Below are 70,624 nucleotides of genomic sequence, written 5' to 3' on the forward strand. Positions count from 1 at the left end.
AGCTCCTTGGATCACATTAATACACCAAGGTTCTGCTGCAAATGCAATTTAATTCTATTGCAAATATAAGAAGATGCAGAATTATAACTTGGTAAGTCATAATCTCCCTGATTATCAGATTCACAAATATAAGAAACATATGAAGGAAAGTCTTCCATACATAAAAGTTTCTTCCACTCCCCCACACTTAATCTCACTCCCTGCCTGAAGAAATTCTGTTTTTCTGGGTACTCTTTAAAAAAAAAAGAATGGTTTTTTATAAGTCTTTTTTGATATTGGACATGCATAAGCAAAGTTAAGAGCTCATCTTTTTCATAAGTTATCTTTTTTAAAATATATTTTATTAAAAATATATATATTAAAATAAAATAAAATAAAATAAAATATATTTTATTAATTTTTTACAGAGAGGAAGAGAGAAGGATAGAGAATTAAAAACATCGATGAGAGAGAATCATCCATCAGCTGCTTCTTGCACACCCTCCACTGGGGATCATTGATCAGCTGCTTCTTGCACACCCTCCACCGAAACCAAGGTACATGCCCTTGAGGGGAATCGAACCTGGGACCTTTCAGTCTGCAGGCTGATGCTCTATCCGCTGAGCAAAACCGGTTTTGGCCAGAAGTTATCTTTTATCCAATGATTTTTCCTTGGCAACAAACAGGTTGCCAAAAAAATATATCTCAGTGTTTGAGAAAACGTTTGTGTTCCTCTTTACCCCAAGGGGAACCCAACTGAACATGTACCACCTCTGTGATTTATTGAATTTAAAATGATTTTCTTTCCATTTTTAGCAGTGAAATAGGCTTTACTGTTTGGGGCCCTAGAGGGAATTTTTTTAAAGTATTTTATTGATTTTTTACATAGAGGAAGAGAGAGGGATAGAGAGAAACATCGATGAGAGAGAATCATCAATCAGCTGCCTCTTGCACACCCCCTACTGGGAATGTGCCCGCAACCAAAATATACACCCTTGACCGGAATCGAACCTGGGACCTTTGAGTCCACAGGCCGACGCTCTATCCACTGAGCCAAACCGATTTCGGCCGGGATTTTTTTTTTTTTTTTTTTTTTTTTTTTTTTTAGTTTATGAAAACTAGTTTCCTTTACTCTTTTCAAATTAATTTAAAGTGATTTAAGCAAAGTATCTATCAATATATAATATTAACATATCGCCAATATATAGATTTTTAATTTAAGCTTTCTTAAATTCTAATAGTCCCCACCACCACCACCCCTTATCATGGGGGATGGGATACGGTCCAAGACCCGCAGTGGGTGCCTGACACTGTGGATCGTACCAAATCCTAGGTATACTATGTTGTTGTTTTTTCCCTTTACACACACACTTACAGTAAAGTTTAGCATATAAATTAGGCACAGTAACATATTAACAACAAACTAATTTAAAAACAGAACACTTATAACAACATGCTCTAATAAAAGTTATGTGAATGCGATCCCTCTCAAAACACTGTATTATACTGTACTCACCTTCTTGCTTAAAGTGAGCACCTTGCAACTTCTCCTTGGCATATCCGCATCGCCGGCACCACGACTCTTGCACTTTGGGGCCATTTATTAAGTAAAATAAGAGTTATTTGAACGCAAGGCCTTCGGTACCTTGATGTAGACCTAAGAACGCAGCCGGCTACCACGTGACTGCGGGGCCCAAGGGCCTGCGGGGCGCAGGGCGTCTGAGCTGGGAGACGCCCCGCAAAGGGGTGACGCACCTGTCGCGAGGCACCGCGCGAGATTTCATCACGCTCTTCAGTGGCGCGCGATTTAAAACTTATGTTTTCTTATGGAATTTTTCCTTTAATATTTTTGGACCGCAGTTAACACCAGGTAACTGAAAACATGAAAAGCAAACCCACATATAAGGGGGCTAGGGAGACTAGAGAATATCCATTTGCATGTAGAGAGTACATGGTGAGTATAAATTTCATAATCATGAGAAACTATTATAGCTATAGTGTTTAAGCATAAAACTTGGTTGTGAGTTTCCTGGGGCCAAGCAAAATCGGACCCTTAATTTCTGTGCCTCTTGGGATAATAACTACCAGCCACAAAGTGGATGTCATTTCCTGGGTTCTGTATTAAGTCTTTCACATTTTTATTTTGATTACGCACTACTCCTTTAAAATAGATACTAAGCCCCCCATTTACATACAAGAAAGTCACGTTTCACCCAGAGAGACTAAATTGCCTAAATTCATAAAACCATAAAATGGTAGAACCAGAGTTCAAAGCCAAGAGCTGTCTAAATATTAAATGCATTTTTGCAAGGGAGGTGGGGGGAGTATGGTTGGGGAAAGATTAACTAGGGAACTTATATGCATATATGCATAGCCTATGGACACAGACAATAGTGTGGTGAAGGCCTGGGAGGGGCCAGTGCAGGGTGGAAAGGGTCAATGGGAAAAAAACACACAAAAGGAATATCTGTAATACTTTCAACAATAGGTAAATTTTTAAAAAATGCGTTTTCTACCTCTCCTATTAGAAAAAAAAAAAAGCAAACCTATTTAATATCCATTTTTTTCACTGTAAATTACAAGTGAAAATTCTCTCCTGAAGCATTGTAAATATGTGGAAAGAGAGGAGTAGGGTAGGGAGGGAGGAAGAGAAAGAATATGATTTTCCCCACAGCCAAGCCTTCATAAATAAGAACAGATATCAGAAGAGAAGGCTACTTGCTTTCAAGTTTCCACATGGAAAGAAAAGTCCCTCTGTTCACACGTTATGATGGTAGTATTTGAACCACTCAACTTAGACCATTTCTCCCTACAGATGAAGAAAGAAGCTGCTGAGCCAAAACCGGTTTGGCTCAATGGATAGAGCATCGGCTTGGAGACTGAAGGTTCCCAGGTTCGATTTCGGTCAAGGGTATGTACCTTGGTTGCGGGCATATCCCCAGTAGGGGGTGTGCAAGAGGCAGCTGATCAATGACTCTCATTGATGTTTCTAACTCTCTATCTCTCTCCCTTCCTCTCTGTACAAAATCAATAAAATATATTTTAAAAAGCAAGCAAGCAAGCAAGCAAGCAAGAGAGAGAGAGAAAGAGAGAAAGAAGCTGTTGAGTCCCAGAAAACTGAACTGAATACAACTTGCTCATTCAGCCACAGCCGGGTCTTAAGTGGCTGCCAAAGAAGATAGATTCCCCGTAAAGAAATTATTTGTAACCTACGGGAACAAGTGGGCACAGTATGCTGCCTTGTGAGGGAGAGGGTCTGCAATTTCCTGAATAACAGCCAGCCCTCAGCTCAAGCTGGGAAGGAAGTCAGAACTCAGGGCCCCAGACTCTGGGGGAACCATGTACAATGCATCTGGACACGTGAGATGTGTAAGTACGCTGCACCAGCTCCCAGGGCCAGCCCTAAGCCCCATAGAGAAGGGGCTAAAATGGGTCTTTATTGAAAATAAAGTCATGCACTTGAAGTCAGTGAAATAACTACCCAAGTGACCTTGAGCAAGTCACCTAATTCCTCTGTACCTCAACTGCCAATGAGTAAGGTTAACCAGGTGATAGACAGGGGCCTATTCAGCTCTAACAATGTGCAATCATAGGAGAGAAGTTGTCTCCTCTCTGATCTTCTAACTGGCCTTCAGGTTTTTAACTCCTTTTATACATCACCAAGAAAAGTATCTTATGAACTCCAACTATGTTCTTATCACATTTCCTATAGCGCATTCAATAGCATCCACAAGTGGGCCGTTTGCCTCCTGACATGTTAATTGAATCATCATTACAAGAAATATTACATTTTAATAAATATTATTGATTTCAGAGAGGAAGGGGGAGGAAGAGAGAGAGATAGAAACATCAGCGATGAGAGAGAATCTTTGATTGGCTGCTTCCTGCATGTCCTCCCCATTGGGGATTAAGCCTGCAACCCGGGCATGTCCCCTAACCAGGAACCCAAATCGAGACCTCCTGGTTCATAGGTCAACACTCAACCACTGAGCCATGCCACTTGGGCAAGAAACATTTCTTATGTATCCCTCACTGTATTCCCATGTTCACAGTATCCCAGGCACATGGAATGACTTGCTGCTCCCCTAACACACCAAGCTTTTTGGGCTTCTTTGCTTTTGCTTATACTCTTCCCTTTTCTAAAAATGCCCTTCCTCCATTTTTCTCTAAAGAAATTCATATTCATCTCACTGCAAATGTTATCTCCTTTCTGAAATCTCCCAGTGAACTATCATCCTCTATGTCTTCTCAACATGACTATAGTACTTATCACATTGTTTTGAAATTACACGTGTACATGTGTAACAAGATAATATCTTGATGCATGCAAAGGTGTGATTTCTTTCCTCTGCAGTTTCCTTCATCTGTATACTTCTGCTACTCAAACAGGATCTGTTCATATGTACTATCCTCTGGGCAGGGCTATCCCTGCCAAAATGAACAGAGAAAGGAAGACACACACATAGTCTTGAGCACCTAAATGGATTTGGGAGATTCATGGCAAGCATGAAACTGACAGCTATGAGAGAAAATGCTTTTTAGATTTCAATGGCCTGACCATTTTAAGTATAAATATCAATGTTCATCCCATAAGCAAAAGATTCTGAAGCAAAGAGATAAAGAGCCAGCCTACCTACCAAGCTATTATACTCCATACCCACTCTCACCAATAGATAAACGTTCTCCACACTAAAAAATTAAAAGTGGGGCCAGGCTCCTGCCACTCGCCCATCCTCAAGCTGAGTTGCAGGTGGAGGTGAGAAGTTATGCCCTACTGCCTCTCTGGGACCTGGAAGTCAACAGCAATGCAGATGTGCTCTGAGCCAGCGGTATGGTAACAGTAAGGAAGAAAATGTGGTGTGCCATTTCTGGGCAAGAGAGGGATAGGAGAACCTTCTGAATGTCATGGAGACCAGAATATGGAAACTCCTGTGTCCTCAGGAAGCGTTAGAAGTAGATGAAAGACAGCCAGTGACCCCAAAAGAAGTCAGAACAAGGCAAATGCAAAGTGGCCACTATGGCCCTAATGACCAGGGGCTCTGTGGTTAGCCATTGCCAATACTGTGGCCCTTCCATATGCATTCCTTACTTTTCTTTGTATTGCTAATGGGTAGCACAGTAGCCAATAAGTGCTCACTTTGTAAAATAATGTAGCAGGGAAGATGGATCTGTAAAGAGTTACCAGGGAACGTAGTAACTGCACCATTTTCTTTAATTCTCCATATATACCTCAAGAACCATTAGTAATAAAATAACTCTCCAACTCAAAGAGACAAAGAGTAGATTGCTGGTTGCCAGGAGCTGGGGAGGGGGAAAGTGGGGAGATGTTGGACAAAAGGTATCAGTTACAAGGTGAATAAGTTCTGGAGGTGTACTAATGTATAGCATAGTACTGTATAGTAGATTTGAAATTTGCTAAAAGTTTATCTTTAATGTTCTTACTACAGTTAAAAAGGTAACTCTGATGAAATGGAGGTGTTAACTAACCTTATTGTGGTAATCATTTCATATCTATAATAATAAAAGCATAATATGCTAATTAGACCAGATGTCCTTCCAGATGACCTTCTGGATGAAGCTGGGGCTGTGAGGGAAGCCCAGGTCCCAGGATCCAGAGAGAAGCTGATGCCAACAGCTGGGAGAAGGAAGGCCTACTCTTGCATGAATTCGTGCATCGGGCCTCTAGTACTAGTATATTTGTGTATCAAATCCTCACATTGTACACTTCAAACTTATATCCTGTTATTTGTCCATTATATCTCCATAAAGCTGTGGGAAAAAACTAATATCACCAAGTTTACACACACAAAATAATAATAATAAAATAATTCTAACACTAGTTCTCTGATGAGAAAAATATAAAAAACAAATGACAGGTATATAGAATTTCAACATTTTTAGGGGCACAAGGTCATGAGTACAATGTAAAATGAACACCAAAAGTATTTTTAAATCATTCATATTTTATTATATTAGTTCTTGATATATTAATTTTTCTCCTAAAATTTTATATAATCAATATATCATAAATACATGAACAATTTCCTTGCAAATATAAATATTAGGCCAACCTCGTCTATATCCTTACCCCCATTCTTTCCACCCACCCCAGCCTGCACAACTCCTCCCACACTCAAATATGTGGCTATATTTTCTGCGTTTTTTTTCCCCCCCACATGGAACAGAGGCCCATTTTATCAACAAAGCTCCCAGGGAATGGCGCCACATCCCAGCAACTGCATGGTTGGTCACCACACATGATTGTGTGATAGTCATCCCAGCACATGAACAGAGTAGACCAAGCGCTTCTTCATTCGCCACTTATTTTCAGGGGTTTGGGACATTGAAACATCTCAGGATAATATTAGGATTCTGAAGCACCCCCAGAAAGTTAACACTACCGGTATATCTAATACAAAGCTCTGAGGATTCCATGCAAACCACACTAAGAAAGAATTGGGGACCACTCAGGACTTGATGCAGGAGGAGGAGTGGCACTTCTACAGCTTCTTCAGCTAAGCTGAGGGGCAACTCTCAGGTCACGTACATGGCGGACGATGGGGGTGACGCAGGTGCAGCCAACAGTCACCATCTTCTTCTCCAGCCGGAAGGAGTGAGTGCAGCCCTGGGGCTCCCTCCGGAGGACCAGGACCTCTTGCTGGATGGGAACGGAGTTCAGAGAGCTATCTTCCTTCCCCTCAGCATTGATGCAGCCCGAGTGCCTGCACTGGGCCTCTGCAATCTCGGAGGGGAACTGGTGAGGGTCCCTGGTGATGCTGCAGGAGAAGCAGGCAGATGCAGATGGTGAGACAGGGAGGGGACATGGACAAAGGATGTGAGCCCTGCAGCCCTGCACTCACTCACTCACAGGGAGGTGGTTCTGAGTAACTCCGGGCTGCAGCACAGGCTGTGGATCAGGCAGTCTGGATTCATACACAGCCCTCTGACAGATGCTTAACTCCCTAAGCCTCAATTTTCTCAGCTATGAAATGGGGATTCTCAAATCTCTCTCTCACGGAATTGTTGAGAACATTCAGTGATCAAATGCATAGGAAATGGCACACTGTAAATGTTGGCATTCAACACATGTTAGATCTCCTAGTTTATTTTTCTTTGCAGTGTTATTACAATAATTATTATTCATCCTTTGCTGAGAGACTAAAATTGCCAGTAGGTCTTCCACTATACGGTCTACAAAGCCTGCTGCTTGGAAAAGAAAAACCAAAGTCCCTGAGGTTTGTAAACCCAGTGGCTTCTCTCAATTTTTCCCTCAACAGCCCCCTCAGCCAGGAGGATAGAGGCAGCCAAGCCAATGCAGCCAACTTGCCAGTTGTGTACACTCCCTCACTTGGAAACAAAACAAGCAGCCCAGCAGCACGTCGCATTATCCCTGGAACTAGTTTTCCCAGTTATAATGGGAGAATATAGAGGAGTGCTTGATATTGCAGGGCCCTGCACATCAGACAAAGTCACAAGGCTGTCCTCTGCACATTCTGCCTCAGATCCCACTTCCCAGACAGGTTTAGCTCCTCCACTGGGCTCTCTTCCCCACTCCTTGACAACCAGTGTCTAATCTGAGTGGATCTCTTGAAACTTGACCTCTCTTTGGTTCCCACTTATTCCTCTGCAGAGATCATTGTCTGGGCTGCTTTAAAGAGACCTCTCTTCCAACACAGAAAGTGTGTAATGTCTGATCTAAGCCCCATGAAGCAGAAAAGGGCAGAATCAATGAAAAGTTGGAAACAAAGTAGTAAGACTTTGGACCACCTCATCCAAAACAGCAAGAAAAAATGTGTGCTCCCAGGTAAAGAGGGATTTCTGTGAGGGCTTTTAGTTTTTCTAAATTTTCTACTTTCCGATTAGAATAAATTCTCATATAGTTCCAAAGCATATGAAGATCAGTCTCCTTTGCACTTACTTGTAATCCCAGGGGGAGCTGGAGCGGTTCTGGAAGTCATGTGAGATGGTAACAGCCTGGTTTTGACTGAAGATGCGAATGTCAAGCCTCACACTGTTATCCTCCAGAGGAGGACAAAGGGCAGTATGCTCTACTTCGGGTTTTTTCTGAGCTGCCCCCTCCCTCAGGAGAGCGAGCCCCAACATCAACAGCAGCAGACACTTGACCTAGAAAATAGAGGAGGTTGCAGTTGGTTAAGGGACTCTGATGTCACTTGCTGGCAAGAGAATCCATGCTTTCCTGAACTCAGCATTCCTGATCGTCTATGGCAGTGGTCGGCAAACCGCAGCCCCTGAGCCACATGCAGCTCTTTGGCCCCTTGAGTGTGGCTCTTTCACAAAATATTATGTGCAGTCGCGCACGTACAGCATGATTGAAACTGCATGGCCCCTGCGCAGAAGTAGGTTTTTGACCTATGCAAGTCTATTTTGAAGAAGTGGTTCTAACACTGAGCCACACAGGGCCAAAGAGCTGCATGTGGCTCTCGAGCCGTGGTTTGCCAACCACTGGTCTATAAAATCAGGAATTCTTTCTAAACCTCAGTCCTCACCTAGAAATAGGAGCAGTCATACATGACGACATCAGGGTACCAAACTGAGAACTAAATTTGGTAGCCTGGTGACTGAGCTCCCAGGTGTGAGACAGAGAAACAACAGGATTTGGAACTGGGTGTAAATCTTGACCTGGTCTCCTCCTGAGCCTCTGGTTTCTCCTCTCCCCAACCAGATTATAATACTGGCATTATAACAGTATTACAAGATTAAATTAAATGTTCTATGTAAAGCTCCTGTACATCTAACAAAAACAGGCTTACTAAATGATAGCTCTAGTTTTTCTTCTCAAGATCCCATAAATCTTCCACAACATCCTTCCTCCCAGCCATTCCTTCATCTAAAATACATTGCCTACCTCGATCTTTCCAATTCCTATCCTTCCATCAAGACCCCCCTCGGACATGGTCTCCTTCAGAAACTATCCCTAAAGTAGTTCAATTAGAAGTATGTTAATTATCCTTAAATCATGAAGCTTTTATCATCTACCACTTAAGCAGCATTTCTTTACTGAATGAAAATGTACTGTTTGTGTTCATGTCAGATCTATGCCTGTTATACTGTAAATTTCTGCAGGAGAATGTGTCATGGAATGGGTGTTCCATAAATACTTTCTGGATGGACAAAGAGTGGGTCAATGAATGGATAAACAAAACAATACAGTTAAATTAACAATATAGTTAATTTCCCACAAGCAATGATCAAGAAAAACACTGTAGCAAAGTTTCCAAGTATTCAGGATATTGAAAGAAGCATGGACACTAGTGATGCCCAACAACAGATTATGGAAACTATTTCTCCTTTCTGTTTTTTTCTTCTGTATCATTCTTACTGAATCATTTTTATATCTAATTGTCAAAACTTTAAAATAACCATTCCTTGAGGTTATAGGAGTTAGCAAAAATTTTCATGCTTCTAATAAGTCATTATTATATTTGCTTATATTCTTTGAGCATTTTAGAAAACATTATTATATCTCTTTAAACATTGGATTCTCACAACTTTCTTATGGGGTCGGTCAATCGAGTATTAATTATCTTCATTAGATGGGTGAAGGAGTGTGTCTGAGAGGCAACAAATAGCTTGGTTGGGTTCACCAGCCTGTCAATGCCAGTCTGGGGACGCAAACCTAGCTGTCAGAGGCCAGTGCTATTGTTATTGAAGATTCTTATTACATGTAGCCACTCGCCATATTCCATCTTAGCTTTGTCCCACCAGAGTAGCCAAGCAGTTTAAGCTCTGTGACAGCTGTGTCGGGTATACGTGAGTGTTGTTAGTTACCTGGCCCTTTATCAGGAAATCAGATAACTGTCTGCAAATCCCTCCAGTTTGCTTCACAAAGCTGTGGTTCTGAAACTGTAGGTTTTAATGGTTATGAAATTAAGAGCTCTGACAAGGCTCTTGCTGCTTCTTAAAAACGATGTCTGCAACACTTCTTCTTTAAGAGGTTCAAAATCTTGCATCTGAACCATTCAAGGAAAAGAATACTGTTCTTGGAGCCATTAAACCTAGATCCATGCCCCAGTTCTTGTGTGTATATTACTCAGTAGTGATGTTAAATCACTTAACTTGAGCCATTGTTTACGTGTATAATGGGAAAAGTAGTTCCCTACCTATGTCATTGGGTTGATGAGAGTCTCAGAAGTAAAAGCAATATTATTAATATTAACACTTATTTAATGCTTTCTCTATCTTTATTGATTAAAATGGCCAATTTAACTAAAAACTATGCGTACATGGATATGCTATTTCAGAATATAGCTTTAGTCATTTGCAATGATATCAATTAATCCAAAAAAAAAAATCCCACGAGGAAGATGCCATTATTATTGCCTTATACTGAAAAGAGAATAATAATGCACAAGTGGTGAAAAACTTACCCCAAATCCCACATTTAGTAAGCGGTGGAGCCAGGTCTGACTCCAGAGCCTATCCCCCAATGCTGCACTTTGTTGTGAGTTTAGACCCAGGGGAGGTAGATTTCCATCACACTAACATTTCTCTCTCCTCAAGAGGAATGAGAAGATACAAAAAAATAATCATCCATCAGAAACATGGCAAATGTCCCTCCTCTAGAGCTGTCCAAAGTTCATCCCTGGTCATTCTACTTCCTCCATCCAGAGCACTCCTCCTCTACCTGTAGTCTTGGGGAGATCATTAAGCCTCTTGGAACACCAATTTCCTCGGTTTATAAAGATATATAGAATATATAAATGACAGGGCTGGCTAAACTCCTGCATGAAATTAGAATTTCAAGCCAGTTTACCTCTACAGTGGTGACTACAGGAAAGCTAATGTAGTTCATGACCAAGAGCCAAGCAAGCTAACACCAATTACTCAAAAACTGTCAGGTGAAGAGCTAGCTTACACCCCATTATAACTTCTAGTTATTTTTTCTTTTTCTCCACCAGATGTGGATCAGCATTAGAGTCAGCTCTGTTTTTTTTTTTAAAAAAAATAACCCTAATTGAGCCTAATTCCTGAGAGATCTGCTTTTCTGAATTCCTAGGGAATGACTCTACCTAAACAAAAGTCATTATTCTTACTCACCATGGCAGCAGGATGTCGGGTGGTCATTGTCGTTTTGCTCTGGTTGCCTGCTTCGTGCAGTAAGCTCTTTCTGTGCATGCCCTGTATGTGCCTGTGTGTGTTAATGAGAGTACCTGTCGATTTTATAGCAATCAGTGTCCTTGTTTTGATTGACCCGCTTACAGTCTTAAGATGTGGTTACCCCAGAGTGACTGACGAATTTGGGTTTTTTTTTCCTATTTCACTTCCTGAAAGTGAATCAAAAGGGGGTCCTCAAAAGGGATGACGAAAAAAGGACCAAACCTTCCTTTTCTTCTACCCCCATTTACCTCAAATCACGGCAAAATTCTTAACTAAGTTGCTACACAGACAAGCCAAGTTGCAAACTGCTGTCATGATCTTTTTATGGTCTTCCACTAATGGCTAAGGACTTTTGACACGCCTCATATGTTCTATTTTCCAGTCATGCAATATGAACCATGATTTAAGTGGGAGATAAGTCACCCTCAGAGGAGCCCTGGTATTAAATGGCAGACCTCTCTTGTGCTCCATTTTATGAATGGGAAAAATAAAACCAAAGAAATGAGTGACATCAGAGAGAGATTCTGAAATTACACCCCAGCAGTTTTGTGGTAACCTGAATTAATTCTATTCTAACCCTTACTGATACTTAATAAATAATCATTATTAATGCAACATATAAACAACCACTATCTTGGCTATCTCTGATTGAGGATGATTTTTTTTTTTTTTAACCAAAACGTATTGCTGCGGTGTATAATTTTAAATAACCTGTGGAAAGTTAATTTGTCTCAGTTAACTTCAGGTTAACAAACATTTTTATTTATTTATTTTTTTTAATAAACTCACAGAGGAGCTGCAGTTTATTTATTTATTTATTTATTTTTGTTTTGTTTTGTTTTATTTGCAGTTCATTTTTTATTGGTTTATTTTGTTTGTTAATTCTCACCTGAGGACATTTTTCCACTGATTTTTAGAGAGAGTGGAAGGGATGGGAAGAGGCAGAGAGAGAGAAACATGGATGTGAGAGAGATACATCGATTGGTTGCCTTCTGCATGAGCCCTGACCAGGCATGGGATCAAGGTACATGCCCTTGACTGGAACTGAACCTGGGTCCCTTCAGTTTGAGGGCCATTGGTCTATTCACTAAGCCAAAACTGGATAGGACTCAACAAACATTTACTAAGCACATGCTATATCAGGCATTATACCTTAGAAATATAGACATTTTTGAAATAACAGTAACTTACCAGAACTTTTTAAATATATATATATATATATATATATATATATATATATATATATTTTATTTTTTATTTTTAAAGAGAGGAAGGAAGAGGGATAGAGGTAGAAACATAGGTGAGAAAGAAATACCATTGATCAATCAGCTGCCTCCTGCACAACCCCCTTTGGGGATTGAACCCACAATCTGGGCATTTGCCCAGGAATCAAACTGGGACCTCCTTGTTCATAGGCCAATGCTCAACCACTGAGCCACAACAGCCTGGCAACAGTAATATACTTTTTTAAAAATTTCCATTAATATTAGGTATAATTACATATGCTTTAAAAAAAAAAAAGGCAGGTCACATTCTAGCAGGGCAGTTATTTTTATCTATCACATGTTTGAAAAACTTTCCTCCATTTTCTTTAGTCAAAGGAAATTGAAGAAGTAGCTCTTGGGTTCATTAGAAGACCCTCCAGATTTTATCAAAATTCTTCTGTGATCATAGGCTTTTCGTCCATATTTCTATTCTCCATACCTGTGGGTTCTTCTCAGCCTCTCTCCTCTGGAACAATCAAAAGTTGAATTCCTATAAGAAGACTTCCTTGAATTACTCTCTCAGACATCATACCCATCCTCTTTATCTCTCTGCTCATACTTAGTTTATTTTGCACTTGCTTAAATGTTTTGGGATAAGCCTCTGGGGTCTTCATGGACTTGGAGTAAATTTAGTTTCCCCCAATAATCTACTAGTCTCCTTCTCTAAACATACATCCCCAAATAGACAACCTAAATTAAAGCAATGTATTTTTATGCATATACAGATTCAAGACAGGGCCTCCTGGCTAACCCCTTCTAGCTAGACTGAAACCCTTAAGCCAATCTAATAATAGTCAAGACTTTACCAGATATTCAGTGAAGCTACCACCATGAAATCTAGAGGCATGTTTTCATGTACCATTTATGCTACCAAAGCAATATATGCAATAGACCCTTAAAGGTATACTAAATTGAGTGGTTTCTTCATAGCCATGCCTCAATGCATAGAAGACTACAGCAGCCCTCTTGAAAGAAGTGCCTTACTTAATACAAGAGAATTTTCTGGATTGCTGGGGAGGAGTAAATGGCCTTTTGTGTCAGAAAGAAGTAACATTGATGTTTTACATCCAATAGTCACAGTGTTTTTCCCCATCAAGGTAAAAATAACTAACTTATCAGCAAGTCAAACTAGTCCCCTGCTTTCATTAAGTTTGAACTGAATCAACAGGTTCACATTATTATTTCATCTAACATTTATTGAGCACTTTTATAGTGTAAATTATGTGCTAATTTTGGGGACACAACAAATATATGATGAACACAGAGCTGACTATGATGGAAGGCTCACTAATTGGCCCTGTATCACCCAACTCAAGCTGTTACCAGCTTTAAGCATTTCCATAATTCAAGTGGAGCCATCATGCAACACAGTGACAGCTAGGACACTCCACACACAATTCAAGAGCCCACAGAAAGAGACTCTGGAGTTCCAACAATGAGTTACACACAGCCTTCCATGAGGTAAGATATTATAGCTGGTCAAACATCCAAGTTATAATAGCAAGATTTTTTAATGCCCAACTATATGCTTGTTGGTGCTATTATCAGTAATAGACTGTACTATCATAATTAGTTGAAACTCTTATGGAAAGAAAGCAAACACATATATATTAACCAAGAACATAATGACATGAGATTGTTGGAGACATTTGTAGTTCAATGTACACATTTAGATTTTTTTTTTTACCTTATATCTCTTCATGAAAACAAAGCATTATTGAGTGTCTGTTACTATAGAGAACTTCTATCTTAGGTCACAGTGTTAAGAGCTCCTGATTTTGGTCCCATAAGCTCTTTTTGAAATGACCTATAAATTAGTATCTTTTTCTAATATGTATATACCTTAAAAAAAATTTTTTTGCTCAATCCAGTTGTCATGTCAGTTAGTCCTATATAAAACAGGGATAAAGATGATCATATGATCACCAGCTTATACCATCACTAGCAACCTAGAAGGATTAACTGGACAAAAGCCATCTGCAAGACTCCAGAGATCTAAGACAGCTATTGTATAATGTCACTGATTACCAATAGCAATTACAAAATCACATATAGCTTGTATTATATTTAAATAGAACAGTCTTGATTTAGGCAATGAAAATAAGAGTTAATAAAATGTTCCCAATAGACTGAACAACAAAGCAGAAAGAAAACCTATAGTACAATGCATTCAGTTTTAAATATCCAAGCTTCAAAAGGTTTTAGGGTGTCCCTGGGGCTAGGTGAAAAAGGTGAATGGAATAAGAAGTACTAATTGGTACTTACAAGATACTAGTAGTCATGGAGATATAAAGCACAGCATAGGTAATATAGTCAATAATATTGTGATAACTATGTATAGTGCCATTTGGATACTGGAATATCAGGGGGATCATTTTGTAAAATACATGAGTGTGTAACCACTAAGCTGCACACCTGAAACTAATAATAAAAAAAAAATCATATTGAAAGTAAACTATAATTGAAAAATACAATTTTTAAAAAGAATTTTTATGTTCACGTTTTTTAAAAAGATGAATCAAGATATGCTACCATAACCTAACAGTAGATACAAAAATTGAGGCCTAAAAAAAAAAAAAAAAAAAAAAAATTGAGGCCTAGAAGTGAGGTGCTACCATAGCAAAAGGCTAAAAGAGTGGCATTGTCAACAGAGGTCATGTGGCAGGCTGTGTATGACAATGATATTATAGGCTAGATAAATGATGACCCACACTATGCAGTGGCAAAACATTTGGTAAAATTATTGCCTGCAATAACTTAAGAGGCAGATATAGCACCTAGCAGTAGAGAAATTCTGAAGGAAAAGACTGGAAAACAAAATGGTAGCTGTGTGTGTTGGATGCGATTGTCTGAATTTGGCAAGGTAATATAAGAAAGAGAAGATCTCAGGAAAGATTTGGCAAGTTTGCAAACAAAAATGAGAAAATGAAGATAGCCCAAAAATTCAGAGTTTGCAAGATTAAAACAACAATAATTTCTATCCCCCAAAAGCGAAAAGATAAATTAAAAAAAAAAAAAAAAAAAAAAAACTTTGAGGGAGAAATGCCCGGTAAAACATTTCAACTAAATACATTTCCTATGGGCAAAAATTATAATGAAGTAGCTGGTACATCCTTTTAATTGAATAAAAAGACCCAGAATAAAAATTTAAAAAGAACGTTCTAGTAAACAACCATCAAGTAGAGAGAGAAAGACAGTTATGGGAATGCAAAGCAAGAAATAGAGATATTCTGGGAATTATGCCACCATAAGAACCAATTTAAATGAGAAGTTTACTAATTTTTGAGAGAGCTCTTGAAATTAATCATGAACCAACCTTCAGTCCCCTTAGTTTCTTTGGACCAGGAACTAAGGCACCAAGGAAGGGCTGTTTGCTAATGCCATTTCAGACACGGCAAAGAGATTACTGGGGGGAAATTTCCTGCCAGGGATTGGAGCCAGGGATCACAAAAAGTCCCCAGGAGTCGGGCACCTTTTGAAAAGCAGAGTCTGGGTCTGATAAAAAAAACATTCCATATGCCCTGGCTATGGCATCCTCCTAATCAACCAAGCAGGATTTCAAGTTGCCACAGATCAAACCTACTGTGCTAAACCATTCATTTCTTTTTCCAAATGGAAGTATTTATTGCTAACTTCATGTTTTATTCTACACATTCAGACCTTATGTAATGAACTATGGTATACCATTTACAAATTGGAGATGTTGAGCTACACCTCTAATAGGATGGGACTTTGGGATGCTCTTCCTTAGTGAGGAGCGTGAATCAAGTATTTGGTGAACCTAAGGGTGGACTGTGGTAGAAACAGTGATCACAAAAATCACTGTACTTCTCTACTTCCAGGAGCCTGGAGATGACACTTCTTTGTCTCCTCGCTATGGGATTTGCTTTGGCCAAAGAAATGTGAGTGGAAGTGAAGTGTTTCACTTCTAGGTAGAAAAATCTAATTTGTCATTCTCCGTGACTTCTCCTCCCCTGCCTCGGATTTATGGTAACATTGGGGGAAATGATGGCATCGTAAGAGAATCTGGATCCCTGAGTGGGTACAGTGGGCTGAGCCTCCCTGCTGACCTACATTGGACATGCAAGCACCATCGAGAATTAAGCCTTTGTTCTTGGAGACCATCGCAATTTGGAGATTGTTACTATGGCATATCCTAGTCTCAACTCACTGATAGAGACATTCAATGATTTTATAGGCTTTTCTGTTTATTTTTACTTTTGATCAGAGCTCTGACTCCTCATTAAAATACCCAGTTAAACAGTATTTGGTTTGAAGGATATTTATAAAGTATTAAATGCAAAAAATAAATAAATAAATAAATAGAGTGTCATTCACTATCTTATTCACTATCAAAAGCTATTTGTATATAATTTACTTTGACTCCAGTTGTTATCTCCAAATACTTTGAAAACACTTCTAATTTCCCTGAACACTTATTTATGTCAGGGTCAGACCCTTCCGAATAAGGGTTAAGAACATTAAGTCAGAATGGCTTCAAAAGCTTTCATTCCCACCTTCAAGCCCCTTGCAACTCTTTTTTTCTCCTCGAGCATAAGTAAGTATTCCTCCTCTGCTTTTAGGCTATTCAAACCTTCCCAGTGAGGCTCCCTAGATGCATGGCATTTTCGGAAACTGAGGAACTGAGAGTCAAGTATCCCTAAAAGTGATTGGAATAAGCAAACGGGAGCCTGAACTCGCACAGCTGAGAGCCATACCTGTTCTCCCACTGGGGGTTCCCTGGCAAGGACAGGGATGGAGGCAACAATAGGATTGTGGGGTTGTTTCCATGTCAAAATTCAGCCACAGCCACTTTGGGTTGGCCTAACTGAGCTACCCACAGGCTAGCAGCAGGCAAGTCAAGGTTCCGTGCAGACCTTCACTTACTCAGCAGCCACACTGATTTCCTGCATCAAGAAGGATGGAATTAGTCAACATTACCGGGTGCAGATGCCTGGGGAAAGCCTGTGGGAGGGTCTGTCTGACACTGCTGAATTGCCTGGATTCCTCTTACCAAAATCTCTCTTGAGCTTGTTTCTACCTGGCCGCTCAGAAATTATAATATTGATCAGCTAATACTGACAACCTGCCAAGCTCTAGGGTGGTGAACGGGGGTGGCCCGTCTAGCCCCAGAAAGATGACCTCACACCCCATTCTCGCCTCTAGATGAAATGACCAGTCCCTTGCACATTGGCCCAAATCTAATGTGTGGCCCCCAGTCCAGTTTATTAAAGAAAGTCACCATCCCAAACCTTTCACATAAATTTATGCTTCAGCACCTGCTCCACAAAATGCTTTGTATTTCTGAGCCCTCGCCCTCTCCAAACCAGTTCCTTTTCCCTGGAATGACCATTTCTGTTCTCTCTCCTCATTTAGATTCCATCCACATGCCTGGCCTCTTCCTGAAAACCCATCTCCTCTGACTGCATCTCTCGCTCCCTTGAACTCTCCGCTAACTCTCATGACACTTCACTTAGCGATGCCTTTTCTGCTGTCCACTTGAATGACTATTGGTGTGTGTGCGCTTGCCTTTTAAGTGTTCATGTGTTTATTGCTAACCTGCTCTCTGGATGTTCCTACCACTCCTACATCCCCAGATAGTTATCCTACCCCACAGCTGATGCTCAGGAAATATTTATTCATTTAAGTTGATTTATTTGATATGGATACTTGTTCATTTCATCTTCCACCTGGTCTCGTGCTAATAAGAGGATCAGAGTATGCCACCACAACATACACCTCTTGGGCATAAGGACAATGTTAAGCTCAAGGCAATGAGAAACAGCAGACTGGAGGAAGGCTGCCTCCCTGTTTCTGCCTAAAAGCAGGGCATACCTTTCCCTTTGTAAAGATAACCAATTTCCATTTGTAAAGGTATCTCCCTCTCTGGCATTAGAAAGGATGATAAGATTAATTACAGGCGAGGGGGAGCTCTTATCAATGGAGTGGGTACCAACTAAAGTCTGAATAACAAATCCTACAAAATAACCCTCAGCTTCTATTAGTTTCCCTCACAGATTTCCCTTTCTACACTATACTTCTGCTAGAAGTTCCAATCCCTCTCCTTCCTCTGTCTGGTCACTTCTGAGTGTCTGTGGGTGCATGTGGGGGTTGGGGAGGACCAGAGAAAGAGCATGGAGACTCCACTCTTCTAAGAAGTGGGTCACTCACTCCTTCAGGGGTCTGACTCAGTACGCTGAGGGAGCAAAGAGAGGTGCACCCCACTCATGCGGGCTCATCCCACTGCTCTCCGCTGCAACCGACCCCAGGGGAGATCACAGAGGTTGCTGGGAAATGCCTTCGAGGAAAAAATCATGACTATGAGAAGGTTCGTGGCAGCACAGACTCCAGCACTTACTTACGTGGGAGAGAAAGCTTCCTGTAGATTGCGCACATTTATGTCCATTACGCAGGTTTTGTGCTGAGCAAATTACCCAGAGGAGAATACCACCGCTGACTTTTTTATCCCTTGACACCTCTCACACCCTACAGTCCAAAGCACCCTGTCACCTGCCACCCATGTTAGCCATGAAGGCAGAGTAGACTTCTGTCACCTTTGCTCCATCATAGATTTTAGGAGCTGCACAGGTCATTAGAGACAACCTGGCGTGGCCCAGCCCTCTCAGCTGAGGATGGGGTTTGAATGGCTTTCCTGCATGTAGCCCCTACCCTGGCTGGGGCCTCTTGATTCCCTCTAGTCTCCATCTGCAGATAAGAGGGTCTCTCTCTCTAAGTCTTTCAGGTCTGTATTTCTAACCAAGTGCTGCCAAGGGAAGAGAGTGATGATAATATCAATAGCCTTGTGTTGTAGATGAAGCCACACAGCTCACAAAACATTTTCATAGACATTATTGTATTTGATTCTCACAACAATCCCATGAGAAAAAAGACAAGTCTCTCCATTTCACAGATGAAGAAATTGAGACTTAAAGAGTGCCTGGAAACTGTCCAAAGCCATACAACTATTAAACAGCGGAGCTGACAAGCCCAGAGAAGAAACAACTTCCCCCAGATGCAGGCTGGAGAGTATTTGAAACAAAGATGTGCAGGGGGTGGTGGAAAGGTGATGTTTGTCAGAGATCAGACTTACAGAGCGAGCAACAGGCTTTACATTGTCTGGACTGGAGTCAGGACACCTGGGTGACTCTGTTTTCTGAAGTTTGTGATTTTTGGCGAAAAGGGACCACATGCTAACCTGATGTTGTAGTGTAACCCCATCTTACAAAGGATGCCTCAAAAAAGTCAAGTTATGGAGTCATTTATTACAAAGCCGGTGGCATACGAGGGAGCAAAAGCGCTCCGGACCTCGCAGCCTCGAACAGCTTACCACATCTGGCTTATTTATATTGGCAGAATATCACAAAGATATCAATTACACCTTTGGGTCTAGAATAAAGAACCTGTTTTGTGCAAAGCTTTTACAGAAGCGAAATTGAGCAAATTAGTTACCGAAAGTATGTAAGAATCACTGAATCAACAGAAACACATTATCTGGGACCACCTGGGCAATTTAGAATAATTGTGCTGTCCAGATTCTGGGATCACTGAGTCAACAGGAATGCACTATATGTAGCTACTGAGGCAATTTAGGATAATTTGATTCTGGGACCTGAGTCAACCAAAACTCAGTTATCTGTTTCAATTGAGACAATTTAGGATAATTGGACTGTCCTGGTTCCCAAAAGAATGTGCTTCAGTAACCAGTGAGATCACAATCAATGGGATATTCAAACCACCATCAATGGATTGGGATAGCATACATAAGTTCAGAAAATCAACATAACTTTCTATTGTTTTAGCAAACAAATAAGTACAGAACCCAAACAGTAGTTTCTACTGCCATACTTCACTGACTAGCTCAGGGAAGGCCTGTGTGGCAGCCCTGCAAACTCAGAGACCTAAAAATAACTAGAAAGAATGGTCTGAAATTAAGAAATTTTTAATTAAAAAGTAGCTTATGGTGGGTAGTCATACCTAGGCCAGTATCTTCCTTGACAAAGGTCAATCTTTACCTTAACTGAGCCTATTGTCTTTTTGCTTCTACAATAACATATCTTTGAAATATCAAAGTAATTATCCTTTCCCTAGACCCCTCAAACCATAGGCACTGCTCTGTGGACACCACAAATCTCCTCTTTGTTATTAATTGTAAAGTGTTTGATTGTAATGTATAAAGCAAGGTGTAAAAATGCCATTCTCTGGCCCTAGTGGCTTGGCTCAGTGGATAGAGCATCAGCCTATGGACTGAAGGGTCCTGGGTTCAATTCTGGTCAAGGGTATATGCTCTGGTTGCAGGCTTGATCCCCAGTAGGGGGTGTGGAGAAGGCAGACAATCAGTGATTCCTCTCTCATCATTGAGGTTCCTCTCTCTCTCTCTCTCTCTCTCTCTCTCTCTCTCTCTCTCCTCACCCCGCCCCTTCCTTCAATAAAAATATATTTAAAAAAATAAAACTGCCATTCTCTGGAGCATTATTATCTCAATACATTGAGATTCTCCTTCCTGGCAGTTGTCCACAGTTTGGCTCAAATAAAGTCACAAACATTCTTTACAGGTTTGAATGTTTCTTATGTTAACACAAGAAATGAAACCATGAAATCATGTTATTCTGAACCCTTTTTAGCTTTTTACATGATCTTATGCACATTTATCTGTGTATTAACAAGACAAAGAGAGACAAGATCTGGCCAGATGGTTTCAAAGACAACTCTACCAACGTGTCACCTCCAGCTCTCAAAGATTACAGGTGGTGGGAAGTTGCCTTTTCTGCACCTGCTGTGTTCACCACTGGAAGAATGTGTAAACCGCTTCCACAACTCTGCACGCACTAATGAAGGTACCATGTGAGAAGTATGCAGTATGAGATCTTACAAATAAACTTAAAATCTTAACCAGACTAACTTTGGCAATTTTAAAAAGGAAGAGATGGGGATAGAGATTCTATCAAGTGTTAGCAAGGATATAGGACAGAGAACATCCTTACATGTACATGTGGGGATATAATTTTGGAACTTGGAAAAATATACCTAAAACTTGAATAATGTTCATATTTTTTGAACAAGTACACTTCTAGGAAATTATCCCAAGGAAGTAAATAAGCAGGTGCTAATCATATATACATAAATGCATCGGGAGAAAAACCAAGACATATTTTCTCTGGTAGTCAGATTATAGGTGTTTCTATTTGCTTCTTATGATTATTTTCTAGTGTTTCTCTAATGAAAAGATAATTTTTGTAATAAGAAAAAATTATATTTGAGGGTTTTTTTTTTTAAATTTTAAACAAGTTCCAAGAGGGTAGTTTCCTGGTAACTATGGTGCCCACCAAGCACTCCGTTTGTGGGATGATAACCCATCATTGCAAGTAAGTTTCTTAGCCTTTAGGGCAAATCGCTGAGATTATGCAGGGAGCATTACCCACTATGGGAGGTCTTTGACTTCACCTCTGCACACTCATTGGCAACCACAGACCTTATCACCCAGGCTTACTCATCGATGGAGCTCTGACTACCTCCAGCTCCTAAAACAATCTCAGTACTTTGAAGTCACGTAAAGGAAACAGCACCGTGCAGTGGTTAGAACTCGACAGTTAAGAATAAAGATAACCCTGAGTTTGAATCCAGTAACCCCGACTAGCTATGAAACCCTGGGCAAATTATCTTACCTAAGCCTATTTTCTCTTCTATAAAGTTGGGAAAATAAAACCCACCTCATAAAATTAGAGGGAAGATTTAATGAGATAATTTATAGGATGCTTAGGACTTAAAAAGATGGTTACTAGCCGAAACCGGTTTGGCTCAGTGGTAGAGCGTCTGTCTGCGGACTGGAAGGTCCCAGGTTCGATTCCGGTCAGGGGCATGTACGTTGGTTGTGGGCACATCCCCGGTAGGGGGTGTGCAAGAGGCAGCTGGTCGATGTTTTTCTCTCATCGATGTTTCTATAATAGCTCTCTATCTCTCTCCCTTCTTCTCTGTGAAAAATCAAAAAAATATATTAAAAAAATAAAAATAAAAATAATTAAAAGATGGTTACTAGCAGCCACACCTGCTCACCCACCCAATCACCAGGTACATAGAATTGTTTCTGGGGAGCGGGTGTGTGTGTTAAAATATGCTTGCACATTTATACAGCATTTCTATGCTAGCTCTGACCTGTTTGCTTTTTTATTATCCATTAGAGGGGAGTGCAGTATGGATTTTCAGAATTCTGACTTTAAGTTCAACACTTGGGAAACATTCTTAGCCCCTAGATACCTACAGACTATTGTTCATTAATCTCAGTCTCAAATGCCTAACCTATTACTTGGTGATACATGGCTGTATTGTGAAGCGTCACTTTTAAAACTGATTTAAAGTTCACCAGAAAGAAACAACAGTAGTTATGTCAGGGTGATAAGATTCTTTTGTTCTCCATTTTCCTAAATAGTCCATGTTGTTTTATTAAACATAGCAATACTTTAAAAGATAGAACCTATGCACATAGAAAATGCAACTTTAGGCTGTTTGAGGATATGCAGTGGGGCAAAAGTAGGTTTACAGTTGTGAGTACATGAAACACATCTTCTTGTATTATTTATTATTTTATTATTTTCCATAAAAACAACTGTAAACTTACTTTGCCCCACCCTGTATTATCCAGCTTTCTAATAGCTCTAATTCAGGGCTGGCTGCATCTACCTAAATGACTAGAATAGAAACACATATAATGCAAGATGGCATGAGCTGACCTTCCTATGTCAAGGTTAAACATTGGCACTTAAAGGTAGGAAGGCTTAGATTGCTAAAAGAAGTACCTGCCAGGAGAATTATTATCAGGATGGTCAATCTCAGCAGAGGCTAATGACCTCCTGCAGGCTGCAGGAAAATACTCAGGATTTACTAGTAAAAATATTTGGGAAAAGAATTGAGCATCCTAATTCTCTTTTTTGAGTAAAAACTGAGATTGAGCTAGGATTACATGTTGGTTAATAATGGAACAAACAGAAACCAGTCCTCTTCATGGAGACAATGAATCTGAAAAAGAAAGTGAACCATGTTTAAATTTTAGCAAATTCAAGTGGAGTTGGACAAAAATTAATTTTGTCCTAACATTTTCTAGGAATTTTAATCTCTTGAGATAATTGGAAACATCCTGCAGTTCTATCTGCAGAATAGAGAAGTGCACACATCAGTGCCCTGAAAGATTTAACGAGATGAAAACTCATTCTGACCTGACTCCACTCAGTGCCAGGACTAATGTGTCTGTGGGCAGGACAGACTCTGGGTGTCCAGTCATAGCATCACAGCAAGGACTTCAGAGATCATCTCATCCAACCACCTCCTTTTCCAGATAAAGAAACCAAGCACTTCCTTCTAAGGAAGTGGCTCACCTTTATCTCCTTCCTCCAAGTTGTCTTAATGACCCTACCTCACAGGGCTGTTATGAGGATTAAGTGGCCCTGCCCACATTGGGCAGATTTCAGGCCTTGGGAGAAGGCTGCAGAACCCACTGCCAGAAGCACAAGAGTCAGAGCCACACGGACGTGAAGGGCAGGGAAGGGAACAGAGTTCAGGTACTCAATAAGGGAGAAACCATTTTAAACAAAGGATTATTCAAAACACAAAAACAAAACAAAACAAAACAAAACCTACCAAAATGAATCATTTTGTTTTAGTGAAAATATCAGGTGGAATCTCGGAGGAAAGGTGGGCAGGAAGAGATCAACCAAAGAACTTAAATGCATACATGCATAACCTATACACACAGACAATAGTGTGGGGAAGGCCTGGGGCAGGGGGCGGGCTGGAGGTCAATGGGGGGAGGGGGGAGTGGGTTAATAGGGGCCTATGTAATACTTTCAACAATAAAGATTTAAAAATAAATAAATAAATACAAATCTGAGAAAAGTTCCATGCGGGCTGGCACTTATCCACTTGCTCAGTTATGTCTCGCAAGCACACACAGGCAGTAATTACGTCATTTTACAGATGAAATAACAAGCAGCACAAAACTTAATGGAAGTTATTTGGTAACGGAGAAGCGACTCAATCCCAGTGACAATAACCAAATTGCCTTTTTTGAAAACTATCCATTCATATTGATACTTCATTTATCCAGGAGAGTTAGGGAAGGAGGCAGTATGACTTTTCAAGGTACAATTTATTTCTCTAATCCCCACAGATCATTTTAACTACTTCAGATACAAAGCTAAATTAAAGGCTTCTCTTTTGGAAGGCGGCATGTATTTTCCCTGATGAATCCAGGTCACCACTGCAATTGCAACACTGCCGTGGAGGGCACCGACCCGTGGGTAAGCCAGGCCTAAGCTGCCGTTCAGGTTCCCCCAGCAGGAACCCAGAGCTCTTGACAATGAATAAAAACCCATTCTTTTAGTGCTTACCAACTTCTTTTATGTTTTTCTAAGTTGGGAAATACAAAATTTTGGAGTCACTGAAAGTCCCTACGAGCAAGTTATTTTAATACAACTAATATCTATGGTGGCTGCCAAAAACAGTCTGCTAACCTTTTATTGTTTTGGTAGCTTGCCAAGAACTGAGCTCTGCAAGGTATGACAGCTATTACCAAAATGCTGGGTGCATGCACCTAGTTCCTCTTCCACACTGTGCCTCATTTCCTCAGGAGGGAAGGAGAGCAAGAGTCCTATTGACAAAATGTTTGGCCTTTCTGGAACAGATCTGACAAGACTTATGAAAGCCCCTAGTTTTTGTGTATAGCAGCACCCCATTAATAGCTTCCACTCTTCTGGTTCTCTCATGGCCCCTCGATTCCTATAGCTATTTTGTGTGCCCTCATTTGATATGTCAACTGCAAACCTACTTTTGCCACCCCTGTATAACTATACTTCCCGTTTTTAGAATGCCAACACATTAGGCACACATCTTCTCAGCCTGTAGGGCTCAAGAGAATGAAAGCCTACTTGTTTTTTAAATCCTCACCTGAGGATATTTTCCCATTGATTTTTAGAGCCTAGGAGAGGGAAAGATGGAGAAATATGGATGTAAGAGAAACACAGATTGGTTGCCTCTTGCATGAGCCCCAACCAGAGCCCAGGCTGGGGAGGAGCCTGCAACCAAGGTATGTGTACCCTTGACCAGAATCAAACCCAGGCTCACTCTATTCACTGAGCCAAACCAGCTAGGGCAAAAAACTTACTTTTGCACCCAGCATATCACTCATGGCCAGAGCTCAAGGTCAAATCCCACACCTCCCCCCCCACACACACACACACATACCCGTACCACTGCCTTTTCCCCTTTGGAACTCTAAACCACTCCCATCAGGACTGGGCATTCATGTCTTTGAAAATAAGTCACAAAGATGACACTGAACTCCCCAACAGTTTTGTCTTTCCTGCAGAGAATCTTCTGCTTCGTGGCTTCAGGGTGAGGGGCTCCTCCCAGCACAAAGGAAGAAGGCCCTCACCAATCTCCCAGCTGAGAACCAGCAAAGCCTCTGTTCTTGCGAGCAGCTTCCAACCCATGGGACCTGGCCTCCCACAGTCACGCATTTTATTTATTGAAGTACCCTTAAATATTCTTCAGAAGCCATTCAGACCCTACACTAGAAGAGAAGTACTGCCCCAGCCCCTCTTCAAACTTCTGTGCAAAGACACTAACAAATCCCAAGGACTGGACACCCAGGTATAAGGTTTCACAAGAATCCTATAAGAAAATCTCTATGGGCAAAACTGACATAATTTATTGGTACCTAATATTTCAGGTGTCATCTCATGAAGGGGATTTGATTCAAGCTCGGAAAAGTCTGGTAGAGGGTCAGTTCTGCTCCTGGACTTTCACTCACTGGCCTCCTGTGGCCATTTATCTTTTTCAAATCAGCAGGGTTTAGTTTGCACAATCTTAACTGATAAAATGCTGGCGTCGCTGAAGAAAATTACCTAATGACTTAATCCCCAGTGAGTGCACAGCAGCCTGCTGCCACCTTGTGGTGGCTTGGTGCACATGTGGGAGCAGCAAATCTCGTGGGGCAGAGCATTTAACGAAAACAAAAATAAATGTGCAACAGCACACAGTGTTAAGGCCATGTACACAGTACAAAATAGGTAAGTTTATTCAAAGTCTTGGGTATTTAGGTCAGAGGTTCATATTAGCTTAAACTGGTGCTTCTTCAAACAAAGCTTTCTTGGCCCTCACGCCTTGCTTCAGAGCATCTCCCCCAGTATAAAACAAAGCCCACCCTAGACCAAAGTGCTCGGAGGAAATAAAAGCCAACCAACAGAGAGGATAAACAAAAACCCGCTGTGCCCAAAGTACTCAGAAGTCATATGTCATTCAGAGCAAACAGTAAGTGGCTTTGCTCTGGGATGGAAGTGGGGAATGTGATTCTGTCTTTGACAAGGAGAGCCACTCGTCTTGGTCCTTTCCCACTTGACTCTTGCTTTACCACACAGCAGCTTTCATTCCAAAGCTTCCACCAAGTCCTGATTCAGCTTCAGCACGTGACCCTCAACTTCGGTTTAATTCAACACTGTTATTTAGAAAATAAAGGCAAAGACCAAGATAGGGGTAAGGGTGGGATGGGATGAGAATTTTCTTGGCAGAAGCCCCAAAGTTCAGACACAGGCCTCCTCAGATGAGGAAAATGATGCCTTCAGACACCATGACCTGGTTGTCGTCCTGCATCTTGGTCAGTGCTGCCTGGATCTCCTCTGGAGAGAAGGGCTCCTCTTTGTCCTGGTTGATGGATTCTGTGAGGCGATTCATGCCCACCGACTGGGCATGAGCTTCCCGGAACACATCCAAGAGGGCCATCTTGAATGCTTTCAACCTGCCCCAAATAGGAAAAATGGGTGAAGGAGGAGTAAACAAACCCAAAGCTTTCATGCAAGATCTATGCTGGGAAAGCCTAAGGATTAGTACAGTATAGCTGTCCCACACACACACAACACACAAACATGCATGTGCACACACGTGCACACACACATCTTTGATGACTGCTCCATACACAAGTTTCTCCCTTTCAAACTAAATTGTTATATTATAGAGCTTCTTGAAACCTTCAATTTGAACACACTGAGAAACAATAGCATCCTATATAATAAAGCCTAATATGCAAATCAACCGGACAGCAGAAAGACCAGTTGCTATAATGTGCACTGACCACCAGAGGACAGAAGCTCAACGCAGGAGCTGCCCCCTGGTAGTCAGTGCGCTCCCACAGGGCGAGTGCCGCTCAGCCAGAATCCGGGCTCATGACTGATGAGCACAGAGGTGGTGCAGAAGCTTCTCCCACCTCCAGGGAAGCGCTAAGGAGCAGTGAGCTGGGCAGTAAGGACCAACGAGTCCCGGACTGCAAGAGGGTGCAGGCAGGGCTAAGGAATCCCCCCCATCCCCAGTGCACAAATAAGAGACCTTTGAGGGTGTGGGAAATTGGCGTTCCCATACACTGTTGGTAGAAATGTAAACTGGGATGGCATCTTTGGGAGGCAATTTAGCAACATGCACTCAAATTTTTAAATAATACATAACCTTTGACCCAGGAAGTCCATTTCTAGAAATTAACATTACAGCTAGTTACACTTGCACAAGTGCACAGATAAATGAAGATGTTTTACTGTAAACAGCAGATTTATGGAACCTAAATGTCAACATTTTACACATCCATACTATGGAAACCCTGCAGTCATTAAAAAAGAGATCTGTATGAGCTGATTCAAAAGTGCTTTCAGATACAGTGCAATTGTTTTCTCTCATGAGCAGAATTACAATTAATTTTAATGTTTTTTTCCTAAATACTTTTTAAAGTTTTCAAACTTCTTCAGTAAACATATTGTGTTGTGTGTGTGTTTAAGGAAAAAAAAGAAAAAAGCAAAACTTAACCATGGAGTCTTTTACGTGCCCAGAAACCTGGGCCTCTGGTTTTAAGCTCCGTTGACAAGCAGCTTGTTTCATACCCTCTTCTCCGGAAGTCCTTGCCTCAGCGGGACACTGGTATCACTTTCCTACTCACCTGGTTTCACTCAACTCCACCTCCTGGGATTCCTTGGTCTCCTGTGAGTCCACTGACTTGGGAGTTTGCACTATAGAGGATAAATGATGGCAGAGGGTGAGAGGACAACAAGGGAAAGCATTTGTACCCTCACTGAGCCTGTTAAACACCATTTCCTAGGGTTATTCTGGGGCCAGGCAGGACAATTAGGATAAAGGAAACTCTCCAATGAATGAACAATATAATTGTGTCAGGCAGGAGGCCCTCAATCCACATGATCTGGGATATTTACACCAGGTTGGCAAAGAGCACAGTTCATCAAAGAGGAAAGCAAACAACTGTCCAGAGCTTATTTTCCAGTTTCACTGCGTTTCTGAGGCTCTCTTGGGACAAACCTCTTGAACACAGGGTCCCAAGTGGAACCAAATGGGAGTCCCCACAAAATGCAGTGCACAGAGCAACTAAAAATACTATCAATAGGGACACTCTCTTACCTTGAGGCATTTCCTTCTCTGTGTCACTGAAGTCATAGGGGTCGTATGAGTCCCCTTCCCCAGCATCTGAGTGGTGACGGGTCTTCCTCCTAAAGAACCATAGCAGTTAAGAAAAGCTTTAGGGAGCCCTGTCTGTATCTCTGACCATGAAGAAAAGGAACCAGAACCTTCTCCAATCAAAGTCAAACACCAGGGCCCTGGCCGGTGTTCTCAATGGTTAGTGTTACCCCCACGCACCCAATGACCACAGGATCAATTCCCAGTCAGGACACATGTCCAGGTTGCAGGTTCAATCCTAGCCAGGACGAGTACAGGAGACAACTGGTTGGTATCTCATACCAACGTTTCTCTCTCTCTCTTCCTCTCTCTCTCTCCCTCAACTTCTCTCTCTCTCTCTCTCTCTCTCTCTCTCTCTCTCTCTCTCTCTCTCTCTCTCTCTCTCATCAATGGATGGAAAAAAATACACATAAGATCAAGTGAGGACTTAAAAAGCCCAGGCCTGTACAAACTGTTACTTTTTCTGCTTCCTAATGTTTTTTCCTTATCATCCACTCTTAAAAATTCAACCATAGGCCCAAGAGAAATAAATAATCTTGAGGGAAAAATTCTGAAACATACATTCAAAAACCTTCGAATGAGTTACTGCTCCTGCTATTCAGCATTTCTTTAGCAGGCAAGAAGACAAAGCATCACACTATAGACCACATGTGTCAAACACAAGGCCCGCGGGCCAAATCCAGCCCGCCAGGCCTTGCAATGTGGCCCGCACTGCGCTGTCATCACTGCACTCCGCTGTCAGTTTATGACATTGTCAGTTTATGACTGTTCAGTAAACCATTCAGCCCGCGATTTAGGCTGGATTTTAGATTTTGGCCCCTTCTCTGATTGAGTTCGACACCCCTACTATAGACAGTGAGGGCACGCTCATTCTCTCCTTTGCCCCGGTTACCTTCACCCTCAAGGCGTGCAGGTCCAGGCACCCTTCCTCTGAAGAACCTGATGTCTACTGACTTGATTCACTCTTCCCCTTCCCCCAGCCCTAAGTGAAGTCTTTTTCTCCATTTCTCTTGGCCCAACCTTACCTCTTCCTCTTCTGTTCTTGGTCCTCCTGGCTTCTCTCCTCTTCATCTTCTGCCTCTGATTCATCTTCATTTTGCTTCTTACGTTTCTTCTCCTTCTCCAGAACCTAGGACCAAGCCAAGTATGGACGGGCTGAAGCCAGGGAACTGAATAAAGAACTCTGAATAAGAGTCCTTTCTGCACCATCAGCAGAAATGATGCCCATGGGTCTAAGGATTCATCTAGCCTCTCTTGTCCCCATGTTCCAGGACCAGGGGACAGGCTGCTACTCATCCTTAGAAATGCTGAGCAGTGTGTTCAATTCTTTTTACATAATAGGTATTAACAAGTGTTTACTAAATAAGGAAATGAATGAGAAAAAAGTCCAACCCATAATGGTTAAGTGGAAAACAATTCATCTCTTTATAAATCAAGTGTTCAATTTAAATTTAAGACTATGCCCACCCTCAAAAGAGGAATAGCCAAGAAAAGTTTATCAGACCCACGACTAAACCCCAAAGAGCTATAGTTCGATTGAGGGGTGGAGGCAATGAGAAAAAGGGAGTCGAGGCTTCAAGTCTTGGTGTCTAAAATGACAGAGATGAAATGTCACAAGCAGGAATACGAGAAGCAAGTCTGAGAGTTCATCTTCTGACAGTTTTTGAGGTGCCAATGGGACACCTGTAGAGGTGCCAAGGGGAAAAGTATAGAAAGGAAGATTACCAAGGTCAATCCTTTGGAATCATCTACCGTTTTAAGGGGCAAAGGAAGTAGAGAAGGTATAGCACATCAATGAAACCACAAGCCCTCTGGCTCTAGCATAGCTATTTTAAAACTGTCTAGCTGCTTCTCAAATGCAGCTAGACTGGGCACCACTGGTGCTGCAGATCCCAGAGAAAGGACAGAGGCCAACTGAGCACTGGCAGACAGATGCTACTTTCTGCTGATGACCCAAACACTGCTGATGGCCAAGGAAGGCTGTGAAGCCCAAGCACCAATGGTTTCTTCAGAAGGATCTCTCAGCAAGCACCTGAGTCCTCACCTTTTTGAAGTAAGCGTACTGGACCAACTCCACAGCTTCCTCTGCATCCTGCAGGTCCACAGTCTTGCTCATGCGAGCCTTGGCATGAGCCGTGGCCAACCGAATCAGGGTTTCCAGGGTCCGGGCTGTAACTGGGGAGGTCTGGGGGAGAAAATGAGAATTCCTTATCCAGAATTACACATATCCTTTAAGCATACCCATCATTCCCACCACACCGGTAAGGAAATGACACTACCAAAAAAGCTCTAGGAGGTCCAAGCAAAGGATTCAGAGCTCTGTATTTTCTACAACTACCATGTGAAATTCAGAAACATGAAAATTATCAAGGAAATATGTGTGGGAGAGTGCTGAGGGAGGGAGGAGTAGGTAAACAGGAAAGAAGAAAATTAGGCATCTTGCAGCTGGAAAGGTTAAAAAAAAAAAAAAAAGGCTTAGAAGGAGAACCAAAGTGAAGAGAGAGTCCTTTACTGCAGGCCTACAACACACCAAGAACTGTGCTTTTACATTCCTTGTGTCATTAATGCTCTTCATTACTAGGAAAAATTTTATAGATAAGAAAAATGGGACTCGAGTAACTTGTCCAAGGCCATGCTAATGAGGGGCGTGAAAGAGGACACATTTTTAAAAGTTGTGTGAAGTCACTAAGTCCAGAGGAGCAAAACTCTGACAAGTTCTTATCAAGCAGTTCTCACAGGAGAGGGTGCATGTGAAACCGGGGTGCCTTCACCTTTTTAAACTGTTATTGTCTGAACTGGGACCCTGCTTAAGGAATCAGAATGCCTATGTTCCTTAGAACACAGGACTAGACACCTGTACTTTTTAAGTTCCAAGAGATTCTGATGTGCCTTCCTCATTAACTATCCCTAACTTTATCCAACCTTTTCATTATTTTATGAATAATGAAACTGTGAGCAGAGAGGTAAAAGATCCAAAAATTAGCTGGAAACCTCAGGCCAGAACGTACGGCTGTACTACCACACCTCCCGCTGTATGATGCACCAGTGAAGTATGTGGTCACTTCTACTTTCAAGTCTTCAAAATTATCATTTAAATCCAATCTGGCATTCAAAAACAAATGTATTCATATTTATGTAAGTTGACCATAATGATTTAGTCAATGATTTTAATGATTTAGAAAGCTACCAAAGTTTAGAGTTTATGTGCGCCATTATAGCTCTGGTTGGTATATTATGTGCAGTAAGAGGCCTTTGACACACTGGAGTGTATCACATGAGAGGAATTTTAAAAGAAAGGTGTTTATTTAATTGAAGACGGGTCATGTAAAATCTCAAAAAAACAACACTGAGACCCATGGCATCACAGGGAAGCAGGTTTAAGCTCAATAAGTAGAAGACTATCCTAACACTTCAATGCAGTGATATACTAGGCATATTCTCCGGGGTGTGTGTGTGTGTGTGTGTGTGTGTGTGTCAATGAAGTTCCAGAAGGAATTCTAGACAGTGGAATTCCTGTCTTGGGTGAGGCTGAAATAGATGATCTGGGATCACATCGAATCCCAAGATTGCAGAATGAGGGTTTTGGACTAGAGTTTCTGTGTGAAATCCTGTATGAACTAAAGTGCCCCAAAAGATTCAGATAAACTCATGGGTTGGTATGTAAGGTTTCTAGAAATAGCTTTGGAAAACCATCACAGTTGTCCAACTACAAGTCATCTGTCAAAGTATAGCTCAAATATCACACACTGGGAATCCTTAACCTTCTGGAATGTCTAAGGGAAAAGTTAATGCTTCTTCATCTGTCTCCAACAGTCTCACAAGTACCACACTGTGGTATCTATATATATAAAAAGCCAGCGACCAGAATACCATAATGACCAGAGTAGCTGGTCGCTCTGACACCCACTGCGTCCAGTGAATAGGGTGCAGCTGACCAGCCAACCTCCCTCGGCCACTCCCCCCCGCCAGCCCTGCCCCTGACCAGACTCTCCCATCCCGATTGGGCCACAGCCCCTACCCCGGGCCGACCTCACCCCTGATAGGCCCCCACCATCCCAATTGGCCTACAGCTCCCCCCCACCCCATGGCCCTACCCCTGATAACCTCCCCTACCCCAATAGGGAGTGGGGTTGGTCCATACCCACAGCCCCTCCCCATGGCTGGCCCAGCCTCCAATCGACCCCCCCACCCCAATCAGGGACAGGGCCTGCCAGCCAATTGCCTGCGGCACCTCCCCCCAGCCAGCATGGCCCTAATTGGGCCCCGATAGGGGCAGGCCAGCCAGCCAACCTCCACTGTCTCCTCCTCCCGATCCACCCATGCACAAATTCATGCACTGGGCCTCTAGTATATTTATAAATATGTATACATGATCTTTCTATCTGCCTTTCTGCCTCCCCAGCCCAAATCTGAGCTCTTATTTTTTTTTAAATATATTTTATTGATTTTTCACAGAGAGGAAGAGAGAGGGATAGAGAATTAGAAACATCGGTGAGAGAAAATCATCGACCAGCTGCCTCTTGCACACCCCCTACTGGGGATGTGCCCACAACCAAGATACATGCCCTTGACCGGAATCGAACCCGGGACCCTTCAGTCCGCAGGCTGATGCTCTATCCACTGAGCCAAACCCGTTTCGTGTTATTTTTAACACTGCCTGTAAGAATAGACTCAGTTCCCAGAAGTGGTTCATGTTTGCTAAATAGACCACAGCTTCTGGAGGCCAGCATCATCTGAACTGATTGGGTACATATTATCTCAGAGGCTCTCATTTCATTTTTCTTTGTAAAAGGATATGATTAACACTGTGTCAAGACCAGAAGAAAAATATAAAGAATCACTATGTTAAACTGGCCTCAGATAGTAAGGACTCTTCCCAGCCACATGCTTAAGGGACTCCCAGGGCCCTCTTGCGCTTGGGACTCACCCTGGCGGTGTCGGAGCTCATGCTGTCCTGGCTGCGCAGGCGAGAGTACTCTTCTGCGATGTAGGTGGCCGACTCCTGCGTTAGGATGGGCTTGATGATTTTGGCCACGTGGATGTACTTCTTCATGAAAGCCGCATTCACCATCTTCTCCCTAGACCCACACACAGTGAACTCCTGCCCTGCCACACTCAGCACCTGCCTGAGATGGTGGCTCTGCCTCTCCCCAGAGAAGTCAAGATCAAGTGGCAAAGTAGAGACAGCCTAGAACCCATTTATCATAAATCTCATATGGAGCATGCAAAGGCCCTTTCACATATTAAATAAAAATATTATCATTAATAATAATTAATATTAATAAATATTATTAATAATTAGGTATTGTGAGTTAATAAGTTTAGGTATTATTTGCCCTATTTCATACATGGGAAAAGTATGGCACAGAGAAGCTTAAGTACACTCAAATTCCGTTTTCTGGCTCAAAATTAGGTTCTTAAACCAACAGATTTGAAGATGATATGTTTCCTTCTGCACCGTGGCCAAAAATAGAGGTATAAGAGCTCACATTTCATGCTTTGAGCATCTGGTGGCAAGTTTCCTTTATCCAAATCCACTTGCAAAGCCTCCAGTGCATGCCATCTCCTGACCCTTCACCATGAACTCAACATAAATAGCTACATGACAAAGCAATCCTTCACATGAGGATGACATCACACTATCAGTTAGGCATGTCATCAATCTTCTATTTTAGGAAAAGATCAGAACCTAAGCTTAATTACCCACAAACATTTACAAGGCAACTGGCCTGGAAAAGGGAACTCTCTGTGGATCCAGAAGAAAACAGGTCCACATGGTCATGATTCCAGCATAATCCTGGCCTGGATAGCATAAATATATACCCATAACCTAATATGATACAATATTAGATATACACATGTTCTAAGATGACACCAATCTCAGGCTCCCTCAGGGACAGGTATGAGAAATGCTCACTTTTTCTTCTTATGCCCGTGCAGAAGGTTATCATGCTTCTCATAAATCTGAGTGTCCTGCTGGTCTTCTTGGCTAAAGTTGGGATCATCTGTGGCCAACATTTCCACGGCACTACCCAAAGGCATAGCTAGAAAACCCAAGTTGAGAGAAAGGAGAGTTAGAAAGAGCTTTACCAAGGGAACTGCACAGGGAGGAAGAAAAACCCTCACAAAGCAAGGACCCCCAAGAAAACAGACGTGCAGAAGCCAAAAATAAGGAAGGTGGAACCACCTGGCCCACAGAAGATGCTCAAAGGTGTTCCCAAGCCCAGAAATGAACAAAGGACACACTTCAGGATAACCTCCAGTGAGCAAGAAGGGGAGGTGGCCAGGCCAGGAATAGCATCTTCGACATCAACCCAGACACACCCACCACCTGGATTGTGCCTCAGATAATGTGATCAGTTTAAGTTCCCTTCCCTCCTTATTCTTCTTGTGGTCTCACCATCTCCATCCTGCTCCCCTGGTGTCCTGTAACGGTGCATCCTAAGGACATGGTCAGAGATCTCCCGATCCTGCTCAGGGTCCATCTGGTCCAGCATGATGAAGAGTAAGTCAAATCGGGATAGCAGTGAGTCCTGAAGCCCAATGTTCTCCATAGGCGTCTTGTACTGATCATACTGGGAACACAGGAGAAAAGAAAAGTGAAGGCAACAATCAATAGAAAGGACAAGGAGGCTGGTTTGATTCTGGGAGTGAGAATGAAAGCCTAGGCCTTAGAGAAAAAAGCCAGAAGCAGTAAAGTGGAAAATTTTAACACCATTAAAATACTAATTCATCTCTACCCACACCCCTTCTCTAACTGAAGCTAATGACCTGAGTGACTCCAGGCCCCACCTCCTAGCTGAGGTGCCTCCATCAGGCTGCGTGTGTGTCTCAAAACCAGCCTCCTCCTCCCCAAGCTTTATTCTGTTCCTCTCATTCCCAAGACAGGTCAACCCTGAACACAAGCTGGCTAAATCAGAGGCACTTGGAAACTGTGGAGTCCCTTACTCAGAAAGTAATGAGTAAAATGAAAATTATCAAAATCTAAATTATGTTTTAAGAATCACAGTAGCCCGGCCAGTATGGCTCAGTAGTTGAATGTCAACCTATGAATTAAGTCACGGTTCGATTCCCAGTCAGGGCACATGCCGGGATTGTAATCAGCCAATCAGTAATTCTCTCTCATCATTGATGTTTCTAGCTCTCCCTCTCCCTTCTTCTCTAAAATCAACTTAAAAAAAAAAAAAAAAAAAGAATCATAGTTTTTCCCTGGGAGTCAAGAATCCCAGTATTCTTTCTTATCTTTCATTTCAGAAACCACTAGGCTGATGCCAACCCTCTCACATACGCTTCAGAGGGCCTAACAATCTTGGGGGTAAGATTAATAATCCTTCTGATTACCATGTTCACATTTCAGGACTTGCCATTTCCCCCTATAATTCAATTCTTCAGAATAATGTAAATACACATTATCATTCATCTAAAAACCTATGATTTCAATGCACACTCTGAATTAGAACCAGCCATGTTTACCAAAAGCTCTACCTCAGAGATTTGGATTCAGAAACTCTAAGCTAGAAATCAGGCACCTGTATGTTCAAAAAACACCACCAAAACTGGTATTCCCACACACTGTGAGATACACTGCCAGAGCACAGCATAGGCTCTGGTTCAAATCCCGGTTTTGCCATTTTCTAGTTTGTGACTCTTGAGCAAGTTACTTTAACTTTTATGCCTCCATTCTCTCATCTGTAAAATGAGGATACTACCTACACCTCACAGGGGTTATTATGAGGATGGAAGAAATAGATAAATATAAAGCATTTATGAGTATTAGTTAATAGTATTATTATGACACAATCTTTAAGGAAGGCAATTTGGCAATCTCTACCAAAATAAAATGCACTTAACTCAATCTAGTAATTCTATTGCTAGTTAGTTATCGTACAAACATACTCCCAAATATATAACAAACGCACATGAAGGAATTTTGTTGCAGCTTCATTCACAAAGAGATAGCAGCAAATGCCCATCAAATGGAGACCAGTTAAAAAAATTTACTGTACACCCATACAAAATGCTAGACTATTTAAAAAAAAAAAAAAAAAAAAAAAAAAAGGTAAACTCAGTAAACCCCAAACACAATAGATAATTTTTAACATGGAGCCAAAACCGGTTTGGCTCAATGGATAGAGCGTCGGCTTGGGGACTGAAGGGTCCCAGGTTCAATTCCGGGCAAGGGCATGTACCTTGGTTGCGGGCACATCTCCAGTAGGGGGTGTGCAAGAGGCAGCTGATCCATGACTCTCTCACATCGATGTTTCTAACTCGCTATCTCTCTCCCTTCCTCTCTGTACAAAATCAATAAAATATATTTAAAAAAAATTTTTTTTTAACATGGAGATAGTGCACTGTTGGTACAAGTTTAATTTTTGTTTACTGAAAACACTTGGGAGCTGTTAGCGGCTATCTCTTGGGAAAGAAATAGAATTTCCATATTATACCTCTCTGTTTTGTATATAAATCCTCCTACCAGATGTACATAGTACTTTCATATTTTTATAAACTATTTTTTTTTAAATATATTTCTTTATTGATTTTACAGAGGAAGGGAGAATGAGAGAGAGAAACATCAATGATGAGAATCATTGATCGGCTGCCTCCTGCACAACCCCCACTGGGGATCGAGCCCACAACCCAGGCATGTGCCCCTGGCCAGAATCGAACCTGGTACCCTTTAGTCTGCAGGCTGACACTCTATGCACTGAGCCAAGCTGGCTAGGGCCATAGTACTTTCATTTTAATGTCAATACAGGTTACCTGGGAGGTGAGACTGCAGGTCATTTTTGTTTTTGTCTTTGTATTTCTGGAAAGTTACTTTCCAGGGGATTCTGGTGTGTATGAGTGGGTGAGGAACCATGGCCCTACACCAAGGACAGCAACAAGAGGGCCTAAAGATAAGCTTACTTTGGTCTTTGGCCTGTTGTTTCCCTGGGTTACCTAAACTAAACTTCTCAGTCCAGTTATTCAGCAAAACTGAATGAGGGTGAGGACAATGGTTAAGTGCCTGATTTTACTGACCCTGCCATAGACGGGGTTGGCTGCTGCCAAAACACTGCAGCGGGCATTCAGTCGAGCATGGATGCCAGCCTTAGCGATAGTGACTCGACCCTGCTCCATCACTTCGTGGATGGCCGTGCGATCCATATCAGACATCTTGTCAAATTCATCAATGCAAACCACACCACGGTCAGCCAGGACCATAGCCCCTGCTTCCAGACGGCGTTCCCCTGGGAAGTAGGAAGACAAATATGCATGTTATAATCCAGGTTGTAGGGGACAGAGGGAGAGATTTCAAACCCCCTCCTGGGACCCTCTCATTGTCACACATGAGAATATAGTGACGTGAGCACCTAGAGACGTAAGTTATTCCTGGTGGGTAATTTCTTGTCCCACTTTGACTCCTAAGCAGCAAGACTCCAACCAAAATCCTTTATAGATTCTTCTCTCTTCATCCTCATCCTCAAGTAATTTCCCAACTAGATCTGTTCTCTTTTCACTAATCTTCAAACCCCTTCCTCTAATTTAGGAAACAGAATAATCTTCATTTTCATTTCCCTTCCAATTTGCTTTCTCCTCAAAAACTCTTAAAATAGCCTTCCGGAAGACATTCTTGTCAATAGAAGGTCATTCAAACTTAAATAATTCACCCACTATTGTCAGACACTTAGTTCTCTACATGCTTGGTCTCAGTGCTAGATATGCCAAGGACCCTTACACCCTCTCTTACCTGTTTCCTGGTCTGTGGTGACAGCAGCCGTCAGACCCACTCCAGAGGAGCCCCGGCCAGTGGTAGGGATAGCCCGGGGTGCAGTGCAAAGCACGTACCGCAGCAGCTGAGACTTGGCAACCGAGGGGTCTCCTGTAATTGGACAAGGGCAGTGGTGACTCTCCAAGAAAGTCTCCACATCCCCAAGTTCTGAGTTTTTAGAACAGCTCTTGACATAACAAATATACAGTAATAGGTTATTAACACTATTTCCTTCACTTTCTCTTTATCATTTGAAAAAACATAGATTTTAGGTACATAAACCAGGAAGCCTTTTATGGGATTGAAATATAACCAGGTATAGATTAAAGGATTCTCAATCACACTCCACCAGGGAAGATCAGGAGTCTAGAGCAAATCCCCAGCACCATACCTATAAGAAGAATATTGATGTCCCCGCGGATGTGGCTGCCGTTTTCCAGGTCACGCTCCACCCCTCCCAAGAGCAGGCAGAGGATTGCCTTCTTGACATAGTCATGCCCATGGATGCTGGGGGCCAATGAGTTGGCCAGCTGGTCAAAGATATCCTACAGGGTGTGAAAGTCTAATGAGATTCCATGGGATTGTGCTGAGCTCCACTTTACAGTGTAGCCTATTCAAAATGCTTGAAGATATACACAAATATGAATACTGTTTCTAATAGTAAAATCGTCCTAAGACAAATCTCATTGATCAGATCATTTTCAAAGCAGTTACAGAGGAAGCCTAGATTCCAAATCTTGCTTAGAGGTTTAATCTTTAAGAAAAAAAGTGATCTCTCATCAAAACTGAAATCTGCTTATCTTTATACTCTCCATTCATACTAATCATAAATGAACATAAATTTTAAGCCAGAAAGTGTTTCCAGTTTCAAAACATTTTAGGTTCAATAAAAGTATGTATTGTGCTTCAGGAGTAACCTATGTCAGACATGCGTTATATTTTGTTCAATTTTAAATGTTAACATTTTCTTTAAAAAGAAAAATGTTTTTTGAGAACTAAAACAAATAAAATCATTATTTAAAATTTAAGTAGCAATGTACCACTAATGTCTTCAGTAAAGACTCATTGGTACACTGATATTCTAAATCCTATTCTTTATTTAAATTAGGTTCACTTAGCAGCCCAGCAGGTAACACAACAGAAAAATTAAAGAACCACAAAAACACCCTGTAGGTCATTGATTGTGTCAATATTAGAAACTAGCACCAAATACTCGACCTTCCTCCAGGTGCAGAACAAAGATGGCCATGCCCAAACACAACCCGTACAATTCCATCCCCGCCCTCCAAGCCCCGAAGGACACCCAGACCTTGGAGCGAGTTTTGCTGAACTTCTTGATCTTGGCTATATCCTCAGCAGAGAATGAAGGCTGAATGTCCTTGCTCATTTGCTTCACATTGCAGGCAATCAGAACCGTCCTAGGACAAAGAAGAGAATTAAGAGAAAGCCTGCTATTTTCAATTCCTAACATCAGAGCCTTTTTAGGTTAATAATCTAGGATAGCAAATTGAAAAGAAAAAGAAGAAAGCAAGCTGTTCTGAATTAAATAATTGATTCTCTCTTCATCTATGACCTAAACATCTGGCAATGCCTCAACTCAGGAATGCATCTCCTGCTAACCCAAAGTTTGAAGTAGAAGTGTATATAGGAAGGAGGTGAGGTGGGGACGTGTGAGATACTCCCAGGTAAACCATGAGGCTATAATCATATTACCAGTAACTCCCACTTTTAGCATGAGATAGAATTGCCAGTTTTATATTATAGAAAACAGATACCCCATCTCCCAGGCAGGTAGTGTGCTCCACCTGCCTGTTATCACTCTCTGGAGCATGGCAAACTGGAGAAAAAATATTACCAAATATGGAAGCTGCCAGCAGCATTCCAAACACTTCATGACTGACCCTTTACCTGAAGGTCCCAGAGGTGTAGCCTCCCTTCTTTCCGGGAAGGCAACGGTAGGTGCCCACCACCTGGATCCTGTCACCAGGCTTCACTTTATCCACCAAGTCATTATCCAGAATGACATCCACAGAGCGAGGAAGCTGGCCAGCTGGGGCCTTCTCCGGCATTTCCTGGATGGTGATGGTTTGGTGGTCCTTGTAGACAGACAGGCCATATTCTGTCTCAAGGGGATTGTTCTCCTCATCCTGGAAAAGGCACACAGAAAAGCACAGTTATCTCAGCCCTGTCTTAGAAACACCACACTTATTTGTGGTGGGAAACAAAGATAATTTGATGACTTCATGAGATTTTTAACATCCAGAAGCAAAAAAAAGCCAAATATCTTCTCTAGCTTTTCCAACCTTATCTAATAACAAACCATCTAGATGGAAGAGGCAATCTCTAGTCTGAATGGACCACAGCTATATAACATCGAAATTAAGATTTTTCGCCTACTACAGCTGAATACATACTTTCACCATGATGCAATATTTCCACTCCTATGTAATACCTAACAAAATCTCTGTACTACAAAGTTCACAGCAGCACTATTCCTGATGACCAAATTAGACAATATCCCAATGCCAGTGACAGAGTGATTAAATAAATGTGGTATATTCACACAAGTGAATTATACAATGAAATACACCTACACACATGGATAAATCTCACAAACAGAAGCCAACACAAGAGTATTTTTTAAGATAAAATATGAAACTTTTTTATATTTTATCTTAAAATAATTTATACTGCTGAACATGAGGATAGACTAACAGGGCAGTGTGGGCCCTCAAGAGGGACTTTTGATTGCTGGTAAGATTTGATTTCCTGTTCTGGATGCAGATTTTATAGGTATTCATCAAGATGCATGCTGCTGTATATGTATTAAACTTTAGTAAAGACATTTTTAAATTTTTTCTTACTTGCCATTTGAGTTTTCAAACAACAACACACTGAATGCTTACTATGTGCAAAACACTGTTCTATTATTTCGTGGAATTATCTCATGTAATCATCACAACTCAGTAAAGCAGGTATTTTTTACATTATATAACAGATTATTAAAATTGAGGCTGGGAGCAGTTAAATAAGTTCCCTAAGATCACACCATAAGTACTAGAGCCAGGATTCAAGGCAGACATAACTCCAAAACCCATGCTCTAAACACTACAGCAGACACACCTCCAGAGGTTTTGTCTGATGAATTTCACAGCTCAAGCAAAGAAGGTTGGCCACAGTAATTGGTACTCCTTTAGTACTTCCTGCAGAAGAAATTCTAGAAAAGATTCTAGAGAGAACTTAGACAATGCAAATGGCCTAAAAGTAAAAAGACATAGGTCCCATCCTTAGAATTATCACTAACTAAGACATAAGCAAGTCACTTAATCTCTCCAAACTTCAACATATCATTTGAGGTAGACTAAATGTCTCTAAAGTAAGTTGCAGTAATAATTCTAAGATACTCATTGTTGTTTTAGTTGTTTCTATAGTAAGACGAATAGTAAGATTCCTCTACCAGTTAATAGTATTATAGACAAGAACTGGGTCTTATTTATATGTGTGTCCTCCACAGTGCCTAACAATTCTTTGGATACAGTTGCTCTCAATTAAAATTAAGGGTGGGGACAGCTCTTCTTCGATAGAATGAGTTTAGACATAAAATAATCAATAGTAATTATCTTCTTTTGTCTCATTAAGTAAGGCTTCACATCATTCTCAATTCAGATCAACCTGCACACTAAGAATAAAGCCATTGCTTAGGCCAACCTTCTCTCAAACCTATAGTAAAATGCCCGCAAAGAGCACATAGTAATGTTGTAGCATAGGTATTTTCCATGTCAGTCTATAAAACTAATCCTTTCAACCCTTCCATAATTTTCTACAGTGAATATTTATTCTTATTAAAAAAAAAAAATTGCGAACTTTCCATACTAAGCTCTGGCTAACAATCCATTTTTCCTTTGTATTATCCTCAGTTCTAACTTCCACCCTATTTTCTTTTATTACTTGCATTAAAAGACCTATTTGATTACAACCTCCAAAGAAGCTCAATCAATTCATTCCCCTCACCTTGGTGGGGTAGACAGAGCTGGAAGGAAAGGCCACCAGGGTGGTGAGATCAGAGTAATGTCGCTCTATGGTCTTCTTTGTAGCCGGACAGTAGTGGACACTGCGGACAACTTTGGGACGAACTAGAGAGCCTAGGAATGGAAAACATGCATATGAAGTCATCCAACTACTAGACAGTGATAAAGGAGATAAAGCCTATGATGACTCCAAATACTACTGCCCCATCTAGTTTAAACTATTTCCGTAATACGTGTCTTGTAGTCATCTTTATATTTCTATACAGAGCATCACCATACCCATGTAAAACTATAACCAATCCCAAATGAGAAATAGTAGGAGTTCAGGGTTAGAAAGAGGAGATTGCCAAGAGCCAAGACTCCTTCCTTCTCGGCAGAATTCAGCCTACTGCGAGCACAGGTGGTCACTCAAGGTCCTCCTAATCACTCGGAGCTCCTCCAGCTTTCACCTGGACATTCAAACGCTCCACCTTTCTGATACCACAGGCTACCCAGCTCTACTCCTCCTCTCCTGCTTTCCCAGGCCCCGTCGGTCTACCCCACCTCCATGCCCTCAGACCCTTACTTTAACACACTCACACTTAGTGACAATGCCCTCCACACAGACTACACAGCTGAGGAAGACGGAGGTAAGGGTCCGGGGAGAGACATGCTTGGAGCCAAAACTGCCCTCCAATCCTATGTAGAACTCCTCATACTGCTTGGCGTAGGTAGCATCAATGGAGGCTACAAATTCCTTTAAGGCCCGCTGGAAGGCAACCAGCTCCTCAAAGGCATTGTTCAGGAGACTGCATGTGGAAAAAAGAAAGAATAATTAGGCAGAGAGCAGAATTCAAAAAAGCTGACCCTCAAACAAAAGTGGACATTCTTAAATGATGAAGGCCAAGGAGGAAAATCTGGCTCCTACTTTCTCCTCCCATCCTACAAGACTCAGGATATGCAAACACGGAAGGGGGTGCTCTTGAGAGGAAAATGCCTACCACCTACTTTTGGAAGAGGGAAAGATAGGAGCAGGGCCCTGGCCGGTGAGGCTCAGTTGGCTGGAGCGTACACCAAGAGGTTGTGGGTTCGATTCCAAGGTCAGTGCACAAACCTAAATTGCAGTTTGGATCCCTAGTCAGGGTGTGTATGGGAAGGCAACTGATCAATGTTTCTCTCTTCCCCCTCCCCCCTTTTCTAAAATAAAAAAGCATGGACTCCAGTGAGGATTTAAAAAACAACAACATAGGAGCAGGTGAGGCAAAGAGAAAGAGGGCTTCAGAGTAAAAAAATATTTCATCCAGGTCCTCTCCTAGGAAGCCAGTTCCAAAGTGGGGAAGAGAGAAGGGAGCCATTCTCACCCAGAGCCAGGATATCCCCTTGGGAACCCTTGCCACTCACCGATTAGCCCTCTTCTCATTTTTTCTGCGCAGGTCATTCACGTTAACAATCAGCCGGTATTGGTTGTCACTGATCAGCTCCCGAACTTTGCTCTGATAAATTCCCTGGTCTTCCTGCAAAATAGCCACCACCATATAAAACAACAGCCACAATTCAAAAATATTTTTAAATAGAGGCAACTCTCACAGCAAGATAAATGTCCATCTCTGTGCAGCAGAGCCGAACCCCAATCTCTCCCAGATCTTCACTCACTAGCCTCTGATTCCATTTTCACCCAAAGGAGACAGTGTGGAGTTATCACCTCCTCACTGTCCATGCTATTATTCCTATTAACAACAGCTTTCTGTATGCAGTCATTTCTCAACCTTGAAAGCACAATAAATACAAACCTTGTCAAAATGTAAATTAAACTGGCTTTTCATACTCATATTAAAATGGATTTTCATTTTAAAGTTACATACAGGATTAAAGTATTTTATGTCCAGATCATGTGTATAATAATATAGAAAGAGTTCTCATATCTGGACCTAAAGGAGTTGGGAGCCTTAGCTATTTGTTTATAGATCCTGCATCAGACACCCTTCAAGACGCTTTACCAACACTTTATAACTTTCCATCTTGGGTTGCACACGAAACCCTTTTCCTGTATAACAACCACCGTTCCTTGACATCTCACTTAGCATTGGGGGAAATAAAATACTGCCAAATTAGGAAATCTTCCTCCCGACAGGAAGTCACTCTCTACGTCTGGGGACCTAAACGTGGGGATCACTACCTTACGGTAGCAATGCTTCCCCCGACCCAACCTCCCCAAATCAAGAGACCCGGGAGTAACTTCCAAAAGGTCCCAGTGGACTTTGCCATTTTGTTTGTCCCTGAAGGAAGCCTGTCAAATTTCGCGCGACCCAGACCCAGCCATCGCTTGTACAATACTTAGGAGAAAGGTACAGGACCGCTCGCTAAGGTTCACCCAGTGGAGAACCAACTGAGGACTGACTCCACCGCGAGAGCATTAGAAAGGATGAGTGGAAGGCTCCAGTGCCCGCCAGCTCGGCCGCGGCATTTGCATGCCTGGCGGGCCTCTCCTTCTCGGCCCCGGCGCTGCTCGGCGTGGCCTCCCTCGGCCCGTCCGCCTGCCCGGGGCTCCAAGCTCAAGAACCTCGCGACCCAAGCCTCTCTCACCTCGTCATCCAAGAAGTCCAGGTAGTCTCTCTGCGCCTCCCGCAGCTCCACATCGTCCAGTACCACGGTCCCAGCCATGCTTGTCAATTCCACCGGCGCCCCGCGTAGGCTCTAGTTGACCCCGCCGTGGCGCGAAACTTCCGAACTTTTCCCGCCACCAAAAGTTACCATGAGGAAGGGGCGGAGTCTCTTGGAGGCTATGAACATTCTGATTGGCTAATTCCTCTTATCAGCCTAAATGCGATCCAATAGAGAGCGGCTCTTCGCGGCGGCGGAAATGTATCATCCGAGGTTTATCCCGCCTTGTTCCACTGACGGGAAAATTGACCAATGGGGGCTAAAGGAATCTTGTCGGTCCTGGTCATTGGGCAGCCGAAGATTTGAAAGCGATGCATTCGGGGAATAGTAGTTTTTCCTCAGTTCCCGGATGTTTTTTTGTTTTTGTTTTTGTTTTTCCAATTGGCTATACCCTCAGTCGCCTAAGGGGGAACAAACTGAGCCTGGCGGTTGGATTCAAACACTAAACATCATGGAAGAGGGGTTTATAACGCAAGAAGGTGAAACATAAAAGCAAATAGTTTTTAAGTATATATTCAAATCAGGTGTGCTGGATATCTTAAGTAGCGTCCAGAAGAAATAAAGTGAATTTCGAGACTCTGGGATTAAGAAGAAAATCATAGCATCTTTAGAAAAGTCATTTAATTCAGCGACAATTTTAAAAAGTCATTTAATTGCTATCTGAATACCGTTTCCTGAAGTACCCCATAAAAATATAAGGCGGCAGAGGAGTGGGAAGAATATGTATCCCGCAGCTCCAGAGATGGCCTCGTGTGTTAAACAAAATTTTGGACATAATTACTACATCATCTTGCAAACGGGTAAGTTGAGGCTTTCTCGCCCTATAACATCACGGGATCTTTTAAAGTAACAGTTTATTGAAAGAAAACACAAGGAGAAACAAAAAAGTGTGCTAAGTCACTCTTAAGTATCAATCAGAAATTAAATAATAGAGATCAATTGCATTTCCAAGTTTTGTTTTTAGTCTTTTGCTGTTTATATTCTTCCATTTTATTTTTGAGGTATAGTTTATATACAGTAAATCTTAAGTGTACAATTCAATTAAATTTTATTATGCATACACCCAAGTAACCACCAGTGCATAATAAAGAACATTCTCATTGCCCCAGCATGTTTTTAATTTTATAGAACAGGAAACAGAAATACCAGATTGCCCAGTACTAGTCATCTGGTCATTCTATATCTGAAATTTTGGCCAAGCTACTTATTAGCTTGTTTGAGGGTCTCCAAGGCAGATGGTGCCCTTTCAGGTATTCTAAGTATAATCTGCCTAAACAAACAAAAATGCCATCTATTTGTATGCATATATGTATTTTTAGTTATTATACAGTTTATAGTTTTGTATTATCCTAGTGGACAGATAAACTGATCCTTAGAGAAATAAGACCAGCTTCTCATGATTGCTTGATTTTCTTTTAACAGGGAAATAAAATAAAATTCTAGAATGAGGATTCTGCATGCAATCTATAATAAAATCATAATATGCTAATTAAATCAGAGGACCTTCTGGACAAAACCGCAGCTGTGAGGGCCCAGCCCTTGTACCAATTTCTTGCATTGGGCCTCTAGTTATAACATAAGGGATAATTATAACTTAAGAGTGTCTTTATCACTTGATCATAATTGTCATATTGTGGATATATTGAAGGCAATACTAATAATATTCTCTGCTCTGGAAACCACTTGAAATTAACAGTGAAAGAACCAGGAAGCTTACTTCAAAGAAAACTCAAGTAAATTTGCAATAGAAAGTGGAGTGGGATAATGAAAACCACATTTGACTCTAACACACTTCTCTGGGCTTTAGTTTCCTCATATAAATATGAGAAAATTAAAATATTCCTAATAATCTATCCCATTCAAACATTCCATGAGCCTTTGGTAATTTTGAAAACTGTAATGACAATTCTATTTACAAAGTCCTTAATATCATCATCTTTAACCATGAAGGACATGCGGATATTTGGTTATTTATTTATTTATTTATTCTCATTTTTTAAATTAAGGTATTATATGTCAATCCCCCCCCCACTCCCTCATATGCCCTCCCTCCCCAGAGTTTTGTGTCCATTGGTTATGCTTATATGCAAGCATACAAGTCCTTCGGTTGATCTCTTATCTCCCCCATATCTCCCTACGATATTTGGTTATTTAAATGGTGCTTCTCTCTTCTTTTCTTAGAGGCATGAGATGTTTGAGTACAGAAAGGATGTTTTCTTTGTTATCTCCTGCTCCTTCAAACTGAGGGGAGAATAATCAATCAGATTGTTACTTTTTAAGTAAAGTTAGAGGCATTTGTACATATCTCATACAAAGTCCAGCTGAGTTTAGCCAATGGCTCTTTTCCATTTCTTATTTACAATGAAGAAGCACATGTAATACAATAAAATAGTGTATCTATGGTTTTCTTTTTTTGTTCACATTCTTGCTTTCCCCCTTTTCTCTCCCGAGGCCTTGACAGACCTAAGGCAATCTCTAAAGCTGAACAAACACTAGGGGGCTTTCTGGAAGGCAGAAGTTTGCAGGAAAAGCAATTGCAAAATGTATGTAATACTTCCACTTTTCTGTGTCCTTCAACAAAAAGTACCCAAAAGCACTATATAATTTAAAAATATTTCATAAATATTATTTATGCTCACTATATATATATTTAATATCCTAAATAGCCCATGATTTCAGCACTCAGGAAAGCACCATAATCCATTATAGACCTTAAACACTCAAAGTCCACAAAAGCTTAGACTTCAAAAATTCTCTCTAGTGCCAGAGCAGGTTAAGGCATAATCTGTAGGTCCGGGCTTGCCCTGGCCATGCAGATCTATTCTCTTCTGTGATGTGGACTAGTCAGAATCTTCTCTTGATGCTGTACTCTGGGGTCATGACCACCAAGACAAGCAGACTTTCTTTCTCTTTCTGGCTGTTCTTACTAGTTGTATAACTGGAAACAGCCTACTTAATCATTCTGTAATTCAGTTTTCTCACCTTTAAAATGAAGATAGAAGTATTTAGTTCAAAGGATGGTTTGAGTATTCGGTGAGGTAATAATAGATATAAAATACTGAGAAAAGTTCCTGGCATCTAGTGAGCACTAAATAAATGGTAGTGGTGATGGTAGTATTAGTGACTGGAGAGGGGTCAAGAGATATTGGGGAGAAAAGAGAGAATCACCCTGGTGCATTACTGAACAACTCAGACAATCAAATTCAAGTCCTTCCCACTCCTTTTCAAAAGTTGATACTATAACCAATCCAGGCACTTTTTTGAGAGACCTTGTTTGCTACAAATCCATCTGGCTAAAAGGAATAATACATGCATAGGTTGTCTGGCTCCAAATCTGCCAGTGTTGAATATAATCAGAGGCATTTGATATATGTTTAATGGAAAGTGAAATGGTCCCTGGAGTTAGCTAGTGTGTCTTATATAGTCCCATAGCTTCTGCCCTGTCTTTTGCTTCCTAGAAGCTTTTGTGTTAGTTATGCTACAAAAGGTAGGAAAATCCAGAAGCCAGAGAGCATTGGTGACACTGATTTGTCTATGAAAATTGACAACACAGTTGGGCCTACCAAGAACTTGTGACTCATTGTCATTTGCCAAGGTTAATTTCAGCAATCTAGGTTCTTAGCCACTGAAAATTCATCCCCATTCTAAATTGCACAACTTCACTGAGGCTCTGATTGAAGAACTCTGCTTCAGGGCAGAGAGCCACAGATTTGCAGGAGGAAATTTCTAAAGCCATAATGAGTGAATATAAATGCAGTATATGAGATTTTCTAATAACTTCATTCTCTTAATCTGTCTAGATTTAAGGATGCATTTTAAAAAGTATAGTCCCTTAATTCTTTATATTGTGCCTATGTCATGAAATGAAAAGATTTAGCCATATCAATCAAGCATTAGTTGACCATCTGTACACCTAATTCTTCTGTCTTTGACCACAGACTCTAGATCAGTGCTGGCAATAGAAATAATACAAGTTGCTGAAACCGGTTTGGCTCAGTGGATAGAACATCAGCCTGTGGACTGAAAGGTCCCAGGTTCGATTCCAGTCAAGGGCGTGTAGCTTGGTTGTGGGCACATTCCCAGTAGGGGGTGTGCAGGAGGCTGCTGATTGATGTTTCTCTCTCATCGATGTTTCTAACTATCTCTCTCCCTTCTTCCCTGTAAAAATCAATAAAATATATTTTTTAAAAGAAATAATACAAGTCATTTATATAATTTTCTAGTATCTACATTTTAAAAAGTAAAAAGAAACACATTAAATTTATTTAATAATATATTTTACTTTACCTAATATGTCCAAAATGTCATTTTTACATGTAATCAATATTTTATAAGTATTAATTAGTTATTTTTTTGTACTAAGTCTTAAAAAATCTGTGTTTTTTTATACTTACCCCATCTCAATTCAGATGAGCCACATTTCAGGTGTTCAGTCAGCATATGTGGCTAGTGGCTATCATATTATCATGATTTTAGAGTATAAAAATCTATCTTTTAAAGTAGCTACGATTTGACTTGAACAGTCATTTATTGAACATGTACTATACATCAGATAGCATGTATGTACTTTATCATATAATTTTATTTACTCTTTATAATACCTTGCAATGTGGTTATTTTTAATCCTCATTTTACAGATGAGGAGACTAGAGTTTAAAGATTACAGAATCCTATACCAGTAAGGGACATAGGCAAGATTTGAACCCAGGTCTATATGGCCACATCCAATAGCATTTAAAAAAAAAAAATGAACATAGCCAATTGTCATGACTCAGTGGTTGAGTGTTGACCTGTGAACCAGGTGGTCATGGTTTGACTCCTGGTCAGGGCATATGCCCAGGTTGCAGCAGCTCAAACTCCAGTGTGGAGCATGTAAGAGGCAGCTGATCAATGATTCTCTCTCATCATTGACATTTCTCTCTCTCTCTCTCTCTCTCTCTCTCTCTCTCTCTCTTCCTTTCTCTCTGAAATCAATAAAAAGATATTTTAAATAAAAACAATGAGCCCTCACCAGTTTGGCTCAGTGGATAGAGCATCGGCCTGTGGACTGAAGGGTCCCAGGTTCAATTCTGGTCAAGGGCATGTATCTTGGTTGCAGGCATATAGGTGGTGTGCAGGAGGCAGCTGATCAATGTTTCTCTCTCATTGATGTTTCTAACTCTCTATCCCTCTCTCTTCCTCTCTGTAAAAAATCAATAAAATATATTTTAAAAAACACCAAAAATAAACAATGAATATATTTAAATATTAAGTGAACAGATATTTTATATTTTAAAATATTTGATTTTAAAAAACAATCCGTTGTATCTTACCTTAATGCATTGTAGATTTTCTTACTCATTCTACTGTTTAAGGTGTAAAGAGACCTTTCTCTGGACATGATGAATACCTTCTGCTGACTTATAGATGGGCTAGCATCTGTATGTGTCCTGTAACATTTTTTTATTCATTCATTTAATCAATTATGTGTGAGCTAGGTAAAAGAGAGTAAATTAGCTACTATTTATAATCAGTTTTTAATTTACCTTATCCTTCAAGTAAACAGCACAGCATCATTGTGAAGTGTCAAAATATTTAAAATGCCTGTCTTTGTGCAACCAACATGGCTTTGTGATGCTGGTATTTACTCACACTATAAATTATACTGTCTGTATTTTATTTCAGTGTGTGGTGGGGCGGGGGTAAAAGATCAAAAGTTTACAGTCAAATATGGAAAATAAGGTGCAAGTACAAATAATCATGAAAAAAAGCAATGTGTGGTCTAGGCATGGTACAAAGTCCACCTGCATTAAAAATTGCAGATGTAAACTTACACAGGAGTGGTGAGGTAAAGCTAAAAAAAGTTGATGTGAGGATCAAAAAGTGGACAGTATTTTTCCAGGAAGGTGGGGCAGCCATGACATTGTAAGCAAAATGTAAAGGCAACGATGACCAAGTTCTAGGAAAACGAAAGTAGCTGGAATGATGGGTCAGCACAAGAGGTGAGTGCAGGGTAGGACTGGAAGCATTGGGTGCATGTACCATGCCTGACTGTAGAGGAGACCGAACAGCAGAGTGAGAAAACTGAGCTAGATTTAGAAGGCAAAAGAGAGCCATGCATGACTTGTGAGCAAAAGAGAGACAATATCAAATTGTGCTTTAGGAAGATTAATCTGGCCAGAGGATGGGTTACTTAGAATGGCTTTCTTAAATTGGATTTTAAAAAAATGATGCCTGAAATGGGCATTCAAAGAAAAGACAAAAAGAAAATGTTGAGAGTAAGACATTTCAGAGAAAAAAAATGGACAGATCTAAAAGCTATTTGAATGGAAATAGGAATGAGGGAGAGAGGGGGATAAGAATTACATATTTGTATATAGAATAAATAGATGTGCCTCACACACAATGCCACAAGGGCTTACAAAACACATGTAGATGTTAATGATCTTTAAGATCTTAATTTCGAATGAATAGTTGTTTTTGCATATAAGACAACAGAAGAATAGAAATTTAAAAGATAACCCACTCTCTCAAAATACCAATAGTTAGGAGATTATAATTTTGACATTTAGTTCCTAAACTTTGTCCAGGACAATATGGAAAAGAAAGGAAAATTTTATTTACTGAACTTTAAAACAGAATATATATAAAGTATACCTCAATAAAGCAAAGTGTATATATATATATGATATGTCAATCAAGTTTAGTCTAAAAATCTAAGCAAAAACAAATAAATCATAAAAGCATAATGGCTATATCTGCTCAGCTGTCAGTGTTGGAGGAGAGCCAGGTCTCTTTGAAGTAGGCTGAATATTAATTTTAATTGGCTCTGTGCCATTTGACTGAGAAACTGGAGTTCCTGTCTACAGCACTCACAATTAGTTTGGTAGACCAAAAGACCAGGGTTTAGGAAAACGGAATTTCATTGCATCCTCTACCACTGAATATTTGACAAAATGGGAGTCGGATTTCAAAGATGCTTGGGATACAAAGCTCCAGAAATGGTTGCATTGATTACTTACTTGCCCTTTATAGGAATATACTGAGATCACCTCCTTCATCCCCCACTCCAGCTCATACCCACAGTCCACTTTAGCACCTTTCTACATCCCTATAGCTCAATTGTGGGAATCTTTAGATAAGAAGAAATACAAGCTATATTCTTCTTCTTTCAGCACTCTAATATGCTGTTGGTTTTAGAAAGTATAGAAAAACTGTTAACACTCTAACTTTGTATTTTAAGTGCTATAAAGATCAAAACAAAACTCTCTGACAAGCTGAGAGGTTTAATCTTTATCCATTCTCCCTACTCTTTCACTGGATTCTTTGATAAGCATCCAAAAAATATCTCTGATCTGAAACAAAAACCAGATGGATATTTTTCCTGTCCTATGTTCATGCGCGCGCGCACACACATACACACACACACACACACACACACACACACACACACACACAGAAGGTGTTGGCTTACAGCCTCAGAGGTCTGGGGATGATGGCTTTGAAAATAACCATTCTTTATGCACTGCCATGCTTTAATGCCATCTTCATTAATTGGAATTGCAAAGTCAGCCAGCAATACTCATTAAAAAAAATTAATATGAGAGTGCATACTAGAATTTTAGTGCTGGAAGTCACCTCAGAGGCCAGTTCATAAAAAGCCCCATTTCATAGTCTAGACAACTGAAGCCCTGAACAATTCAGTTAGATTCCAACATCAATATACTTAATGCAAAAAAAAGAGATGTTTTTCTTTTTATTTCTACACAAGATCCTGGAAAGAAAGGTAAATTTGAACAAATCAAACTTTTAGAATTGAAAAATACAGTTTTTGAGAGGATAAATTAATGAACTGATTAAAAGCAGAATGGATACATTTGTAAAGAGAATTAGTAAGATAGAAGATGGAACTGAAGAAAATGTCATATGCAGCAGAATGGGGAAAATGATAAATGTAAAAGAAGTTAAATGCAATGAATGATAGAATAAAAAGGTTCAAGTAAATATAATGGGAATTACAGATGGATAAAAATAAAGGAAATAAAACAAATAATACTTAAGAATTTTTCAGAATTGATCAAAGACAAGAATCCTCAGATTAAAGAATCATAATGAACTCTGACCTTAATTACTTCCAAAAGACATGATCTCCAAATACAGCCACATTGAAGGTTAGGGCATTAGCATATAAGTTTAGAAGCTATATAATTCAGTCCATAGTAGATTCCTGAAGCATGCATTTTGGGAAAAAGGAAATTAAATATAGAAGTAAGGAAAAAACAATGGTGAGCAAAGAAATTGATAAACACAGAAGATAAATCTAAAGTGTTGACTCTAAAAATCAATACTACTAATAATAACTAATTTGGAGGGAAGTAAAAACTAAATGGAAATAACTAGCTTCGCCTAATAATGCTTTCTACGATGATGGAAATTTTCTATATCTGCTCTGGTCAGGATAGTAGCCATTAGCCACATGTGGCTATTAAGCACTTAAAATGTAACCAATACAATGATTTTTTAATTTTATTTAACATTAATTAAATTTAAATAGCCACTTTGTGGCTAATGATGATCATATTAAAGAGCTCAGCTTTAGACAATAATGTGACAAATGGCTAAAGTAGATCAAATTTAAATATTGTAAAATCTTTGTTTATTCATAAGGAAAATGGATATTTTGAAGGCAGTTATTCATGTTTAAAATTTAAAGATAAAGACTAAAAAATTGAAGTAGAAAGTATCATTTCTAAAGTAGTAGATGGAAAAGAAAAGTCAAATACTGTCATACAAAAACAAAATACTGTGTAATCCATGTCTTACACAGAATATAGGAAAAGAGATGGAAAAAAATCAAAGAAAACATGATAAATAGAAAGCATAAGAAATATGACAGAAAGAAATAAGAAATATGACAGAAAGAAATAAGAAATACACTGGTTTATTCTTTCAGTGGAATACAGAAATTGAATGTAGCCTCATATGTCTAGAGAATACTGAGTGCCTGGCTGGAGTGGCTCAGTGGTTGAGTGTCAACTTATGAACCAGGAGGTCATGGTTTGATTCCCAATCAGGGTACATGCTCTGGTTGCAGGTTCGATCCCCAGTGTGGGGCATTCAGGAGACAGCCAATCAATGATCAATGATTCCCTCTTATCATTGATGTTTCTATCTTTCTCTCTCCCTTCCTCTCTGAAATCAATTATATATATATATATATATATATATATATATATATATATCCATCCCACTTTTTCACTCAGTATTTTATATATAGAGAGAAATAATACTGAGCAAAAAAGTGGGATAGCAAAAGACATGTACTTTTATATAACGTTTCAAAACGTGTTAATAAAGAGTAATCGTTTATTAATTTACTAGAGGCCTGGTGCATGAATTTGTGCACCAGTGAGGTCCCTCAGCCTGGCCTGCACCCTTTTGCAATCTGGGAATCCCTCAGGTGATGTCAGAGAGCCAGTTTTTGCCCGATCCTATAGGCCAAGCCAAGGGACTCCACTGGTGCACAAATTCATGCACCGGGCCTCTAGTAAATGAATAAATTATTATTAACACACAAAGTATCAACTCTAACAATATGTATTAAAATGAATGGTGCAATCCAACTTCAGGATAGTGGTTTCTTCTGGAGGAGCGTCAAAGGTAAAGGGAGATCTGTAGCTGAAAGTATTTTAAAAGATTTGAAGCAAACATGACAAAATGTTTACATAAATTTAGGTGGCAAGTTCTTCTGTTTCAAACTATATCTTCTGAAACTGATAAGAGTTTTAAACTATTATCTTTCATAAATAAAAATCTAAATTCAAAAGAAATACAGTACACCAAACATTTATATATTTTCATCTTTTTTCTGCATTGAACTATTTCTCTCTGACTAGTTTAGGTCATAGGACTTGAATTTGATTTCCTGTCACTTAGAAAACATCTGCCCACAAAATAATAATCTAACATAATAAATTCTCACAGCAGAGGACTAAGGAGCTGGACAGCCCAGTTCCACTGGGAAGTTCTATTTCCTTCGGACAGAGGTCAACAACTCATTTTACTGTGTTCTGTTAATGGGTCAGTGAATGGATTGGGGGCCATTGGCAGCTGTGGAAGAGGAAAAGGGAGAAGAGAGAGGGAGAGGAGAAAGTTTTGGTTCAGAGCTACCAATTGACTGCTCACTCCCAGCATATCCTTGTAGTAGAAAGCAGGATGGAATGACCTCATCTCTTTGCTTTGACATTTTTCTATTGCTCCTTTTATTGTATTGCAATTATTGTTTACATGTCTGTCTCCCCCACTGGACCATGTCTTGACCTGAATGCTTAGCACAATGCCTGAAATAAAGCAAGCCCTAATGAATGAAGGTTGAATTATCGTTGAATACACAGCTTCAGATCTTAAGTCATTTCTTCTTGGCATCTTATTTAAGCCCCTCTCCCCCCGCCTTCCCCAACCTTTCTCCTTTGCTTTACCACCTTCTTGGATCCTTTTTCAGGCCCTCACAGTTTGAAATATTTAAGCCTTTTCAATCATTACCTCTAAGCTGGGACACTCAAACTAGCCTCGGCTTCACAGAGTTCTGTGTCAACCTGACTCTTTTTACTTTGTGGGAACTCTGGCAGGGAGCTATTGTCAAGAGGATTCATGCCCTACCTCCCATGTTCCAGGCTGAAGTGTGGAGGCCCAGCCACCTTCTCACACCCAGTCCTGATCTTCCAAAGTCAGCACTGGTCTGATAACAACCCTGTCTTTTCAAGAGAAACCAGCAGGTGCTTACAGTTGTGGGTGGTACTATCTTAATGGAGATAGCAGTCTGGCCCCCAACATATTTTCTGTTATCTGTGCTGTGGGAAATGGTCTATTGATTTGGCTGCCATTGAAGGGATTTTCCAGCAAAGACATTTATGCAAATGGTCTGTTTGGATGACTGGTCCCACCTTGAGCCTGCTTGCTCATTGGACATCCAGCGTGGGAGACCTGCTGGCCTTTTGGCAGTGAGCTGTTCTGGAACCTTACTGAGGTGAGGCAGGGAGTGTAAGTGAAGGTCAGACATTTGCACACTTGATGAGACAGACACAAGTGGGCAAAGCCACATGTGGCTCACTTAGAAGAAGCCCGCTATTGCCTCAAGAGTGCATATGTATCTCTCCCTTTCACAGATTGGGGTGGCTGTGGCTGGCCAAGGAAACTAATAGCCAGTCTTGTTGGGTCCTGGGCAGGTCTGCAGTCTCTGGAGGGTCACCCCTGGGAGGTTCAACTGTCTAGTTCTGCTCCTCCCTGTCACAGGCTCTAACCTGAGCAAAGCAGGACAGAGCACAAGGGCCTATGGCATTAGCGAGCTCTGCTCTCTTAGAACCTCCATAGCATCATCTGTTGTACCAGAACATCCGTGATAAGCTCCAGCAGCTAAAGGAACACCAAAGCCACAGCTACAGCAAGTTCTGCAGCACTGGGGCTTCTCTGGGAGTCCTTTCCTCAATAACATTGTTCCTCACCTATTGCCATTCCAGCCGCTCTCTGCTGTAGACATAGAAACAGAGTACAGGGTGCTCTATGTTAAGCTGGCCTACATATGGTCTACCTTCACCCTCCCATCACCAACTGGGGTGCAAAGGAAGAAAAGGAACCCCAGTCTTACTGACCCACAGCCTCCAGACTGCTCCAGAGGGAAGACTATGCACCAGGAACAAACTGTGAACTATTATCTCCCATGCGACACAAAAGACTTGCCTGAACACTGTGTCAAGAAACTTGATCAAACTTTAGTCTGGCTTTCTCCCGTATTAATCGAATGTCCCTAAAGATGACCCCAATCCCTGTGTCCCTAAAAGTGACCTTAGCCCCTCTGCTGAGTCTTTTCTCAAGAAACCACAATTCTGCCAAAAACCACAAACTGTGCTTTGTAGCCAAACTATTTTCAGTAACTTTCCATCTCTCCCTAGCCCTATTTGTTCTCCCCTTTGCACTCCCCTAAGTCCCTGTTAGTTATCTCTAAATGGGCTAACTCCCTTTCACCCCTTATAAAAACCTTTGTCTTAGTTGGTGTTGAGTTCACTTTATCTTGGATTTTCTCTTCCCTACTGCAGTGACCTGAGTAAAATCTGTCTTGCCAACCTAACAAGTACCCAATGCTGTTTCTCTTTGATAGGACATGTCTGTAACGTGTACTGATGGCCTTAGCCCTCATACTCCCAGGCCAGAAACCAGTGGAACCATCCCAGGTACCAAAGAGGATCCATCTGGAGTCCACTGGGCTCCAGTGGAGATCTAAGCACCTGCTCACCATCACAGAGAAGCCTGCCATCAAGAGGTGCCTAAAGACACTTTACCACAATACTTCAGTCTATGAAGATGTGGCCAGGTGACTTCAGGAGCAGGGATGTGTCCGTCATGCATATCAGTGTCAAACCAAGTTCAAGGCCCATGAGGTGGCCTGCAAGATTGCCCACATGGCCATCCCACACTCGGAGAGCCCCTCAAGGCTGCCCCTTCTACAAAGCAGTTCACAGGCAGCAGCAGCCCAGACCACCTCCGGGAGCCAAATCAGCTTTGTAATCTCAACCACCACCACTGGCTGACCCAGGGAAGGAAAAAAGGCAAGGAGCAAGAAGGTGGGTGAGCAGAAGGATACTCTCCATAGGAGCAGCAGGAGGCACCAGAACTGGAAATGGAGATAGAGATAGAGGATCATTTTAAGCTGGAAATAGAAGCACTAGAGCTGTCCAGGGGCCTCTGTCCTGAAAGCCCAGGTGGACAAAACAACTGGGATGGACATAAGTCAGGATGTCCAAAGGACTGGGACAGGTAAGTGGCCCAATGTGTTCTACCAAAGCCTTGATGCCACAGAACTGAGAGGAGAAGGAAATCATAAATTATAAAACCAAGGTTGGTTTCCACTCAAAGTTCTTGGAAATTTAAGAAAGCTTGGTTTCACTACAGATGCTAGAATTGGAAGGGACAGCTGGAGACCATCTTTGGCCATTGCATTTTACAGATAAGAAAATGAATCCAGAAGAAAATCATTTGCAGAAGGTGACACTCCCAGTTAATGCAAGTGGACTTCTGCAAGTCCACTTCCTGGAGTCCCTCCACCATGCTTATCCTTTACCACTCAGCTAAAGGGAAAATTCTTATCAGTCTACTCAATTTGGTACCCCCTCCTCTAAGTAGCCATATGCCCAGCTTTAATTGTGTCATGTCTTACTGTTTTTTAACTATTGGTTTGCTCATCTTTTTACCCAACTGAAATTCTTGAAAGCAAAGACTGTAGCCTTTTCACCTTCACATACCTAGTGCCTAGTACATAGCAGGCACACAAAAAGTTTAGTGAATAACTGATCTCAAGGATATACGCACTATCCAGGAAGGAGAGGTTGGAAGATGACTTCTTGCCTTGAAGGATTCCCTCAGCATTACCTGTATATTTCTCCCAGTTTTTAAGTACTTTATCTGAGCTGGGGAAACTGGAATCATTGACTGTCAGATGCAAGGGACTTCAGTACTCAAGAGAAGCAGGGTGGGATAGTAGCTGGGAAAGTAGGATGGAGAATGGGAAGCAGAAGTCATAAAGGAGAGAAGATGCTAGGTAATTGGTTTTGAAAATGGAGAAAGGGACCCCAGCCAAGTGGTATCCGGAAGTTGGAAAAGGCAAGGAACAAAGTGTACCTTAGAGCCTTCAGAATGAACATAACTCTGCCCACATCTTGACATTAGCACATTGAAACTGATTTGAGACCTCCAAAACTTCAAGATAATAAATTTGTATTGTTTTATGCCACTAATTTTTAAAAACATGTTTTTATTGGTTTGAGAGAAAGAAGAAGGGAGAGGAAGAGAGAAAATCATTCATCAACTGCCTCCTGTACAACACCCCAACTGGGGATTGAGCCTGCAAACCAGGCATGTGCCCTGACCGAGAATCAAACTATGACCTCCTGTCGCCACTCAATCACTGAGTCACACCAGCTGGGCAAAGACACTAATTTTGTGGCAATTTGTTACAGTAGCAATAGGAAACTAATACAGGTTATTAGTATTTGAACAAGGTTAGTACAGAGAAGGACAGATGTGTGTATGTGTGCATGTGTGTGTACAAGTGTAAATGTAGATGTTTATGAAAATGCATATGACTTTATGGGTGATAAAATCGGCACTCAAGAAATTTAAAATAGAACTAAGATGCTTAGATCTGCCACTATAAAATGCTCGGACTATAAAGCAGCCACACACCTGTAGTCAGTTTCTTACAGTCCTCTTTAACGATCCAGACAATTTGTTTCCCTTCTGTTGGGGATGGCCAGACACTTTATACAAACATACTGCAAGCTTAGAGTGTTAGAAACATTAACCTCAGTGCTTTATTCTCTGGAGGGGAGAAGGGAGGGTTAACATGGGAAGAAGAAAGAACGCCTGAAGAAATTCAGGTGAAAAAGCAGGATGGATAATCATCATCCTCAGTTGGCTGGGCCTGGAATAACAGGTGCCAGCTGATGGCTTGGCCAGAAACTCAGCTGCCTTTGTGCCTCCTGCTGCTCTGCAGGCTGGTTCTGCTCCATGCCACAGCAAGGTTGGAAGCTCTGGTCCCACTCCAGGCAAAAGACCTCACCTCAGTCGACACACAGGTAGTGGAGCAAGCAGCAGCCAGTGGCCACCTCACAGATGCGCTTTGCCCAGCATAGTGCTTTGTCCTGGAGACACTGCCACTGGCCTCTCAACTACCTGAAGGCCTGCCCAGTGGCGCCCTCACAGTTGAGAGCCGCTAGTTGAAATGCAACTCTTCAGGGGTGATGGGTTTGTGGAATGGGGCTGACAGCCATTGATGGAGAGGGTATGTTCCCTCACCGATGAGGACAGGCCCCCTATTTTTTTTTAATTGGGAAAGGGCATGCTTCTATCTCTCCTATTGCCAAGCTGACTTTCCTCCAATACATGTGGATTATGGCTGAATCCTGGGAAGCTGACAAACATTTAGATAGAGTGAAGGTCAGGACCAGCATGGCTTGAGGAATTACTGGAAAGTATAGACACCCATTTGGATAGTTCTTTTTCTAACTTTTAGGGCTGGGCACCTCAGTGTGTGTGCCTCCAGGAGCCCCAGCACACTGGGAAGCCACATTTGGTCCAGAACCTCTTCATGACCCACTCTTTGTCAGGCTGCTTTTCCTGGAGGTACTGAAATTTGGCACAGATGGCATCCATACCTCACAGAAGGCACGCCTACCTCTAGATCTGCCTTCCCCAGTAGCTTGGCCACACAATGCAGAAGCACCGAGGAGGCCGGCTGATACAGTCCACTGGCCACTTTCTGAGAACCAGAGAGAACCAACTTCATGTGTGTGACTTTCCTTTGAAGTTGCATTGGGAGTTAGAGGTGCCATTAAGCAGAGTTGGGCAGATGTGTGGGTGTATATGCCTTTCCCAATGAAATACTTATTTCCCAGGCAAGTGTGAGTACCAGGAAGCTCAGGGCTGAGTTAGCTAATGAGTATCATGCCTACCATTATGAATTGGCCAAGGATACGAATATAATTACACCTGTGTAAACCACACATCAGCAACTTCTGTTCATTTTCTTACAGATTCAGTCTACAGCAGCAGTCATGCCACATCCATTTATGGCTAGGGTTCAGGATCTGAAGAAGGGGCTGATGCACAAATGAAAACACTAGAAAGAGATATGAATTTAGAAGGCATAGGAGGCCAGGAGGAAACGTCCCTCTAGTGGAGAAGCTCTCTGAAACCCTGGACCTGTCAGCTTTTATTTAATTTTAGATACACATCTTGCCCTCAATTAAGCAGGGCAAACCGATAGGAGACAGCCTATCTCAAAGGTCAGTAGAATATCAGTAAAGACTTACTTTGAGGCTATTAGGTCAGGAAATTGCTTCGAGGCATCACTATCTCAACAGAATAACTGATGCATGGTGTTAGCCCTGCTAATCACCCAAGGTTCATTGGCCTTCTGAGTTCCTTGTTGGACTTTCATAATAGTGTTGACAATGGATGGCTTCCCGCACAGCCACCAAGGTTTGGGACCTCACAGACCGGTGTCTGTTGGTCTACAGTGTTTCCCAAACTTTTGACATACGTGTACCCCTTCTATAATTTTAGTAGTGCTGAGTACCCCTCGTACTCTTGAGAACGTAGAATTAGGCGCAGCTAAGCACGGTGCAGTGCATATCCCCACCAAACTCCGGTGCAATGCGTACCCCCACCAAACTCTTCCTGTACCCCTGGGAGTACGCGTACCACATTTTGGGAAACACTGGTAGTATGAGAGTCAGGATAAAATGGCTCAGAGCAAACAAGACTAAGTTCTTAGTGTGGTATCAGTTTGCCTTCTTTTCTTCAGAGACTGACTTTCTCTCCTTAATGACTCCTTCTAGAAAACTGTTAATTTCTCCTGGCTTTCTCTCCTCACCAAGCAAACACATTGGTGAAATTCTACTGGAAGTCCCCTCCCACACACTAAAATCATGGAATGCCCAGAGAAACCAAACTACTTCACCGGTCAGTTTTACTTGCCCTGATCATCTGGAAGCACATGAAGAGATGGTTAGTGTTTTGTTTTGTTTTTTTGACAAAAGACAAGATCCTTTTCGATTTTGGCACCTGACTTTCAGTTAAAAAATTCACTCTGGATTTCAACTTCTTTATTATGAAGAAGGACCTACTTTACAGGAGTGAGAGAAAAAAAGGAAAGATCAGTTGTTCCTTAGAGTTTTCAGAATGAACAACCATAAGGCAAAATAGATTTCATCATTAGCACTGGATAGTTGTAGACCTCAGATTTCGACATGTCCAAGTCATTTAGAATGTCCTTGCAAGTTGCCTAATGCTAGAACTAAGAGGCTGCAAAGAACTTCACCACACACCACTGCGATGCCTTTCCTGACTTTTTTCCCTTAATTAAAATCTACTTCTAAAATCTGCTTCTCTTTCTTTAAGAGCTGGTGTCTATCCTAGGCAGGACTAGGAGTGTTCATATCTGGTTGCATAGATCTTGTAATCTTAGAAAAGTTACTATCCTAAGAGAATTCTGTGTCTCAAGTGTTCTCCTTGTTAAACAAATAGATTGCACTGAGCCTAAAGGTCCCTTGCTGACCTAACTTCCTGAGGTTAATTTAGATGCCAAATCCCATAAGATGTTAGCCAAGATGGCTGAAACTGCATCCCAGAGCTTATTTATAAGGTGGGCTCATAAATGTAATGTGGTAAACATTATGGACTCAACCATGCATTCCACCAATACTTACTAAGTCATATGTGTTAGAAATTGTTATAGGCATGGAGGGTAAAATGAGACAGCCATGAGACACACTGAATGCCATGTGGGTTATTAGATCAGGAGCTTGGAGAAAGGATATGTGATATTTAGTCATTCCTCCCTATGTAGCTGTTTATAACTGAAAAGTCTGTGCCTAAAAAAAAGTCAGCCATTGGTAGCTGACTCTTGACTTAGGCAGGACTAAACACTTTGGCACTTTAATGATTTAGATGATTCCTTTCATGTAGTAATTAAATGTATTTTCTAAAACTCTAACTATCTGGGTTGGAAAGAGTTCGTTAGTTACTGTCACATATTGGGGCTTACTGTAGCCTAATTATAAGAGTATATTTCCCCCATCCATCTGTTTGGAAAAATCATCCTCTTACTAAACTATCCAGCATCTTCCACTTGGAAAGGACAACTTAGCCAACCCCATTGATTAAGATAAACCACAAGTGTCTCTTCTGCTTTCTTTGCCTTTTGACTTCCTTTGACAGAAGACATCTTCATGATTACTCTTGAGTGATATGTCCTCCATCATATTAATGAATTCATTGCCTAGGGAGTCCACTTCCTCCTTAGTTATTAACTCAAGTTACCATCTGAGATGTCAGGTCTTTTCACAAATCATTTAAAGTTTTTCTAAGTGGTCATAGTCTGGTCACCTTGGACCCCATGAGGAGAGATGGAGGTGAAGGGAGTTCCCAGCTTTTTTTCTCCCCATCCCATTGCCTACCTTCTGCTGCCAATGAGCCACTTTCTATGAAAAATGAGGGCTCCTAGCTAACACCATCCTCCAACACACACCTTTAAAAAATGAAGAGAGACCTGCTGGTGTGGCTCAGTGGTTGAGTGTGGACTCATGAACCAGGAGTTCACAGTTCAATTCCCAATCAGGGCACATGCCTGGGTTGTGGGCTTGATCCCTAATAGGTTGTGTGCAGGAGGCAGCCAATCAATGATTCTCTCTTATCAGTGATGTTTCTCTCTCTCTCTCTCTCTCTCTCTCTCTCTCTCTCTCTCTCTCTCTCTCTCTCTCTCTCTCTCTCTCTCTCTCTCTCTTTCTCCTTCTTCTTCTTCTTCTTCTTTTTCTTCTTCTTCTCCTTCTTCTTCTTCTTCTTCTTTTTCTCCTTCTTCTTCTTCTTCTTCTTCTTCTTCTTCTTCTTCTTCTTCTTCTTCTTCTTCTTCTCTCTAAAATCAATTTTTTAAAAATATTTTTTAAAAGGAAGAAAAATGTATAAAGACAGTTGAAGAACTTTATTTTTCTCATCTTATTTTCACTAACTGCTAGAATCCCTCCATTCTCCCAAAGGTTTGCTCTTCTCTCCTCTCTACCCACATTACCCTCTCCCCATAGTGTGTGAAGGAAAGGGTGTGTTTTAATAAACTTGAAAACTTATACTAGGGCCATGCAGAAGATGCAGATGAACTGTGACTTAAATGCCCAGCTTTCCTGACTGCCTGGTTCACCTTGCAAAAAGGCTTCTGTTCACTGAGTTTGAACTTGGGTTCGGGAGAGGAAGGGCAGGTGAGAACCAGCTTAGTTAAACATTTATCTCCTACATTAAAAATGATTTTACAGTTGGAGCTGTTTAGTACCTTGATGTGGCCTTGATGTGGAGGATGAATAGGCAATTCTTACATAGTTGATAAAACTGTATGGAATTTAATTCACACACAATGAGTACAAATAAAACTGAGGAAATCTGAACAACATCAGTGGATTATATCAATATGGATATCCTGATTGTACCATTATACTATAGTTTTGCAAAATATAACAGTAGGGAAAGTTGGTCAAAGTGTACAGAGGATCTCTCTTTATTTTACTTCTTAGAACTGTATGTAAATTCATAAATTGTCTTATTTTGAAAAAGTGAATAACCAAAAAAATGATACTTTTATGGAAACAAAATATAAAATTGTTTCTTAATTTGAAAAAATAAGTTTTCTACTAGTTATAAAACCCCCAGTCATTATAATGAACAAAATGCATTGTCTAAATAAAAACATGCCAGTCTTGTACCTTATCAAAAAGGAGAGTGAGGTTCATCTGGAATCATTTCTTCTCAGTGAATATTTGTTAGAACCTAGTAACTTTTATTTCCTTCGCTTTTTTTATGTTCACAAATTGCCCTTCAAGAACTCTGTCCAAGACTGGTATCAATGATTTGGAGAATCAACTTTCGTCCCCTTTTCACAAATTGGAACAGTGTGTACCATCTACAGTCTTCTGGCATCTCTCCCTGGCTCCATAGTCCCTGAAAAACTGCCAACAGTCTTCTCGTGTATAATTTCTATTGATAGCCCAGCCAGAATTTGTCCAAGCTAGGAGACACAAGCTCATTCAAAGCCTAGCGTTCTCTTCCCATCTTCCTCCTGGTATTTGTATGACCAACACGCAGCTCCACTGAAGTGGGAGCAGGGAAGCTGGTGTTCTGGGCTGGAAGCCGGGAAGTCCTGGATGCAAACCCAGATTCTGTCATTCTCTAGCAGTCTGACCTTGGACTATGTTTTGTGTTTTGGGCGCAAATATTGCTGTCATTTTTCTCATGCTGCCCGATACAGCATCATCTGAGCATTAATCACGGTAGAGGCTCTCAGTGCTGCTGGGTGTACAGATGGCAAGATTTCATTCCTTTTATGGCTGAACAATTTTCCATTGCAAATCTATACCTCATTTTCTTTGTCCTATCATCTGTCAACGGACATGTAGGTTGTTTCTATATCTTGGCTATTATAAATAATGTTGTAGTGAACATGGCATTTTTGAATTACCATGGAAATTTTTGTTTTTCTTTTTATAAATATATCCAGAAATGGAATTTCTGGATCATATGGTAGTCCTATTTTTAATTTTTTAGGACCCTCCATACTGGTGTCCATAGCTGCTGCACCAGTTTACAACCCTACCAACAGTGCACAAGGTTCCATTTTCTTCACATCCTCTCCAACACTTATAACTGCTTGTCTTTTTTATGACAGCCATTTCTATAGGTGTAAGGTGATATCTCATTGTGGTTTTGATTTGCATTTCCCTGATGATTACTGTTATTGAGCATCTTTTCAGTACCTGTTGGCCATCTGTATGTCTTATTTAGAAAAATGTCTCAGATCCTCTGCCTATTTTTAAATCAGATTGTTTGTTTTCTTGCTGTTAAATTGTATGCATTCTTTATGTATTTTGAATATTAACCCCCTTTCAGATATATAATTCACAAATATTTTCTCCCATTCCGTAGGTTGCCTTTTTATTTTATTGGTAGTTCATTGAGTTTCTTAGTTTGATGTAGTCCCATTTGTTTATTTTAGCTTTTGTTGCCTTTGCTTTGGTTTCAAATTAAAAAAAAAAAAAAAAAAAACATTTTCAAGATCTATGTCAAGGAGTTTTTTTCCATTTTTTTTCTAGGGGTTTTATTGTTTCAGATTTACATTCAAATCTTTATCTTGAATTAATTTTTGTATCTAATGTAATATAGTGGTCCAGTTTTATTCTTTGCATGTGGCCGTCTAGTTTCCCCAACACCATTTATTAAAGACATTGACTTTTCCCCATGTATATTCTTGGCTCCTTTGTTGTATATTAATTGGCCATATACATGTGGGTTTATTTCTGGGCTCTCTATTCTGTTCCATTAATCTATGTATCTGTTTTCATGCTGATACCATGCTATTTTTTATTGTTGTAGCTCTATACAGAGTTTGAAATTAATTTTATAAGATGTATGAGATGGTGGATATGTGAGAAATAATGTGAAAACATAGGTATACATTTTTTTTAATACTTAGAACAAAAAATAAAATGGCTTAGATATATAAAAATACATTGAAGTTCATTCATAAGTGAACTTACCCATTTTTTTTATTGTGATTTGAACCTTTTCCTTGTCGCTTTGTAGATAAATTCTACAAATATTTTGTTTCTTTTTACTTTGGTGGGTTTTGCCAAACAGAATTTTACTTGTTTATTATTGAGTAAAATGTAAATAAAAGTTATCATTTTAACCATTTGTAATTAAGTGTACAATTCAGTGATTAAGAACAGTCACTGTATATCCACCATCCCAGAGCTGATGGCTCCAGCTTTGTTCTTCTTTTTCAAGATTGCTTAGCTATTTGAGGTCTTTTGTAGTTCCATACAAATTAATTTCATTTTTAAATGTGAAATAATTTTCTTGGTAATATTAGCAAGAAAGGTATTTAGACCAGCTGTTTAACATAGCAAATGTAATTATCACTACTCACACTTGACTGATGTATGAAAGGTATATATCATTTCGGATTCTCTGTAGTAAGCTACAGAAGCCAACTCTGGCTGATTTAATCACAAAGGGGATTTCTTTTTTAAATATTGGGAAGGTCATAGAGCTTTCCAGGGCATGAAAACTGGGCTCAGAGGCCACATTGCAGAACTGATATCCCTGATGAAATTTAGTTTTGATAGCCTTCCAAGTGGAACCACCCAGGGGAAACAAAATGTCCTGGGTGATCTAAGGCACAATTTGGTGCCCTTGGCATGATCTTGAGGGATAAAGGCATACTCTGCTATAAAAATTGAAAATTATGGCCTTAAAGTCTAAATTAAGTGTACGTGATAGATGATGGCCACTTTTTAAAATTTAATTCAAGTGCAAACATATCCATTATCTCATAAATCTTACAAAATTGAATTCACAGGACAATGTAAAAAAATGCATATATCCTATCAATTTTATTGCAAATACAGATCAGCATGCCCAATATTGAATAGCCATCTAATTTATTTGTGCATATTTAAGGCTCAAAAAGTTTCCCCCAAACTTTCAGTCATTGAAGCTGCTATGAAGAATTTAAGAGAGGTTAGAATGGATTACTGGCCACAGTTCAGGTGCAAGGCAGAGAGCCATCTTGGCATCCTGACTGAGAAGTTAGCAATTCAAAACAGCTCATTAATTCTTCCTCTGATCAGAGAAGAAAGCACCTTTGTCCTCTCTGCAGATGGTTGTTATGAATCACCAAGATGCCTTTACTTTGGCTGGTTTCAGAACTAGAGACAGGGTGAGAAATAGTCTTTAGATATCCATATCTAGGTTTTGGCCATGCACTTCAGGGCTAACTTGCCAGTTTCACAGGATATCTATGAGAAATGTGAACATCATGTGTGGTTTGGCTGTCATTTGCTTCTTGTAAAAGAGGAAATACCCACTCCTGTTTCTCATTCCACAATCTCACTACTTTTTTTTATACTTAAAACAGTAAACATTTATTAAACATAATATAATTTATTATCTTACAAACGTGTTTTGTTGTTGTTGTTGTTGTTGTTGTTGTTGTTAATCCTCACCAGAGCATATTTTTTTCTTTGCTTTATAGAGAGAATGGAAAGGAGGATGGGAGGGAATGGTAAGGAGAGGGAGAGAGAGAGAATATCAATGTGAAAGAAACACACTAACCAGGGTGCAGGGAGTTAACCTAAAACCCATACACAAACCCTTTATCAGGAATCAAACACTCCACCCTTTGGTGTGCAGGCCTATGCTCTGCCCACTGAGAAACAACAGCCAAGACATCTTATAAACTTTTTTTTTTTAATCTCAGCTAACCTAATAGGTTTGTCAGGTGGTATCTCAATGTGATTTGAATTGCATATCTCTTTAAGAGTGAACTTGAATGTATTTTTATTTATCTAAGAGCCATTTTGTTTTTTATGTGAATTCTCTGTTCATTTCCCTATTTTTCTATTGTGCTTTGGGCCTTTTCCTTATTGCTGTGTAGATAAATTAATTCTTTGTTCTGATAGAAATTTCAAATATTTTGTTTCTCTTCACTTTGGTGGGTTTTGCCAAACAGAATTTTACTTATTTATTATGTCAGATTGTTATCATTTTAAACATTTGTAAGTGTACAATTCAGTGATTAAGAATAGTCACTATATTGGGCAACCATTGCCACTATCTATTTCTAGGATAGGAATCCCAAACAGAAACTCTGTACCCATCCTATATAATAAAGATGTAATATGCAAATTAACCCTCATGCCCTCACAAGATGGCTGCCTACAACCAAGCTGGCAGAGGAGTTTGTGAGGGACGACCAAATGACTGAACAAGCAGGCTGTGTGGAGCAACCAGGCTGGCAAGGGGGTTGGGGGGTGCAGTTGGGGGCAACCAGGCCAGCGGGGGCTGGGGGACAGTTAGGAGTGACCGAGCCGGCAGAGGGGGAAAGTTAGGGGTGATCAGACAGGCAGGCACGTGAACAATTAGGAACCAGCAGTCCAGGATTGTGAAAGGGATGGGCCTAAACTGACAGTTGGACATCCCCCAAGGGGTTCCGATTGGAGAGGGTGCAGGCTGAGCTGAATTTTGTGCACCGGGCCTCTAGTCTATATATATTAAAGGGTAATATGCTAAGTGTCCCACTGTCTGACTGGTTGCTATGATGCATACTGACCAGCAGGGGGCAGATGCTCAACACAGGAGCTGCCAAGCTGCAGTGACTTGGCAGCAGCAGTTCTGGGATCATGTGATGTATCCCGAAACCAAAGAGAAGGGAGCCTAATTCCTTACATAGGGCTATGCCATTCCATCTTCAGCCATGGGTTATGTTGTTGCTGGGGCATTATTGGCATTGGGTCTGGTTTACTGCATACTTGCATTTGCGTTTCACATTCGGTATGTCAGCAACTTTGCAGAGTGCCCTCTCGCACTCTGGGACTCCTCAGGGGATGTCGGAGTGCGGGTTTTGGCCCCATCCCTGCAGGCCAGGCCGAGGGACCCCACCTCCTGGAGGGGTTCCACTCTCTCTGCAAATGCTTTTCAAGCCATTGCGCCACTCCATGTGTGGCTTGCCAGGGAGGGATCTTGAGAGGTTGGCTCCAGGGTGTGTCTGGCCCGTCTTGTCCAGTACCATCCTGCCAGCCACCTTCTAATTAATTTCCTTTCAAAGTGCACGAATCCATGTACAGGGTCACTAGTTAAATAATAATTTTCCATTTCTCCCTCCCCCTAGGCCCTGGTACCTTCCATTTTACTCTCTGTCTCCATGAATTTGACTCTCTAGGTATCTCATTCAAATGGAATCAGACAGCAGTTGTCCTTTGTAACTGGCTTATTTTATTTAACACCATGTCTTCAGGATTCAGCCATGTTGTAGCATGTGTCAGAATTTCCTTCCTTTTTAAAGCTGAATAATATTCCATTGTATATATACAGCATATATATATATAATATACAATGGAATATTTTATATATATATATATATATATATAATTTTGTTTATCCATTCATCAGAATTTTATTTTAATGTGGAAAAATCCATCTTTTTTAAAAAAATGGGTTCTGATATGTCAAATTCAAAAAGAGTCTGGAGGCTTTGCTAAAAATAAATGGCAGAGGGAGACTTATTCAAGATCTTAGTGTTTATAAACTGGAAAAAGCTATGCAAAAACCAGGAAGTGTTCCGGAGAAAAGTTAAAGTTTCTTATAGCAAAAAGTACATTCTTGAGAATTATCAGTCCTGCATTCTTAGGTTGGATTGGTCCAAGATGGTTATCAATCAGATGTCATGCAGTCAGGATGATGGATGTCAGGTAGATGTATACGTGAGCCCTTCAGGCAAAAATCAGGTGACTGGATATGTGTGTATTTGGGAGCAATTAGAGGGTTATCTGGATATATATCCAGGCATTGACTCAGAATTGGAAAATTTTTTAAAGTTTAAGTTTCCAGGTGAGTTAGAATAGGAATGGAATCTCTTCTCATGACTCAACCTTCATAATGTTCATACTTTCAGCAGCTTGGTTAAAGTGACTCCATTATATTGATATATATTCTTGTCTCTCCTCTTTCTTCAGATACTTAAACCAAATAAGGGTATAAAGAATTCTCTAGTTTCTTCCACTACATGTATAGTTTAATTATTTAAAATTTTACCTTCAAAGCTTTGATTCGGCCAAAATTTATTCTAGTTGAATATGTGAAGTTTGCCTCCCACAAAAGAAGAAGACCCTTTGACGATTGGGTTCCCCAAGAGACAGATCCTGAGACAGAAATTTGGGAGCAAGAAGTTTGCTGAGGAATACTCTCAGGAATCACACGTATAATGGAGTGGAGGAAGC

The 70,624-nt window shown here is 40.8% G+C and overlaps 2 protein-coding genes and 1 long non-coding RNA gene across 4 annotated transcripts; 1 reads left to right on the top strand and 2 right to left on the bottom strand.

The window, feature by feature from the left end:
• Positions 1–6,490: 6,490 nt before the first annotated feature.
• On the bottom strand, positions 6,491–11,051 carry IL17F (interleukin 17F; the record flags this gene model as incomplete). The annotated part of the gene is made up of 3 exons (XM_084889155.1): positions 11,038–11,051; positions 7,898–8,103; positions 6,491–6,755 (listed from the first exon to the last, which is right to left on the bottom strand). Exons 1-3 carry the CDS (start codon positions 11,038–11,040, stop codon positions 6,491–6,493), a joined length of 474 nt encoding a protein of 157 aa, XP_084745281.1. The 5' UTR covers positions 11,041–11,051.
• Positions 11,052–26,391: 15,340 nt separating this feature from the next.
• Positions 26,392–45,365, bottom strand: MCM3 (minichromosome maintenance complex component 3). Of its 2 annotated transcripts, XM_084889175.1 has the most exons (17): positions 45,198–45,365; positions 44,016–44,128; positions 43,215–43,423; positions 42,619–42,749; positions 40,516–40,754; positions 39,917–40,025; positions 38,999–39,152; positions 38,587–38,718; positions 37,878–38,086; positions 35,257–35,431; positions 34,774–34,900; positions 33,784–33,934; positions 30,901–31,041; positions 29,882–29,985; positions 28,800–28,888; positions 28,327–28,396; positions 26,392–27,144 (listed from the first exon to the last, which is right to left on the bottom strand). In XM_084889175.1, the coding sequence occupies exons 1-17, from the start codon at positions 45,273–45,275 to the stop codon at positions 26,946–26,948; spliced, it is 2,430 nt and encodes an 809-aa protein (XP_084745301.1). In that variant the 5' UTR covers positions 45,276–45,365; the 3' UTR covers positions 26,392–26,945. The 2 variants fall into 2 exon arrangements, with proteins under 2 accessions (XP_084745301.1, XP_084745302.1); XM_084889176.1 differs by lacking the exon at positions 44,016–44,128 and having other exon boundaries at positions 26,405–27,144.
• A 321-nt stretch (positions 45,366–45,686) lies between these two features.
• On the top strand, positions 45,687–59,534 carry LOC311625262. The gene is made up of 3 exons (XR_014795460.1): positions 45,687–46,075; positions 47,727–47,818; positions 57,409–59,534. It is a non-coding gene; the product is annotated as an uncharacterized lncRNA (long non-coding RNA).
• Positions 59,535–70,624: the final 11,090 nt, after the last annotated feature.

This window comes from Pipistrellus hanaki (genome assembly GCF_964339955.1).
Source record: "Pipistrellus hanaki genome assembly, chromosome: 7".
NCBI lineage: Eukaryota > Metazoa > Chordata > Mammalia > Chiroptera > Vespertilionidae > Pipistrellus > Pipistrellus hanaki.

What these genes read in the sequence shown, in the direction of transcription:
- MCM3 (XM_084889175.1), bottom strand. Translation starts at nt 45,275, where the DNA reads ATGGCTGGGACCGTGGTACTGGACGATGTGGAGCTGCGGGAGGCGCAG. An exon ending in AATGAGAAGAGGGCTAATCG is followed by an intron (nt 43,424 to 44,015) that starts GTGAGTGGCAAG and finishes TTCCACATGCAG; the next exon opens with TCTCCTGAACAATGCCTTTG. An exon ending in GTGGAGTTGAGTGAAACCAG is followed by an intron (nt 27,145 to 28,326) that starts GTGAGTAGGAAA and finishes TATTTGGGGCAG; the next exon opens with GTTGAAAGCATTCAAGATGG.